Here is a 72,089-nt window from a genome sequence, read left to right on the forward strand (position 1 = left end):
AGCATTGATAAGGTGAAACTTTCGATTTTCGTCTTTAATTCTTGACTCACGGAAATAATTGTTTGCTACATGATGGTTTTTCCTAAACTGTTTTCTTTGATTAAGGTTTCTTTCTAACGTCTTTAAAAAAATGTTTAACATAATTCTCCAGGATAGGCACACCAAAAACCTTATATGCTTTCAAGAAGCCCATTTTCTTCTCTTGTACTGCGGTAACAGCTTGAGTCATTGCGTCATGATCCAGGATTTTCGCTTTTTGGTTCGCCCAAAACTCCAAACTTCCAAAATGCTATACCTTTATAGCCCAAATCCAATTTTGAAGTTGTGATTGCAAAATATTCGAGTCACTGGGAAAATCAGTTTGCCAAGCGACACGTGTTCACTGATGAAGGTCGACCACACCAACTAAACTGATAAATCACTATACTGGTGACATGTAGTTGAGCCACCAACCGACAAAATACAGCACGTCATGGGTAAAAAACGATGGTATCTGATATTAGGCAAACGTCCGATATTAGGCTTACTCTCCCCTACTAATGTGCGCTTTATTATTATTTTTACTTCGTTATGGTATTTATTCTAGTTGTTACTAGTATTTCCCTGAGTAAATATTTAAATAATGCTTAATGTGCTCCATGTACTAATAAGTTATTAACCCACATCTTCATGTTCATCAGAAGTTCGAATGTTTAAATAATTATCATAAATATACTTTAGATAATTTAAAAAATTATCGGAAGCATTAATTACATGACTTCTTTCCCTATTTCTTACCATTTTAAGGCACATTTATTATATCTTTTATCTCTGCCTCTTTCATTGAGACGTCAATCTCTTTCCCACACTTAGTTTCTTTATTCCGCTAAAATCAGTCGTAATTAGCGCCTGGTGATATCATGCATGTCAATGTCCTCCATATTCTTACATACATATAAGTGGTTTCACATCAATAATAGAACTTACTCTCACGTAATGAATTCTTGGAGTCTGTCATACGGGTGAACAATTGCTGATCACATCCCTACTAACTGAAAAGGACGCATTCATAATTTTCATCCGATAAAAATATACCGTGTCGGGTGCCTCATGACTATTTCTGCGCAATTAATGCAAACTATATTTATTATATACTAAATATACTTACTATTTAGGATGTAGCACTTTGCGGTGTGGAAACTTAAGCGAAACGAAAGAGGGACAAGAAAAGAATGAAGGGATCTCAGATGTGAGTATAAAAAAGAACGGAAAAGGTGAGGTTGATTGAGTAGAGAGTAATGAATGGAAGGGCCAAATGCGAACGGTCGTTACTGTTAATTAGAGTGGTAAGTTCACGTTGGGAGAGACGCAGGCGGGGCGACTCGTGTAATCTTCCATGCGATTCAACATAACTGACTTGTACATTTAATAATAATCAAATTTACTCCTTTTTCATTTCAGAGGGGCTGGTAAATTATGTTTTTCCATGACCACAATAAATGGTTGACTCACAATCATAATGCCACGCAGAATATGGTCGCACCATTTTTCTTAAGAAAAAACACCGAACAATACTAATGTACGAGTATTCCCCAAAAAGTAAAGGACAAAATTTCTAATAACCCATTGCGGTTCGCTTGTCTTTTTATTCAATAACTATAAATGTCACGCTAAAAAAATCAAATACTGTGAATAGATAACTCTTATTTTGAGTTTACAGGATGGGCAGAAGAGTCGGAATTCAACATATAGACACCACTTTTATTCCGATTAAACTTAAACTTGGGTACTAATTACTATTTCACTGGTAATTATTTAAAAATTACTGAAAGTCCTTCGCCACCGACACGGGTGAACGCGAACATTTCTGTTAACCTTAACGTAAAAGACAATATGAACATTGGAGAACATATTTATGTGTTTTTTCACAAGACGACGTGAAGAAAAAAACATTGTATTATATGCTCAAAATGTCCGAAAATTGTATTTGTACTATATGTGAGGTATATGTTTACCAAAAGTATCGGATGTTACCCTCTCTTGCTCGCGCGGTGGGTTACTCGCCGGAAAATTCCTTAAATTCTTCTCCGCTTTCTTCGATGGTGGAATTGTGTGGCTGTGGAGAGAGGGGAGACTTCACGGGGCCTTCCAACCGCAGGAATTGTGCGTGGGGCTCTTGGCGAGGGTAAAAGTAGTGAAGTTGCACCATTTGTACAACATGATCAAGTCAAATTGATCCCCATGGGACAAGGAACGCGTGAGCATTACGCGAAGGTCGACTTCGGAGAATAACGGAGAAGGCTGCGTCGGGTATGTGGACCGACTTTTCAAAGTGTCTGTACCTTGTATATGGCATTATGTTCTCAAACCTAGTTTCGTCCAAATAAAAGAGCGTCGAAAGAAGGCTAAGCGATTTCATTGTAATAAAGCCGAAAAATTGTTAAAAGACGTTATGCTATAACCGGAAAAGGTCGTGTCTTTGACTTTCGGCGGGGCGCAATTCAGAGCAGGCGGTGGGTAAAATTTTGAATCACCGCAGAGGAACTGAAGTTCGCTCAGTTGCTCGACGACCATGCGACGAAACCGTGGATATCTGTTCCTTGTGAATTGTGTTCTTTTTCCGCCATGCTAAGTAATTTCCTACCTCCATTCTTCTGTAACAGGTGATTTCAGTGATTTGTGCATTTAATGCACGGGAATTATTTGCTGCACACGGTGAGAAAATGTATTATTCTACAAGTAGTTGGCAATAATCTCAATTGTGAAATCCTTTGATCAGTGCATGATCACAGTGTTGAAAGTGCTTTCAATGGTGTTCGTGTGGAGTCATATTGTGGGAATGGAGTGATAACGTGTTTCTTGGTAACGTGATAGTTAAAGAAGCGGAATAACCGACGAAAAGGTCCACTATTTTAGAATATGCCTTCATTCTCTTGGAAATTGGAAAAATAGCCCCAAGTCTAAGGTAACACTAGTAGTTATGTAATTTTAAAACGTTGTTTTTAAAATTGATTGTTTGAGGCGTAACTTGGTGAAAGCGATTCATAATTAAATTAAAAAAGAAGAACTTTGTGCTTTCACATTAATATTTATTCACGACCATGGTTTCGAAGGTCGTGAATAAATATTAATGTGAAAGCACAAAGTTCTTCTTTTTTAATTTAATTACGTTGTTTTTAATCCGTATGAGCAGTAGAGCATTAGAAAACCGATATATTTTAGTCATACATTACATATATTGTATATTGATTCCTTTGCGTTATGCAGCTATGGTAAAATTGAAAACATTCTTCCTGATATTTTCCTGGATGATACCGCAGTAGATTTCATTACTGAGCTAAGATACCTGCATTTAATTTTTCTCGGTTTTGTGGTGTGAAAATGATACACTTTACGCATGGTTTTTTATTATTTATTCGAGTGATAAATAAATTTTACAATATCGATCCAATCACCAGTGATAGATATCATTTTTTGTCGTATTAACATTGACGAGTGAGAAAAATCGATATGTAAAGCTATATTTTCAGAGTCGGTAACACTAAATTCTGAAAAGAGGCTTTTAAATGTTTTTTCGCTGATTCCACAAACAATTTATGACTTATCTTTAAAGCACTTTTCTTACAATTGGGGTTAAAGGATATAGAGTCTACGCTTATGACTTTGTCCCTAGGTATCCATGGACAACCTTCACGTATTCTAAATTATTCATTTATTTACCGACAGTCAATGAATATATAGTATACCATTACACGTATTTGGAGTCGAAGTCCATCCTCTCATTCCATGAAGACTTTTGTAAATCACATACAATTCAGAAATAGATAACTTTTGAATATAACTAGATCGATCGCAATCCCTTTCTGCTTGCAATGATAAAGAGGGTATTCAGAGGTCGTATATTAAGTGTCAATTCTTCAAGGGTTGCTACATAGTTTTTATCGAGAGAGTATCACTAAAAGAAATATCGTGCTAATTCGAACAAAGCGTATTGCTCATTTCAAACAACATTTATAAACGTTTTAGTTAGAGCTAGGAAAAGATAGTATCCATGTAAGGTGAATTAGACTGGACATGCTGTATGGTTTTTAAGGTGAGGGTAACCGACTTGATTACGAGCTTTAAATATTTCCACGTCTATATGAACTTAACGTATGCGCTGCTTTTTCTCAATTTCACAAAAAGCTACGTTTTTTAGGAGACCAGAAGCGTTCCGTTTCTCCAGACGTTAGTGTACCTGCGTCACGACCTATCCCCTCTGCCCCCCAAACCCAGTGTGCCTATTGGAGCACTCCCCCGCAGGAGAGTGCAGAACAACGACCCAATTCTGCCCCAGCGTGTGAGAACCGGGGACTCGGTTAGCCAGGCCACGCCATTGTCTGTGTGGGACGGTGTTCTGAAGCCGAAGCCCTGACCTGCCTTAAGAGTGCAAAAGGCGTGCAATGGTCAGGGGTGTGTGCTTTTCGGGGCCCTCAGCCAGGCCGAACCACTGGTCGGTGGCGACTGAGGGGGTCTTTGTGTACCAGCCGAAGTCTTCTCGACTTCCGATCTCCAGATCGGAAAGCCATTCTCTCCGGGCCGGAACAGCGAGTCTTGATTCCCCGGGCGAGGAGGCTCCTTCGGAAAGTGGGTGCGAATGATCGGCTGCCGTGGGTTAGACCCAGTCGGACCTCTCAATCGTTCCAAATCCCTGTCCCTATCACGTCGTCAGCCGTTGATTCTGCGAGAACTCGTCGGTGTCCTGTCTGGAACGTGATGAAACTGCGAAATTCGCGGCTTTATATAGATCGGTAGGGGGCGCCGCTGTGATTTGATTGGTTCTCCCATAAATCTCTGGTGTATCGTTTTACATCGTCCAATCACGGAGCTGCAATTACAAAAATCGATTTCCTGTTTTTTTCCCAACGGAAAGCTTCCAGAAAGATTGATGTTCTAGAATGTTCTCAAACTGCGTCACTTGAAAATTGTTTTCAAGTGAATGCCATTGTGTTTTTGATAAGTATTTAATATATTAATGCATTCGTTGCACATGTATCCATGCTTAAAGACTATATAAAAAATTTATTAGACAGGAGAGAGAGATATCATTTTTTTCTATTTAGAATGTCCTACATGTCTGGAAAAAATATGGAGAAGAAATCTTTCAACTGTTTGGAGGGAAATCCAACGTCTTGAAGTGTGTCACATTACGAATACCCATGTGTTGAAGGTTATCTTGAATTTTAATGCTCATGAAGGAGATTAAATCAACTTCTTTGCATTATAAATCGTGGAGAAGAGTGATTTATAATTGCTTTATCTTTCAAAATTAATACTAATTTTTTTAGAGCAAAAACATATAAATTATGGTACAAGATGTTGATATACATACTCGAGTTGCATCACTTTTTCCCCGTAATTTTGTCTTTACCTCACTCGTCACGTTAATTATTTCCAAGAGGCTTTTCTCTCAGTCATTGACCCCGAACATCAGTTTTGTTTTTTGTTATTTTTTTAGGGTAGAGTTAGTCTCGGTTTTTACCACAGGAGTGTGAACTTCATGTTTTGGGGGGCAAGTACCTTTTACGGCAGCAAAAGTTTGGGAGAATCTGAATTAAGAACAAAATTTAATCGATATAAATAGGAGCAACGAAGCAAAATATCATCACAATTAAGATCCAAACGAATTTTGGGCGAAAATGTTTAAATCTTGAGGCGTAGTCCAGAGGCGAGATCCAGTCGTTTCCTCTTCTTAACATCTTCCCGGTCTTCCCTATGAGCTATTTTCGATTCTTCGCCATGTTTTCACATATTCGAGGAGGTTTATCAATATGGCTTCCTCTAGCTACACGTTCCCTGATTGCATCTATTGTCACAATACCATATCTCACTTCACGCACGGCACCATCATGACACACGCGACATTTACATCCGTAATATTTCGTTCTTACTCCTAATCCTCTTTAGTAATCCAGGGAAATATATCGGTGATACATCATCCCGTTTCTTCATAATGACCTATGCCTATTCAATTGCTAATTACGAGGTCAGTATTTAATGCTATTCACTTTCTACGAATATCCCTGATGGAAAGGATGGCTCTTCAGTGCCTTCATATTTTCGGATGGAGGAAAGTTGAAATGAAGTATGTGATGCCAATAACTGTTTACGTTTATGATTCTAGCATGTGATTTACAAGAAGCAAGCGACCTGATTGAAGTCCCCTTTGCACACGTCTCATTCCATTGATAGGCTTACTCCTATCGGCTTCAAAAATAAGCTTATTATTGGATTAGGTTATTTTTAATATCATTGCCGTAGAATATGACTAAGGTTGACTAATACATCACTAAGGTGGACGGAAATGGGTTCACGGGGCTGCCTGTGCGTACTTACTTTGGACCTAAGGCTTCGCTCATAAAATAATTTCGGCGTTAAGGGCAGTTATGTGTAATTGCAATAATGATGCTTTTGAAGAGACACATCTTAGTATGCATCTTTCCAGACATTTGGGAAAGGGCGTGAACTATACCTCGATGAGCGGTGAAGCAGACATCCAGCGACACGCGGACATCGCGAGACGAGTCCCTGTGACGAACGTGTAGAGGAGAAGGCGGTTACTTCTCAGATAAACGGCGGGCACGCCCATATGAAACTGCAACTTATTTAGTGAGGGGGCTTGAAATTTCAGCGCCACTACCATTTTGCTCAACCTCAGCTGCATCAAAAACACATAGGCTATTATGTTATACGAAAGTACCAAACAGATCACAATCTTGCATTCAGGATACTTCAGCCGCCACGGATTACAGAAATTTGATGATTGACTGGAAATGCAACTTACACCGTTGATTAATATCATATCGATTGGTTTCACGTAAAAGTATTGAATTACTCTTAAAAACCTATGTGGCTTAAATGCCTAGACTAATGCCTTTTTAAGGTTTGTGTTGAGTGGAGTGTTTTTATGGTCACAATCAATAAATTTCGTTATAATTGGATCCTGTTTTGCTCTCGCCATTGCAAAAGCTGAATTAATCTTGCTTACGACTTTTTGCATTCGAGTATAACGCTATTGCATTATAATATTAATTACTTCAAAAAATACAATAGCAGTCACTTGAAAACAATTTTCAATTGACGCAGTTTGAGAACATTCTAAAACATCAATCTTTCTGGAAGCTTTCCGTTGGGAAAAAAACAGGAAATCGATTTTTGTAATTGCAGCTCCGTGATTGGACGATGTAAAACGATACACCAGAGATTTATGGGAGAACCAATCAAATCACAGCGGCGCCCCCTACCGATCTATATAAAGCCGCGAATTTCGCAGTTTCATCACGTTCCAGACAGGACACCGACGAGTTCTCGCAGAATCAACGGCTGACGACGTGATAGGGACAGGGATTTGGAACGATTGAGAGGTCCGACTGGGTCTAACCCACGGCAGCCGATCATTCGCACCCACTTTCCGAAGGAGTCTCCTCGCCCGGGGAATCAAGACTCGCTGTTCCGGCCCGGAGAGAATGGCTTTCCGATCTGGAGATCGGAAGTCGAGAAGACTTCGGCTGGTACACAAAGACCCCCTCAGTCGCCACCGACCAGTGGTTCGGCCTGGCTGAGGGCCCCGAAAAGCACACACCCCTGACCATTGCACGCCTTTTGCACTCTTAAGGCAGGTCAGGGCTTCGACTTCAGAACACCGTCCCACACAGACAATGGCGTGGCCTGGCTAACCGAGTCCCCGGTTCTCACACGCTGGGGCAGAATTGGGTCGTTGTTCTGCACTCCCCTGCGGGGGAGTGCTCAAATAGGCACACTGGGTTGAGGGGGTGAGGGGATAGGACGTGACGCAGGTACACTAACGTATGGAGAAACGGAACGCTTCTGGTCTCGTAAAATACGTAACTATCTGTGGAATTAACGAAAACAACGTTCACTTGATGTTCATATAGACGTGGAATTTTTTAAAGCTTGTTTTTATGTCGTTTTTCGTCACATTTAAAACCATACAGCATATTCAGTCTAATTTACGTGTCATGGTTACTATCTTTTCCTTCGACTTACTTCGGCAAACCACAATGGAATGTCTTTTTTCTAATCTGGGAAATTAATATATCCAATGCTCAATGCAAAAATTCCGTTCCACTTTTAACATTATTAAAGGGCCAAATTTTATACATAACACTTCAATAGTCAGTTATAGAGAAACTTGCTGAGCAATCCTTGCTACTTTGCTAATTTTTCTCCTTTTTTCAATGAAACGCATCTTAAATCATAAAAATGTTGACAAAATTATCGTAGTCCCATTATATTTTCCCATTTTTAAGATAAGATTTTCTCGAGGAAAAATCTCTCATATAATCCAGTCTGACGTAGTCATAATTTTTTTCTTTTTAAAAATAAGCATTATTCACAGTAAACATAACTTGTGCACAGTGCTCAAGTTAATTTAATACTGACTTTTTAGACGACGAAGGCTACGAAAAATAATTACTCTAATTAGTTATTAGGGACAGATGGAAATAAAATCCTATTTATGCTCTTTCACTTAAATATCTGACGACAAGTAATAATTAGGAAAATGTGACCGAATAGAAATTATCTATTTATTCAACTTTTGAATAAATTTGAAGTCATCATAGTGAGATTTCTCTTTCTGGAAATCTATTGGCCTCGCCTTTTACTTTCACCCCTGGCAAATTAAGAAAAACACAATGAACGGCTTATTTACTACACCTTAAAATATTACTTACAGCAAATCTGTTTACAGAAATAAGGTTGGAGGTATGGGTGACATTTTTTTCGGTCATAAAAGTAAAAAATAACAGTATTTCTTCATAATTTCAATGCATCTTTAATGCTAACTTTCAATACTAATCAGCAAGCCGCCTAAATATGCAAGTGGCTAGGAGAATTGGAACACTAGCCGCTTGCATATGAAAAGGAAATCCTCCAACGAAATCAAGCATAGCATTCATTAAAGTCTTTTATCGCGCGGATGAAATTCGAATTCCCACACCTCTCCGTTCGGCTAAATATTTAATTCATCATTTCTGTCGGACCTGGAAATGTAATGGGGTTATAATTTGATGTTCTCCGAGTCACTCTTAAAGACATCCATTCTCATTTGCTCAAGCTATCTAAGCCCAGCTTATAGCCTCCGAGTCTCCAGTGACTCCCAGCCTATTCGTTTAAGATCCATGTAACGCTTCCTGCACGCCTGTGGTAGTTTTTGACAAATATAATAGCTTTCCTTGTAATTAATTAAGTTTATTCATCAGGTCTATCTGCACGGGATCCCATACGATCGTTGCATATTCAAGGTGTGGTCGGACAAGTCAGGACAACCTTTCATTTACTTTCTCATCCGAAAATCTCCCCACAATACACTTGACGAATCCTAATTTCCTCAGGGCTGTGCCGCAGCGAGCGGCTTCACAATCACCAGACCACTCCAGCACCTAATCAACAAGGGATGGCCGTCACTAGAAAGAGCACTTCAAAATTCTTAAGTTTGCACTTACTTAGATGTTAAGATCTGGTTTGGTAGCACATGACATTATATTAAGAGCGTAATATAAAGGAAGCACTTCGGATTTGAATTTTTGAAATTGAATTGTGAATTTTGAATTTGAAAAACATTGAATGGGCTTGCTCGCTAACTCATTTTGCTGCCATATGAGGTGGGTGGTCCATTTCGCTTATAAGTTGATGACGTCACGTACAAATGTCTGGCGTTCTCTTCTCGGTCTTTTGGATGGGCCTCGTGTGGATCGTTGTTGTTTGTGTTTTGTGAGCAATTCCTTCCGTCAATGAGCGGTTCTTCATGATGGAGTAAATGAGCCAGATCTCTAATGATGTCACGAGCTCAAAAACAGCGGGTGCCAACTTAGGTGATTTGTTAGTTTAAAAATGAGATTGGATGAACGGGTCTTGTTGTCCCTTTGCGCAGCTCGTGGAGATATCGGGCAATCTATGGGTTTTGATAGTGCCTTTGTTTTAAAGAAATATTTGCGATCGTTTCGCCCTGCTCTTCCGCAGTCTTTGTAGGCCCTACAATGAGCAACGATCGTCATTTTTTAAATCTACAAATGCATCAGTCGTAGAAAAAAGTGATGAATCCCAAAAGTGGTTCCCACGTTTAAGGTAGCGTATAGCCATCCTCTACATTTATATCCTCCCTTATGGAATCACATAATTATTTTTTTTAATGCTCGCAGAACCCAAAGATCTCTAAGCACGTGGCTGAATGTGATTGAGGTCCTTTTTATCGTCAATGTGTATCCTTCCGTTCATCTACCGAATTCTATAACTAAATATCTCCTCAAGGCCCTCCGTACTACGCATAGCGACCTACAAGTACAGAGGCCCGTTTCGTTTTTCAGCGACACCTATCTGTTATTTGTGGAATGGGCGATTGCTCTATATTCTGCCACCACGATCCTCCAGACATCACTGTGTGATAGAAAACAGTTCCATGTTTAGCGAATGAAAAACAAACGTTCTAAACAAATGCTCTCTGCATAATCGGCTGCAGATTTATAGCCTTTTAGCGTCACCTCAAGCCAAGCTGTGTTGGAGCTATTTTGTAATTTGATGTAATGTTTTGGGTCAGAAGTTTTTGCACTAATTACGTGCATCTTTACCGCTATGTAAACCGGCAATATTACATAGAAATGACAGGTATTGATTGAAATTAAACAACGGGACCAACAACTGATGAAATGTGAATATACCGCTTCCCCGTTCTCTTCTTCGGGAAGCACTAGACTTCAAGTGCGCGTTCATCCCTTTAACATCAGTAAGCGAGATTTTGTCGGCATTAAATTTCGCAATGCATTTCAAATGCCAAATAGACGTGGAGGGGCCGTGATCGAGAGAAATGAAGGCAAGTTGACTCCTTTCATCCTGCCTTGGGCTATACGGAATCTTCACGAAGGCGACGGTTGGAGCGGAAGATATAAATCTGTTTAGCGTGCGCAGATCCGATTTTTCCTCGGATACCAAACAACCACTTTAAAGATATTCCACTGTGAGAGTGTTCGTTAGAGTCGTGATCTGCATGGGGCCAGGAAATCCATCAATGCATTATCCGCGTGGGTGTACATTCGAGAGAGCAAATCGCCCTTTGGCCGTAGCTGATTCATGCATTCGCTACATTTTGGGCGTTTCAAATACAAATTTCACCAGTAAATATTGAAAAATTACTGAAAGTCCTTGAACGCCGACACGGGTGAACGCGAGCATGTATGTAAACCTTAACGCAAACGACAATATTAACATTGGCGTATACATTTATGTATATTTTCATAAGACGATGTGGAGAAAAACTTTGGAATTATTTTTCTCGTTATGTCCGAAGATTGTATTTGCACTGTATGTGCTGTATAAGTTTACCGAACGTCTCGCACATTCCTCTCTCTTTCTCTCGCGGTGGGTTACTCGCCGGAAAAATCCTGGAATTCTTCTCCGCTTTCTTCGATGGTATAATCGTTTGGCTGTGGTGGAAGGGGGAGGGTTTTCGGGGCCTTCCACCCGCGGAAATTGTGCTTGGGCTCTTAGCGAGGGTTAAAGTAGTCAAGTTGCACCATTTGCAGAATCTGATCAAATGAAATCGATCCCCAATGGACGAGGAACGCGTAATGCCCCGTTCACATTACGACTGTCCAAGCGATCGTCCTGACGATCGAGACATCATTGCTATCCTTAATAGTAGGCGGAAATAATGACATTTCAAATCTTACGTTTTTGCAGTCTACGTCCTTCATTTTTTTCTCGTGATCGCATCTCCCATAGTGCGACAGTAAACAAAGGACATTTTTTTCACCGTCTGAGAAAACGTCTCACCACATTTTCAAAGTGTTTTTAGCTCATATTTCTCTCTACGCTCTTGTACACATTCTCAGAGATAAACGGCATGAAAGCGTAATCTCAATTATGAATCTTTTCATGAGCTCTCCTTCACAGTCTGTCTAAACACAAAGGCTCTGTCGCACACAAAATGGTCTGCTTTTTGATCAATACAGATTTTAATGAGAGATTACGTGAATACATATTTGTTAAATATAAAAAGACAAGTTCATCCATCAGAAAATTCTGAGATACAGCAATGGGCTCCGTCACCCAATTTTAACTGTCGTTTATGGTAGCGTTTGAAAAATGGAGAGACCTGTGGGAATCCTCTGGCATGTTGCATGCTGGTTATTGATCACCCTCTGCCAAGCACCCAAGAGGTGGCTCTATGTAGATGTAGATCGTCTTTCCCCTCCATTCTATATTTCTCCTCCCCCTCTAATTGCAGCCTCGACCGCAATTCCATACTTTGTCAATGTGAAGGGCTTTTCTCAAAAGAATCACTCGGAATGTCTCTTCCCTTTGCACAACCTTCCCCATCCCCCTTGTCCTTCTGTCAATGTTCTCGTGTATTTGAGAGATGTTATTTCCTGTAACCGCACCATGTGATTTCGCACAGCGTCTAAATCGATTTTGTGAAACTTAGTATTAAAATAATAGTATTGAATATTTGAAATAAAGTTAAATATGTGAAATTTTCAAATGTGAGATATTCATTGTAGAGGTTGAAACTCAATCATAAATGCTTGAAGTCGACGGTGACGTCCTCAGCTGTAACAGAGATTATGCCATTGATTTGTGCTGTTAAACAAGTGATTACCGTGGAATATAAATTTGCATATTAATAGAATATATCATATAGAAGAACTAGGGCACACTCAAATTATTAACTAATGGCAATTTATAATCAAGCAAGTAAATGGTTGAATAAACTTTTAATAGCAATTGTAGGTAAAATTTGTCATGCTAAAACTATTGAGCCCGTTGCGAGTCATAACACATGAATTCATAACTGATAAGTGGGTATAAATCTATTGTAGCGACAAAATCATTAAAAATTATTCATTTAAAATGGTACTTCATTTAATCTGATAATTATTGCGTGGGAAATACACAATTTATAAGATAGGTACGTATTTTGCATCGAGGAAGTGGAAGCGTTGAACGCCATGAGAGCAAATATCGCGAGCGAATGCTCTAAACCCAATTTGCGCGATGGAACATTGTGGTGTTGTTGCTAAAGTCTAATTTTCAGTGGTGAATGCATATGACGTAATAAATTTTATTACTTTTTAATGAAATTATTCCTGTCAAAAGCATTATCATCGAACTGAAATGGAGAGTAGAGTGCAATATTTTCGCAAATCCATCAATAGTTATAACATGTTTTTAAATATGTTACATATTAAATATGGGAGGCTTTAAAAAATACGTTACCTTTAGCATGCGTACATTGTAGCGTACAAATATGTCAATTAACATATCTAACATTTTCATATCAAGCTCATTTTTATTCTACTTTTCATGGTTGTAAATGTTATTGCAAGAATTTGACTCAATTTTTAGATTCTTAAACAATATTTAAGATTATATTACTCTTTCTATTCAAAAATGACCTATTTCTGACATATTATTGACAAAAATGTGAAAATTCTTCAAAATGGAGAAGCTATCAGCATTTCAGCCGTTTTGTTATCCGAAGTATAAACATTTTTAAACTGATTCCTTTTATCAGAGCTCAGCAGAGTGACCATTTTTTGTGTATTTATAAATAGTTTGTACTTATACATAGAATATTTGCACAGCGTCATCGTCTTGTCGATTAGATACAAATTCCAGTCTAGGGCCGACCTTACTATCATGAATCAAATCGCATAGTTAATTTTCGAAGTGAAAAAGCGGACTGTGCTGAAATTTTCATTTAATGCAATACTCAAGAGTAATTGGTGAATAGGGCTACGGTCTCTCATTAATTCACATTATTCTTATTTATTTAAAAAATACCCTTTATATTTATAAACTGAAACCTATTTGTAAAACAGAAAGCGGGTCTAACGCCAAATTTGCCATACATATTCAAATAAATGGATCTAGTTGTTGAAAATAAACACATCGTCAGATTATGACCGTAGTAGGTACTTGCATCATACCACACTCGTTTGCAAAAACAAATAGTTATAGAAACTTTTCAAGTACTCCTTGAATAACATGCGCATGGCTTCCAAAATTAATTCGTTGAAATATTTTATTACTAAAACAGAGTTAATAGCGAATATTCTATGTATATAATCGATTTGACGATGATGATATGTGTCAAACGCGTGGTCGATTTTTTCGATGAAAAAGTGATAAGTACGGAAAGTTTTATTAATTTCTTTAATTATGATGTGTTCACCACACATGAGCTAATACAATTGAACCTATCTTTTTCATGAGCTTTAAGGACGATTACGTATGTTCCATATTTACGTGACCAATAAATGATAATTTCTTCAAGAAATCTGGTTTCAAATCATTTTCATACTGGTGGGTTGATGAACGGATCGCATAGTACATAAATTTGATTCATTTTCAAGTGGGGATTACGTACTGCATATCAACGGTCAGTATCATTAGTAAAAGGCATCGGGGGTATTCTACGGATTAAGATAGGGTTTGAATGGAGTGTTTAAGAGGTATTCTGGCAGCCTCCCCTTCCTTCGTGTACTTCCCTCTTCAATTCACAATAAGGCCTTTCGTCCTATCTGTAAATCATTTTCTTTCCCTCCTCCCTCGTTTACCTAACATTCTAGTTTCTACCCTCCAGCACTGTTTTCAACATCCCTTCCCCACTGAGTACTCCCTCCATCCAAACCTTTTGTCTCATCCGTATCTCATCTAAAAGCTGCCTCTCCTTACCCACCTTGTCGAGCACTTCGTCATTTCCCCTACTCTCCGTCCATTTCACCTTCTCCAATCTTCTCCACACCCACATCTCCAATGCCTCTAGTCTCCTCTCATCCTCCTTCCTAATTGCACATATTTCCACACCTTTAAGTGCTACACTCCAGATCAGACTCTTCACTAAATTTTTTCTTAAAACTCTTGCATAACGGCCCTATCATAAGTCCTCATTCATGAACTCCTCCTATGCTAACATAATTCCTCAACTGATTTCATTACTGCTCTATCCGTTTTTCTCTAATGTGATGCCCAAACATTTGAATTGCCCTTCCTGCTCAATTATTCTCCCTGCAACTTTTACCTTGAGTCTCAATTCCTAGATCAAGATGCCATACAAAACCGCAAAATGTTTGTTTTCCTATGATTAATTCTCCTGCCACAATCCTCGCAGCGCTTGTCTATCGCATCCACCACAGCCCCCTCGCTGACTGGCTTATAAACGCCTGATCATCCGCGAACCTCACTGATTTAAACATCATTCCTCCCTCTTGTATTCCAGCTTCCAATTAAACCCACCCTTCTACTTAACATCTCCTCAGCGTACACGTTAAAAAGCAGCGGTGTTAGAGGGCAGCCTTGCCTCGCTCCTCGGCCAATGCTTGCCCACCCACACTCTCCGTCCGCTACCCTCACTTGCGCAGTATGGGCCATACACAAATTACGAATCAGTCGCCCATCCCTCAAATCTACTGCTGCTTTTTTTTAGAATATCTTCTAACTTTACCCCGTCTACTCTATAAAAAGCTTTTTATAAGTCCACTATGCAGGTAAATACGTCCTGATTACATTCTAAGTTTCTCTCCACGAGGGACCTCATCACCACTATTGCATTACGTATTGGCCTTCCATTCCTAAAACCAAACTGATCTTTGCCAATACTCTTGTTTGCCCTAGCCTCCATTTGTCTGTTCAATATCCTCCGTACCACTTTCGCCGCATGCGACATTAGGCTAATAGTCTAATAATCTCCATATTCTCTAGTTTCCTTCTTTTTCGGTAGCGGAATTAGAACCATTTTCACAAAATCCTCCAGCCAACATCCCCTCTAATAGATCCTGCGTACTAGTTCGAAAAACCTTCGCCTAACACCCCTCCCTAGATTTTTCAGAAGCTCGCATGGGATATTGTCCACGCTGATAAGCGGGATATTGATCCGTCAGCAACAACTAGTATAAAGGCCGCTAGACTGATACGCTGTAAAATTTATAGTGGAAAAGAATTAATTGTACCGTTACCATTTATTAGTACCTAGAGCACTGTCCCGCACCATTAAAGAAAGAGACTATACATTTAACTCGCAGTAATACACCACCGTCTTACGACATGGTCTACTCTAAGGCTTTCGCAGCCTTATACAATGCATTCAAACGGAAATGCCCGCATGGGTCCGGTGGACCCCAAAATTTTTTTACCCGGTAAATTTCACAAAACGGGAAATAAGATCCTTGGTCAGACATTTAAGCTGGAAGGGAAGTTGTTTCAGCTGGAGGTGAAGCGTTCAGATTAGACGGCAGATGGAAAGCTCACTCGATAGGTTGGTATAGAAGGCGAGCTGCTAGTCATGCCCGCATTCCTGACAACTTTCACAAAAAGCTCGAAAACTACAGTAGAAAGAGGGTATAGAAACATAGAGGATTTTCCAGTCACCCACTAACAGCGTTGTCACCCACCGCGCATTTATAAGAGTTTGGGAGAGTCGCCACGTGTATCACTATCGGCCGAGTGATCCAAATTTAACGAGGAAATGATTTATAAGCATGACGGTTTACCGAATTCATTTTCGCCATCATGTGATCTTTCACATTCACAAATTTTCCGTGTTATTTCTCAAGAGTCAAAATACCCAATGGAAAATATTAAGAATAAATTTTATACTCTGTACTATTGCCGCGTTAAGACACGTTTTTGAAAACTGATTAAAATACGCCCAAAATTGCAAGATAAATAAAGCTTCTACGGGTTTGAGTGCATATCCTCTATATATATGCATCTCCTTTATATATATTCCTTCTAGCATTTGAGATACCCACGGGCTTTGATGGTCATGTCATGGCGTTTTCAGTGATCATATACGCGAATATCAATGAATTTAGAATTGAAAGCTTTGAGATAACAGGTGGCGCACTGAGAGCATTGAATGACAACGGAAAAATTATTGTTGATCGCGTCGAATATTCAACGGGTGAAATTGCTCAATGCCTTTAAAATGCTGTGCGGTTGGAAGGCAGCGCATAAAAGTGTGCGTGGGGGATTTTCCTCGCCTTCGTCGTCTTCAAACTCCCCCAAGACGCACTCCATCACTCACTCAAAGGAATTGCGTGTTTTCCACGCTTCTCTTAATATTCCTCCCACTCTCGGATTCACTGCTTCAATCCATTTCATCATCCCTCCAAAAATCCCTCACACACTTCCAAAGAAACAAATTCCTCGCGCCCATCGCTATTCACCTGTTTGGTCGGGAGAGCATCGCGCCACTTACTCAAAACATTCCCAATCGTGCGATTATACCAACGATGTTCCGAGAAAACCACCCACCCACTAAAGAAGTCTTGGAAGGAATCGTTCGCACTTAAGAGAAGTAAATATTCTTCTGAAAACGGCATAATACTTACAGTGAATTTTGGGATACTTTCCCTCAATATTCTTTGCCGTGCTTTTGGGGACTATATCGAGTTGGCACCAGTCAGTAACCATTCACTGAAAGATTGATTTTTGCCGTCAATTTTGAGCGCATTTCAACCGTTCGTATATATATTTCTCTTATCGCTATTCAACTCCTATGTTGGGAGAGATTCGCTTCTTAAAAAAGAAAACTTACCACGCGTATGATTCTATCGGCATTGCTATTTCGATGAAACCAACCACCCATACTTAAAAAATTAAAAGAAATAATTTTAAATTAAATACGAAGGAAATAGGTGCGATCTCTTTAAATTTGCTACAAGCGAACAGTGAGCGCAAAAGAACTTACATGCATGAGGATGGCTTTGTTTTACATGCTTTACATATTTTACATGCATTAGGCTGCCCCAAAGCTGCGTTTTAAGCGTAGATTGCCTGAGAAATTAACAGCAGATACCTTACTGAGAGACATGGTAAACGTAGTCCACGAACAATAATATTTAACTACGTCTGAAAGAAACGATAAAGTGTGGGAAATACTTTGAAAATGTAGATTTTCTGGTTTTCGCGTTTTTTCATATTTCCTCCGGAAAAATAAAGAAATAGTCCGGAAGATATGGAACGATGCAAACTAATGCCTAAATGTTCTATATTTTCCTTTACATCAACCCGCGGGAGCCGTCAAGAGGGAAATAACTTGCTGAGCGGTTTATTCATAGCATTTCCCCGAACGACAAATGAGTTTCATGATTTTAGGTGGAAATCAAATGACACCAATGTGCATTCTCTTGTGTCCGAAACGCCTCCGCCTGTTGAGGCAGCTTTTGCAAGGCAGTATGCTGCTGGAAATGAACATTTGCTCGCTAGGATTTGAAAACTCCTCACTCCATCTCCGTGTTTCGGATTTCATCTACACATACATAATACCCTGCGAGCCACCTCTAGGGTGTTTGGCAGGGGGCAATCAATCACCAGCATGCAGCATGCAATTGGACTCCCACATGCATACCACACAGGCCAAAAAACGTCACGCATGCTAAACAATTATAATACCATATGTTGTTTGAAAGTTGTCAAAAATTTAAGTTGAGTTTGAGCCCTAATTTAGAAATTAATTTCAAATCAACTCACTTAAGCTACAGTGATTGTAGTATAGTTGAGTCGTAAAATTTACAATATAATAGATTTGTCTCAACCCTTTTGATTCACTATTTCCCGTTCATAAAAAAGAATAGCATTACTGCAGTGCAATTCCAAACTTGGAAGTACTTTAGCGAAATGCGTGAGGCGGCGGACATCTTGGAACTGATCGATTCACTTTGAGTTGGACTCAACTTATCAACTGTGTCGTCTGAACGACCGCTGAGACTCGAGTGGGGTGTCGTGACAACAACGTACAACTGAGTCGAGTTTGAGTCAGGATCAGGACTTGAGTTATGCTCTGGAAAGTGACCCAATGGTGTAGAGGAGGGGTCTTCGGCCTTTTTTATGCAAGGGCCAAAATTTGATTTCACAGCGTCCGGAGGGCCACAATGCTCCACCTCACTTTACAACCACATCAGTAAAATTTTAAAAAATACATAAAATTCCAAAGTGCTGTTATCTTTATTGCTTAAAAATATAAGTCATTCAATGTGATTTTTGACATTGTTTATTTTTGACGAGCGTGTCGATATTTGGTTTTATTTTTGTAGCTGCAAACCGCAGACCTCTGGCCGCGTGAAATTAGCCGGCGGGCCGCGGGTTGAAGGCCGTTGATCTCCACTTCCAAACATCTTACTTCTTCATCTTGTTTTACTTCATCCGTAAGTGAGGTTTGACCGGCTACTTGGCAAGGAGCTATCTACCTATTCATTTTCGGTCCACGGTTCGACGCGCTCGGTCATCAATATGTTTCATTTTCCGATTTTTATTCAGTTTGTTTTAATGAAAACGTCCACACTTTCCCGTTTATCGAATCGTCCAATACTTCTCAATATATTCACGGAAAAAATCGACAGCGCTTCTGAAGTTCAATTGATCAATTGATGAAGAGCTTATGCCGAGCTGGTAATCATTCGACCAATGTTCCTCGACCTCGCGTATTCCTCTCACGTTGTTGTTTAGATTCTTGAGAGTGATTCCTTCCTTCTTTGAGCACCTATCTCTAAAATGAGCAGAACTCTATTGGCGTCACCAACTCATGAATACTGTGCAGCAAGTTTCACTTTTTAAACTTGTGAAAGAATGACTAAATTATTTTTTCGTCGTGATTTGTCTCACCCCAATATCTTCCGAATTCATTTGATTAAATGTGTCTGAAAGCTTAACCATGCAACGAATTAGTAATTTAATTTTTTTATTTCCTTTATTTAAATGAATATTCCCACACACTGTAACATTGCCAATTTACAGTGCCCAGGCATCAAGCAAATATATGTAGCAGATAATTGAAATATAATAAATAGAAAGGGAACAATCGGTAAGAAACTGAACGATGTTGATAAGGTGAGCCAAGGTAGCAAATGCGGGGGGGATAGAGAAAAGGGATCAGTTTTTTTCTGAGGGATGGAATTGAGACGAGGCGCTGTGTTAGTGAGCGATGAAGTGGCGATGGTGTGGAATGGGAATAGGGTTTGCGGAAGAATTCAGAAGAGGAAAAATCGGAAATTCCGCGTCATTTCAAGTTCTGGGATCGCTTGAGGTCCAACTCCGATAATGGCCCCTATCTACATCTACAATATACCCTGCTGTCCACCTCAAGGGTGTAGGGCAGGGAGTGATTATACACCAAAGTGTAGAATTCAATACACGTGTTTGCTTGGGGACTCATTTCTAATGTGAACAACAGCAATTCATGATTTCTGCCGGCCTCGGTGGCGGCGGGGTAAAGTCCTCGCCTGCCAAACCGAAGGTCGCGGGTTCGAATCCCGCCAGGGTAAGTTACCCTTATCCAGGGCATGGATGTTTATGATTGTAAATGTTATCAACCCCGATGTAAAGGCTGAATAGTGCTGCTTTCGGTGGTGTGTGAAATAAATAAATAAATAAACAAATAAATAAATTATGCGCATGGGAACGAGATTAAATTTGAGAAACTTGAGATCACGTGTTCGCAATCCCATTCCAGCTCACCATTCCGTGTCTGGTCGCTGATCGCCGATTGGCTGATTTCTTCAAAGGCGCGTGTATGCATGTTTTTTTTTCATTATTCTCCTTTGACAATTTTATTTCCATAAATCAATTTCGAGCACATCCAAATAATTTCCTCGAAGTGTGAGGTGACCAATAAGGGAAAGAAACTCTTGGCCCCACCTGAAATATGTGGAACTCACTCACGCCTGTGGCTTAGCCTCGGGTGAGCTTTATCCTCATCTATCAAAGCCAACCCAAGGGCTAAATCACGGAGTGATTGAGTGAGTGGTCTTCATCCATAGGGATGAGGAATAATGTAACCTATCTATAAGTAATTTCTTCATCTCAAGTACAATACACTGAAAGCCACCTCTACTACTCCTGCGATAAGTAGTGTATGCTCTCTCCGTTTCCGTATTTCCACCGCGTTATTTCATGCCCGACGACGACAGTTTCACCGGAAGTGGCACAAGCATCATATCAGAACTTCTAGGATGTTTGTCAGGGGTTGGCCAACCGCCAGCATTCCACCCTAGGCCACAACACAACTACGATACATTCGCATTGAAAGCCAAAATTTGCCCACGGTTAGTAATAAATACTTAGAGCATTTCCATGGGAGGTTAGAACGACGCTGCAACAAATAGTTACGTAGAAGAAACACTGGTCAAATAATGTTTAGAAAATGATAACATGATGAAAAATAAAACGCATAAAGGTCAAAAAATAACAATAGAAAAAGAAAAAAAACGCAATGAGTCGCCGTAGCGAGTGCCGCTCGCTATTAATCAAGGAACCGTTGCTATTCCTCATGGGACGAGGAATGTATGATGTTGAATGCTGAATGTCTCTCTTTATCTTGATTCTCTTTGTACTCTTTATTTGATCTTACATTAATGATGACTCCCTAGAAAAATGAGTGATTGTAAAAAGAAGAAAACGGAGAGTGAAACTAATGAACGACATTAAATATGTCAGTCATTTTTCCCCATTCTCTCTGAGCTAATGAATTCTACTTTTTTAAACCAGTGTACGTGATGATGACGAAGTAGCATCGAAACGCATTGCACTCAATTAAAATTCTAAGTAGACATTGCAAAGTCTTTTCTTTACTAATTCTCGTAATACGTTCGACAATATCTCGTCTGACACGTTGAATATATTAACAATGTAGGTTTGTGTTTCAATCTTCTCCTTTAATTTGGGTTTTTGCACTCTTGCTTATTTTCTAACGAAAGGCACTACAGCAGAGGAGGTCCCAAGAGTCTAGAATTTTGTTTTTACTTTAGGTGTAGTTTTATTAGCTTCAAAAAATCCATTGATTCTCAATTATTAATATACAATCGCGAGCAGTAACATTGAAAAGCTGTAAATTTGATAAATCACACAATCAGAAATTAGAATATTGAATAGTGGCACTGACCAAAGCCCATTTCCCGTTGTCACCCATCAGCGAGGCAAGTGCAGACTTTTGCAAACGCATTTAAACGCGCAGTGGGTGACACCACTTCGAGAGCTCGACTGAAGGATTCGCACGAGATATGACTGTCACATTCGTGATTCAAACAAAGGTGGGAGGCGGATTGTGCTGCCCTCTGTCGATACGCGCCGGTTTCCGCTCATTTTTTCTCCGCTCCGGAGGCCTCGGCTCGTGGTTGTAAATGTGTCCCTTCTTGCTTTGTTGGCTTTGCATTGAGTCTGACGCGGCTCTGAGCCATCGATCGCACACGCGCGGATGATGATGCGAGACTCATTTCGTGCGTCGCTTTTTCGTCTGCGGTGCGAAGCGAGAGGAGGGAAGGAGAATGGAAAAAAAGATGGTGGCAGGGGGTGAGGCCGCATTATATCGACCCACGCAAGTACTTTCCCACCAACGCAGCACTCGCGCCCCATCCCCAATGGATATACACGTATGTTTACTCATTCCCACACACTGTTGATATCAAAGCTACACGAGAGAGCTCTTTAAGAGCACACCCCCCCCCCTGGCCCCACACTGCATAACCATTCCCCAAAAGCTCCACGATCAGCCCCACAAATATTACAATCAATAGAAGACTATTCAGATGGCCACTAGCTTTGTTCCCACCCGTCGCGAATTTAAATTGGATTACAAACGTCACCGCACGCCTCGCTGACCGACAGTGTTATACGAATTTCACCGAGAAGTAAATTATAATTAGGGTTGCGGAACAAAATTTATGTTCACGATTATATGATCCACCATATTCATAAATGTTTTATATTATTGCTCGCGATTGTAATTATGAAGCATTGAGAATAAATGGATCGCTGTCCACTCATTGCCACACCGCATACATTTTAAAAATCCGATTAAAATGCGGCAGCAAACTTCAATGGAACAAGTGCCTCCTCTATGAGGTGAGTCCTCTTGAGTTCAACTTTGACCTCAGTGTCACAAGCGAAGTCAACTGCTTATTTGACAATACATGCAGTTACAGATGACTTTAGTTATTATTAATTAAATTTTTGCATACTGATAAAATGATGAAATTTTTCTCCTTCGCAACTGTAACTTTTTTTGTCAACATATGCTATCACGAATTGCAACGGCTCTCCTCAGATACTTTTCTGCAGATAATATGAGCGAGATGTCGTTCTGAGCCGCTGCTATTGCAGTCTTTTACGTATTCTACACTGGCCTTAAACACAGCACGGTATTCAACCTGGCAGAATAGACACTCTCACTCATTTTCATTTATTGCCGATTGTGATGCAGTTTGAAGAATGAAGTCTTTTCGTATTTTTCGATTCGTCGCCTCCTTCTCGATTGATTCGACGGAGACACTCGCAACACATTCGTAGATGACGTCACCTGCTCATGCCGAGCGCATTCCCGCTATTCGGCTACACCTCGCCCTTTCGCATGGGCCTCGCGTGGTTCGTTGAGGTTATATACAATTTGGTGCGCGATTGCTTCCCTCAGTTAAAAGTCCTCCTCAAATGGGCATGGGAACCAGGACTCTAATGACGTCTGAAACTCATGAAAATTGAGCGGCAACTTTCGCGTTGCCTAATTTTACTTTTTTCGAGATAATAGCCGAATGCCCATGCTTATTTTTGTCGTAACTCAACTTTCTTTTCCAGCTGTTGAATTATCAAAATGAATGGACATATCGGTTACGATTGTGAATAAAGAACCGTATGCCTCCGAGCGACACTGTAGTTGATTTACGGCTCGGAGATAAATTCTTTTAAATGAGCGCGCGATCTCGTTAATCCGTCACATGACCACGCAACCGTCACACGCCCGGAACATTTTAATACACTTAAGGGACAAAATATTATCTTAATTTGATTCTTATTATAAGGAAAATAAACTCATGCTCAACATTCCGCAATAAATATTTATGAACGCTGAGCGTTTCCACCCTGTTAAATTATTTTCGAGGTACATAATATTTTCACGTCATTTTCTAAAATACTGGATTTTCAGGTATGGGAGGTTGAGAGGGGGTCAGAGGGTGAGTGGGGTCGAGATGAAAAGGCCACCCCCGAAAACCTCTCAGCCCAAAATCTCTCAACAACATGTGTTCAAATAATCGGCGCGTATTGTTGAAAAGGAATATTCGTACTGTAATTAGTTGAAATATTTCCTTTTTGTACCCATATTCATCAAGACAGACTGTTTACTTCTGTTTCGCGCGGGATAAAGCAATCGGCCGTGCCCCTAGCTCCACCTGCCTACGTTATGAGCACATTGCGATTTTTAAGGCACTAGGTAGGGTCTTCGTAATCCGCCATTCCAGGTCTGCCATATATATGTATGATAGATTCCCTGTGTTATTGCATGCGCGGTTTCTCAAATCAAATCAATTTTTACGATGTTTTTTCCGCAAAAAAGCACGAGGTGGGTTGCTACTGTGCATCAAACTGTACCAACAATACAAACGAAAGTTTTATTGCGAAAAATATATCCTTCGATAGAATTAGCCATCGCATGGGATTGGCCATATCGGAAGCCTGTGCGATGGGTCAGTCCTGCGGAGTGATTCCGAGAGCGACATAGAGTGAGCTTTGGTTGGGAGTTGTAGTTAACGCCGTGGCCAAAAACCTCTGCGGCATGTATTCTGTAGCCGTATTCGTATTGTTGGATTCACGGGCGGTTGTCAAGGCGAAGGGGCCTTGGTAACACACGGCGCCCTCTCTCCAATCGGAGGTGGCGCCGTGGGTGGCGCCTCGTCATCAATCATCTTCAGGCGATGATGAGGGTGGAGAAAATTCGTCTCTTTATAAATTGGAAGGGTTGGTGATGGGATTGGGCATGCCTACGGAGAGATAGCAGTCCAAATTTGCTCCTTATCGGAAAACCCTAAGCTTTGTATTGAGAAGTGGTTGAGGTTCTCTCGGAAAACCTCAACTTAAAGGAATACGTGGCTGGTTAAATGAATGCACTAAAGGTCAAGATCCATGAAAACAAGAAATTCAAGGTGGAAAGAGAAGGTGAATCAAGCCTCATTGCTGTATGGAAACCCATCTGTGCGCGCGTTGCCACAAAAACTAGACATCTAGCAGTTACTCTCGGATGAGCTCTACTCTCTCCTTCGAACTTTAGGTTTAAATCCCTTGGTGATAGCTCTACCTCTGCCATATAATGCTTAAGAAGCTTCTGTCCACCCCGTTTACACGCAATTTTTTGTTTAAGGTACGCCAACTACTGTTAATAGGGCTGTCCGAAATACTATAAGCTATAATATCCGTAGTTTGGCCTTATTGTAATCCAACACGTCCAGTTGCCTGGCGTCGCAGGATAGTGAGCTCCCATCGAATAAAATATTTTCCTTTGTTTCAAATGACAGATTGTTCTAAATAAATAAGTACAGAGTTCTTTCGTTACTTGGTGTCTTTCTATTCTATTCTGATGTAAGCTGTGCGAAGTTTTGGTTACAAGATCGGCAATATGGGGGAAAGAAAAAAAGAGTATACTCTAAGGATTTGTCCACAGTGAGATGTATTCATCTACAAGTTGTGTAGTCACTGCACTCCTGTCCTTATTACTGCAGTGGTATTGGATTTAGCCCCGTTTCCCAGAAATCACGTATCCGTTTCCACTCGTTATTTTTCCTATTCGAAAAACATTCTCCAAGCAATCTTTGCGACATTGGCCACTGCAACTCGAGATCCGTTTGCTAACAATCCCCTCCATTTGCACCTCCATTAGCACATCCCAAATTCCTGGTCCAACATTACCATTACTACTTAACCATCTTACTTCATGCTCCATCAAGCTGGCTTTCTTGAGCTATCAAACTTTCAGAATTTCATAATTTTACTATAATTTCATTATTTTCTTTCAACTCCTCATAACCTCTTCCCATCCCTCTAATATCCTACTATTTCTGAAGTATGGCATCATCTATCCTTTGTCATCCTGATAGCATTTTTACCTTCTCCTAAGCGCAAGGACGACACCATACATTGCAGTAGAGAAAATGGTCGTCTTATTGCCAAGAAAGAATTACTGAAAGCAAAATGGTTGGAGTGCACAAAGTTGGCACTTAATAGCCTGACGTTTCTTTGGTGAGTGACAAGTGAGGTGCAGGATTGGAATAGATAATAAGGAGAACCAAGTCGTGGCATTTTGATTCGTTCAAAAGCATGCAAGGGTAACCAATTTAATAAAAATGACCGAATTTGGCTACGCAAATATGCCGATGGGTTATTTCAGGAAAGCGGGCAATACAGTTGGTCGACAGCCTCAGAATCTTTCACATATTACTCATCCAAATACGTGGCACTCGGGAAACGTGAAATTTTTATTGACGGCCTGCCATAAAATCGAAATTTATTTCCAAAGCAGACCATCGAATATCATGGAATTTAATTTGTAAAATTGCATTTGTTTCCTCCATGATGTGGGAAAAAGTATCCCGACAATTTTTTTCACGCCACTATCGGTCGGTGAGAAAAAAGTCTCTTTTCTGAAGGCATGTTTCTTTTCTCTCGTCTATTTACAAAGACATAAATTGAAGCACACCTTTATCGTCCAAGTATTTGCCATGCAAAAGTCGGAGATGGAATTCCCGCATCGTCTTTCACTCAGTGATTCACCCCGAAGATTGGCTCGGATAGGTGAGGGTAAAGCTCACCCCACACCACATCACAGGCGTGTGAAGTTTACACGTTCAGGGTCGGAGGGTCAGTTACTCTCCAAGCGCCACCTTGCATTTCGATGATTTGTTTGGGCTGTGTCCGAAAGCAGCTTCGCCTGGGAAGTGAACCCAGGGCCCCTGAATGAGCAGCCACACACTCAGCCAACCCACGCTCCCTCTCTCGCCATTGGAGGCATTCGTAAAGCTGAGTTACTCTCTCACTCACTCATAGAAAGCGAAGATTGGTGAGGGTAGAGTTCCCTACAGAGTAGCTCGCTGGCGTGTTGTACATCTACAGTTATCCGACGTTTCCTATAACCCGGCCATGTCACTGGTCCATGCGTGTCGGATTTCTGGCATCGCAATTTTACTTTTTTTGGCGCAAGGGAAGCGCGAAGAACAAAAGAAATCATCTCTGGCGATAATTTTTAGAGACGTGCACACAGCACTACATCACGAGTATTTTTTATCTACATAGTTAAAACATTTTTTAACTTCCACACTTATTTTTAAATGCTAACAAACCCAGGTTGAGGCAGTTCAGAGCCTTTTTCTAGGCATTCATTTCCTGGTCTAGTTGTGATCTGGGTGGATTAACTTCAAAAGAATTGCGGAATTCACGTTTGCGTTTCGTTATAAAGTGGGTACGCACAATGCATATGGATATCAGTATTCCAGTGTGTGACGTGGCGGTGGGAGAGTGTGTGGCGATAACACTATCTCCCTCCTCATCTTCTCGCCTCGTGTGGGTGCATCCATCAATCTCCCTTCCTCTCCATCGGCGTCACGTGCCCACTTTCCCACGCCTCCCTTGCCGCCACCACCACACACAGAGCGACGAGAATGAATGAAGTTCCCCCGAGCAGGAGGACGCTCTCTTTCGCTTCCTATCCCTTTGTGGAGCTCCCGCGTGAACTAATAAGAAAGGGATTCATCCGCTTAGAAATCGGTCCTCCTAGCGCGGCTGCTCCTATCAACTGAACCTAAAAGACCTTGTCCCAGTTGGACCCCGTTTCGTTTGAGGCAAAATATTTTTACCACATCATCACGACAGTGTTTAAAAAAAATTATATTTTAGAAATGCCATGTATTTGCAGACTTACGTACTATAGTAAAATACATAATTTTATGTGAGTGTTATTGCACCAAGTAAGTTTCCAAACAGGTCCAACTTTTGCAAATGGTTTGAATTTTGTTATCATGTTTCTGAAATTACCTGGTTGATTATTTTCCTATTTTGATGCGTACGAAATTTTCAGTTTCATTTCCTTGTAAGCTTTTTTAATTAACTACTTATCGGTATTTAGTGACTAATTTCACTTACAACTTAATCTACTCCTCTGGAGCCACATCAAGGGTGCTTTGCTGGGGGTGACTGATCACCAGCACACAGCATGCATTTTGATTAAATATTGGATGATAATGTATTTGTTCCAGCCTTCTCTATTCTCCTTAATCAATGTGAATGTGTTACTTTATATATATCTTCGGTGCCGAAGGTGAACCAGTTCATATGTTCCTGAGTTGAAATATTTTAGATTAATGATGATGATGTTACCGGCTAACTCCTCCAAAAGATTCGGGCCAGTAGAGGAGAATACATGATGAATGGCTATGGGCATATCTGACGCAACTTCTAAGATCTAAAATACACAACAATATTGGAAAATTTATTTCTTTTCCTTAAAAAAAAACACTAAGTAGCTCGGTACGCAGAGAAACTGCATTTTTATATGATAAGTTTTCGATCCCTTTCCGAATTAATGATCAGTTATGGAGGAGGCCCTCGGCTAATATACGGAAAATAGAACTCATTCGAATAATCGTCTTCATCCTTCATCAAAACAAGGAAAATTCGACCAACTTGGAGGAAAGACTACGCCCTATTAAAGCCCATTTCATGACCAGCTGAAGAGTAGATGCCATTATCTAGTAGAACCGAATAACAAGAAATATAATGGCAGCAAAACTTTTAAGCATTTATTCCGCAGATTTTTATTTTGCTAACTAGCTTTCGACAAATTATGTTGTTTTCAACGCAGCACAAACAGGACATGGGGAGAGCCAGCCAATTTTAATATTTGTTGTTGAGGGTATAGGGGTAAAAGGAATATTGTTAGAGGGATTGTCCTCAGAGGCAAATAGCTGTCGTGTTCGGTTTGTGGAAGTCGAAGAAAGCTGGAGAGAAGGCAGTGGAGTGAGGAGTAGGAGTGGTGCAAGGCGCCGTTTACAGCAAATATATTTTCGCCTTGAAATGTCGAAGAAATTTCAAATTGCTCCAATAAGTTCAACTTTTTTCTCTTTCATTCACTGCGGAGAACCTGGGAATTAAATTAAGAACACATTTGTGTTTATAGCCTAGCAAATTCTGCGCAGAAATTGAGGTAGCCTCTTAGCCAACGTTTCCTGTGTTCCCCTGACCTCGCGTAAGTTTCACTTCCAGTTTGACCCACATGCACAGAAACGCAGTTGGGGGTGTCACAACGCAGCTTGCATACCACGCGGTGGTGGTAATTATGCTGACGTATTACTTGTTTGGAATTGAAGCTATTGGTTTTTACCGGTATTTTTTCGCGGTAACTGCCTTGCATTTTTCTAACCTTGCATGGATACACTTCGAGTGTATTAAGTTAATTCCTATGATATTCCACGAAATTGCTTTCGCAACTGATCAGTACGCAGATGGAGACGCGACTTGTGGAATATCGAGGATCCGACTGATAAAAAGGCAATTTAAGATGCTTTGAACTGTACTGTGGAAGACAATGAAGGAAATAGACCGCAACACAGAGAAATTAGAAATACCATTTATTCCCTCAACTACTCTACAGGAATAGTAACGATTCCTCCATTAATGAAATTAATCGCAGCACTTTCTAAGTTGACTCATCGGCTGTTTTTCTTATTTCATTTTTATGCTATTAATTCCCACATTTCCTCCGTATATTTCTTTTTCTTAATCTTATCTTTTCAGACCATAGTTTGACCTTTTGTTTCTTCACGGTGAGAACTTTGCGTCGTTTTAACCTTGGATACCTCAATAACAAACAAACCACAGACAATAACGCAAATGCACTTGCCTGGGAATCTGAAACTTTGCAACGCTTAATAATCAAAAAAAGTATATGCTTGCATGGTTAGAACTAAGCAAAACCTTTATTGAGAAAAATGAAAGGTGGAACAATATTCACTAGGTAATGAAAATTTGAAGGAAAATTGCATGGAATATGCAGTAATAAGAAAAACATTAACTGGAAAAAGAAAAAAATATCAATTTTATTATTATATTTCGATTAATTTAATGAAATTGTTGCTATCTCTGAACGCATGAAGAAAGAAATCCGTCTTGAATTTATCTGCTCTGTATTCTGTTTCCTTCAAACCTTCTCCTCGTGATCAAATCTTTGACGGTAAATGATGCAGCATTCATCGTGGTGTCTGCTATCGCGATTTTGCTTTTCACTCTGCTTTCAAAACCTGCGGTTGGGGAAAATTCCCTATCATTCGACCAGCTGTTCGTCGAAATGATGCAATTTCAAACGCCTGCAGGAGGTAAGTCGTTTGCAATTGGAGCACAATAGAATCTAGCTCTGATCTAAATAGTTATTTTGCCAAAGGTCACTTCACTGTGGAAACTTAGCTCAGGGCTCACTTGCTCGCATTCAGATTTTTAATGACAGCTGTGCCCTATAATATCCAACAAAAAGTTTGCTTCGAGTGATAACGAGAGCAGCAATTATTTTGGCACGAAAATGGGGCAATTTATGCTTGCAAAGGACATGAACGTTCTTTATCTGCCTCCGTGAAGTCCCTTGTAACCCTCTCTAGCCCACCAATGTAGACTTATGTCCTATAAAATGAAAACAGTTGCGAAATACGTGTCTTTCCCAATGAAATATACGTTCAAGACCGCCGAATTCAAATTTACATTTACCTTATATCTCGTTATCTGTGGATCAATTGGGATTTTGCGTGTGAAATTCACATTTTCCTGATAATCTACATTTTTTGACGCAACGAAAATTTAGATAAAATGCACATTTTGCACTGTTGTAAAAATTTGTGGGCCCTTACTTTCTTCAAATAGTACTTATCCATCCATTCCCGAATTTATTGAGTTAATTTTTTCAGTTTTATAAACTTTTAATATTTGCATTATCGATAACTCGTCAAATAGAACTTATACGTTGATGTTATCTCGGGTTTCACAGCCGTTAAGATTTTCCGAATTTCCCTTAAACGCTTCGTTGAGTGACTCGTTCATTGTTCTCGGGAATTCTGAAATCCAATGCCATTCCGTTCCCTCTCGGTTGTGCGTAATTTATGCTCAATGTACCGCAGGCAAGAGCGGTTACTCTCTCAGCGTCTCCTGATTGGCTGCTAGTCTCCTTGGCCTTAGAGAAGGTGGTCCCCCTGCCAAACACCCTAGAGGTGGCTCCTTGTGTATTCCGCAGGTGCACAGGTCTAATAATATTCTGCTCATGTTGTCACCGCTGTCTTTGTTAATCGTTTCCCCGTGCTTTTGGATACAACATATTCCGAAAAAATGAGATGGACCTTTTATGTAGCAAGTATTTTCGAGTTAAATTTTTGTGTTCTTGTATTATTCCGCCAGGGGTCACGTTTTTTGAGCTATTCCCATTTTTTTTCCGTGGCATGTGATGACTTTTAGAGAGAAAATACTGCCGGCATCGGTCGTCTACTACAACTATCTATCGCCTGATACCGGTTGAAATGCCAACAGCTTCCTTAAATTCATAATTACGGACTTCAGAGCTAGGTGACAGACCACGCGACGAAGTCCTTGGATGGGCAGATCGGGATATGACGAGTTTATTTTTATGTTTGAATTCAGAAATGTAACTCTGAGCGTATGTGAATTTTTTGGAACTATTGTAAAAGCCTAAAGATTTAGGGTGTTCTAATTGTAAACTGTAAATGCGTCGCATCTGTGTGGGAATCAGAAAATTTTCGTTTCTTGGCACATAATGTAATTATCATTATGGCCGACATATTTTGCAAACCATTAGTAAACGGAGAAATAGATTGGTGGGTATAGTTTGAAAATCATATGATCTTCAAACTCGGGCCACAGAATTTTGCGATGGGCGGCCGATCGCCTCAGCGCCTCTCTTCATCAATGAGTGTCGTCTTGGGACTGCTTGTCCCTCTTTACTTCCTGTACTGTATTTGCATTCAAATCTTGCCTCAGGATTCCAATTATTTGCATTCAAATCGTTCTCCCCACTCAACTAACCCTTGATCTTCATTGCCAGTGCAGAGGCGAGGTGGTATTGCACTCAATCCATCGCTCTTCTCTGCTCACGCTATTATTCCGAGTGGACGCGCGTTATGAAACACCAGGAATGATGATGTCGCGAAGAGTATTTTTATCGGATCGTGTAGGTGTTCAATATATTTTTTAACATGCTATTCCCGAAATGTATATTAATGTCAGTCCATTTTTCAACACCGCGGCAGTGATTATAAGAGCACAGGGAGTGTTTTACATTTTTTAGCCGATACTAATGGAGTGCAACAGTAGGAGATTCTTAAAGGTATTTTCTGCCCAAAGCACATTTAAATCGATTTATGAAAGTCGCCACTCGCGTCGCTGACGGCAGAGCGGCCCGAATTTTACGATAAATGAGCTTCAATGAGTGCTGTTGAAATTTCTATTTGTGATGATGTGACTGATCAAAGTAATTAATTTTCGATGATATTCGTATTTAGTGCATATACGTATATTCCAATGTATTGGACATAAATAAATTGATCTACGATAATCCTGCGATGTGGATAATGTATTAAAAGGATTAAAATGCTCTTTAAATGGCAGCATGAGTTTGAGAGCCACGGGACGGACTGTCGCTTCCACCTTAATGCATGTTGTTCCCATGCTATTGACATACACTCCATGCATTGGTGGTTCCCTCTTAAAGCGGCGCGAATCGTCCTTTCCGAATGGCCTTGAGCAACTTCCTGGTCACCTCTGGAGTTTATCCTCCCTCTCAGATATCAGAACATTCCGCCCAAACAACTCTTGTCCTCCGTCGAAATAAGAAGGTGCTCCAACTACGAATGCACTCTCATGCCCTTATCATCCATCTCTGCTCAAGCCATTATTTTGTGAATAAGCGTGCGACACGAAGCACCGCGCTGCGATAAGGTCGCGCTGTGATTTCTAAGAGGCAGTGAGTGGCGTCGCAGGAGGGCATTCATTAGAATGTTGCGGTGTCTGATCGCCAAATGGCCGCTTTGACCTCGATGCACACCTCCCTGAAAATTTCCTCAAGGTCAAAGAGGAGAAGCAAGAGGATAGAACAGGTAGAAACGAGGTTTTTCTCCAAAGTGATTTGAATATTTATGAAAAAGGGGACGATTTCTTTAGTGTAGTTTCTTAAGGAAAAAAACGAAAAAATAAGCTTTTTTGCACAACATTTCACCCTAACGAATCGCTTTTGGAAATGTCTGCTGTATTTTATCGAAAATTGCTTGCTTCCACAAGGTTATGATTGGGATTTTTGAGGTACCTTGGCAGGAATTTTAAGTTATCAATGTAACAAATATAACTTTTCTTGAAAGCTTAAACCGTTCTTTGAGACAGTCTTAATTTGTAATCAGTGAAATGTTTTTTGTAGCTTTGACCTATCCCTAACCGCAGCATTCCACAGTTGAGAAATATTTACGTGTGTCTGAGCCACAATAAGTCATTGCTGTCCTCCACGTTCATTATTAGTGTGTTTTTTTGTCTGATCTGAAATATCTGACTTGAGGAATGCCATTTCAAGCAGTGCGATTGGCTTTACGATTGAGTTCCATGATATCATTCACCAACAGGTTCCTTCCCTCATCGTGAGATCGCTTATCAGGATCTAATAACAAAAGGCTCGACTAGAACCCTCTTTTGCGAGGGTTGATCGAGAATTACTTTATTATTTTATTAAATTATCTCTCCTAGAATTAAGTTTCCTGGACGAGCGGTCCCTTCCCCTCATGCAAGATATCGTTTCGCGGAAGGTTTGTAAAGGGAAGTGGTGAAGGTGAGCTGAAGGTATAAGCCGCAATCGGTCGGCAACCATTGACTTATTTCCATTCCACGTTTCTGACGGAGGAGCGGGCGAAGAGCCCGCACTCTGGCGGAGTAATCGCTAACCTTCAACCCGGTACGGCTACGACGAACCGCCGCGGCGGTGGAGTCGTACTCGTCCGCTCGAGAGAAAGAGCGTGCCTCGCTTTTCGTAGCCCCTCGTAACACTCCCACTAGTCACAGATATGAGCAAATAAAGTTTGCAAGCGAACGCCCAAGAAGCAGCTGTCGTGTCGCCCGAAACCGTTCTAATGAATTCGGCGGTTGAAGCTGGCCTAGAAACGGGTGAGAACAGCCACACTCGGTTTACTGGAGGTTCGAGTGTACGAATTCGATTCCAGCGCCAGTCGAGTGAAAGTGGTCGAGTTAGGGAGTTAGCGCTCTGCAGGGCTTCAGCTGTGGCTTTGATCTGCAACTGTAAATTGATAGAACAGAAAGAAAAATGCGGTGTCAGGATGGGTGAAGAGTCGGCGTGTCTTTGCTCGCAGTCTCCCTCAAAATAAGTGGGCTGAAGGAGTTTCATTAAATGCGATGGTGGTTGGCGTAACATGGTGAAACTCCTTCATGATGCACAAAGGTTAAGAAAACACTTAGCTGTTTCACAAAATAAAATATATTGTGGGCCAAACCTCACCCAACATAACATTAGTTAACGAGCAGTTGTATTCTCACCATTCACCACTTTTCAATGTTTTTTCTGAGAAACCATTACGGATGACACTCACCACTCCATAACACCCCTCCCGGTATTTCGTCATCATACACCAACCCTCGGCTACACCGTGCAGTGACCCATCAGCGACGTACTTCCCAAACCTACCTTCCCTTCCCTTACCCCCTCCACCAAATAATACACCGCAATTCAAGACACCACTTCTCTCACAAACTATCAGCAATACATTATTATACAGCTTCACAGATTATGATTGATTCCATTGTCGAATTACAACAGGATGAAGGAGCTAAACAAAATCAAACTAATTGCATCCAATAATGGATACTCCGAAGTTCCCCCCTTTCTCCACCTCCAGTCTACCACCCCTCTAACGCCTTCAAGGGTATAAATTCTGTGTACTGATACTTGTAATTTCCAGATGATGATACGCTGTATCGAAACCGGTCGCAATATATTTTATTTTGTGAAACAGCTAAGTGTTTTCTTAACCTTTGAGTTTCATTAAATTGATTTAGGGCGTCAATTCAGCAAGTTAGGCGAGTCAGGCCGGGAATCATTGGAAGAATGTAGAGCAAAATATAGGCTAAATTTACCTGGCAAATGAAGAGGGCTTAGGGCATTTTTCACATCAATCATCGAATTCCAGCCTCCTGAGCTATGATTGGAATACATACTTTAAATTTACAACATATGAGTACTTTGAAAAATTCCACTCAATATATTGAAGTCATTTAATCGAGTGCAACTTTAAGGTCACATTTTTGTGTTGGTTTTGCACTCGTTGTCCTTCCTTTGAAGCACGTTATTCGGTCATGATCAACACCAACTAGGTTGGAATTCACACTTAAATTTATCACATCCCTGGCTTCAACACAGTAATATCGGCATCATATGAGAAATATATCATCAGATAAGTATAAAGAGTAAAATGAAATGTGAGGCATGTGGTGCTTGGTGAAACAGGTAGGGTGAAGATAGGACCAAATATTTTAGGCTCATTTGTACCAGACACATCCACCCCTCCTAATTATAGACCTACTCCATCACAAAACCAATAACAGCTCTAGCTGCCTTAGATATCAACTCACGTTCCTTCCATTCTACAGACGCAAACTTCAACCCCAACCCATCGTAAAATTCACTTTGTACTTCCAACACTGAATATTTATTAACCACGGCCCCCATTCTGCAATTTCAGCACCAAAGATCAAAATGTTTATGAATCAATGCCTTAAATAGCGGAGGATGATGGGGTGGGTGGGGGAAGGACCCAACTCTAACCACCCCCCAACACATCTCCCCTCTCCCCCTCACCATCTTCATATATTTATTTTACTCGCGCCCACCTCATACAGCAGGGATGGCGCGACCATTGGATGCGATGAAGCCCATGCGGGTCCAGAAGTTTATTAATGGTTTTAAACAGTTATTTTTCACTCTTAACGAGACAAATCACACTTTTCTCTATTAATGAGACAGGCTTAAGCTAAGTTCAGCCTAAACCTATTTCATATATTCTCCTATTTGTCTTTTTCTAATCGCGATAGAAATAATTGGACGTATATCTTTATTTTTCCGTTTTTCTGTTAGGTTTAGTTTTTTAAAGCCTTTCAATTCAATTGACCACTCCGACCGAAATCGGCCGCATTGTCAGGCAAAATGATTTTAACGCCCCTTCACTATTTTTTGTGGAAAATGATGGAAGGAGATGCATGGAAAGAATTGACCCTACACTTTATCACCGGCAACATTTATTTGCTGTGCATACATAGTGCTTATAACAGCAATTGGGTAAAGATGATACCAAGAATTTGATAGCACTAAGGTATAAGGTCTTTCTGATCTGGGGACTGCTTTCCACAGATTACGTGCATAATCTGCCAGGAACCTATTGAGTTAGGCTTTCCCATGTGCTCTGAGTCGCTACCTTATCCTGATGCACAAAGGTTAAGAAAACACTTAGCTGTCTCACAAAATGTAATATATTGCGACCGGTTTCGATACAGCGTATCATCATCTGATGATACGCTGTATCGAAACCGGTCGCAATATATTTTATTTTGTGAAACAGCTAAGTGTTTTCTTAACCTTTGTGCATCATGAAGGAGTTTCACCATGTTACGCCAACCACCATCGCTACCTTATCCGTTTTCTCGATCTCAAAAGAAAGTGACGAATTCAAGGTGATGGCCATTTCAGCTATTCAACCGAGTCGTAAGATTGGAAGGCTTGATATATCCCATTAGTGGCCAACGTCATTGCACATAATGACTTCAATTGTGTCGTTTTCCTGACCTGAGGTTATTGGCTATGTCATATCTAACGGTAATTTTGAGTCGTATCACGAAAAGACAGAAATAATGGTTAAATTAATATGTTATTCGGCTTCGCAAATCGATATTATGCCCTTCGGGTGATTTACGAAACACTATTTCTTATTTTTTTATACCTTGAGAAGCGAAGCATCACATCTTGTTTTGTATCACAATAGCTCTTGATATAACGAAAAAAGTACGGTACTTATAGGAAAATATGAAATTTAGAGTGCAATTGAAGTATACTATTTAATGCTGCGAATAAAAGAATTGTATCATAATTAGGAACAAAGTTTGAATTTTGATGGGGTAATGTACTATGGGGAGAAAAAGTATTCCAACAGAGTTTGTGCCGCCACCATCGCTTCGCAGGAGAATGGATTTCCTTTCTAACGGTATATAATCCTTGGAATGAGACGAGGGAAATTCAAATACGGTCTTTTTTCAGCCACCAAGGTCGTGGCGGTGAATTTTCCTGCCTCGGACCGAGGCTAGAACGTATTTCGTACTCCTCTCTAGTGTTTGCGCATTCGATATCCTTAGGAATTGTGCCTTACTTTTACCCGCTATCTCGCTCTAACCCTCCTTTCCGTTACTTCTTCGCACCTACTCTTGCCCTTGCAATAAAATTCACTGAAAGCCCATCTTCTCTTCCTCATTTTCTCGTCTTTGAAAATTTACGAAATAAATAATCGCTTGACGCAATCTGCAAGGCGGCAATGCGAGGAGCGATTTTGAGCATCAGGAATTACTCTAAATACACTGGTCAACAAAAAAAACTTTTTTTCTGTTTTAGAGATTTTGTTGAGTGATCCTACAGGTGCTTTTCGTCCTGATTCCAAATCTGGACTCAGATGTTTTCTATCGCGTCTAGTTTCTTTAGGACAACCGAATTAAACAAGGGTTCAAGGATATTTAAGGAAATAAATCGTGGTTTTAAAAAAGTGTGAAAAAATGGTACTTTCATAGGATTTTCTCGAATATTTAGCCTCTCGAATATCTAGCATTCAGCAACTGACCTATTACGTGTTCACCAGTAATTTGCTAACATGTCGCTGAAATTTCCTTGGTGCTATTTTTTCAAATGTAAAACATCTTGGTTGAAACGCTCACTGTGTTCATCTCTAACAGCGCTGAGTTTTGGTGGAAAAAGGCAAGGTGTAAGTCGAGAAAATAATTTTTTAAATCACATTGTAGCTCATTTGTTGGTAAAATTAATTAGATTAGCCACCAGATCATGATAATTTTCAGCCATGATATTTCCTTAAAAATGTTCAGATACATTTCTAAATGCGTTCCGCGCGCTTTTTCCGTTGGCCTCAATTGCTGTTGAAATTCCGAATCCTCCAGCGCTTCCCTAATCTATGGCCCAATACAAATTCCTTCTTTGATCTTTGCCTCACGTCATTCAAGGACTTTTTGCTTCAAATAAGAAAAATCAGCGCCATTTTTGTCAATGGCTTTCACAAAATTTAAAAAAGTCCTTATTTCGTATGCTGAGGTGGAAAAAGAATATTTTTTGGATCCAGCAAAGGCTGACAAAGGACATTTTTGGATCCAGGAACGAGTTCTTTATGTTCCGGACAATTTTTCTTTCAAGTGATAATTCTTTTCTGTCTCTTATATCCCACTCGCAGATGAAGCAACAACATATCGTACAACCAAACTGTAAGCCTGGTCAAATTACAATTACTTTCAAATGACCTCAAATTTTCCAATTATATTTTAGGTAGTGATTTTTTTCTAAAAGTAACTGCTTATTCTCGTAACATTCTTTCATTTCAGTTTCATGAGTTAACAGTATTAATGGGAGCTCATTCCATTATGTGAGAGATTAGCCTTTAATATAACCTAGGAGGAGTAAATGAACAACGTAATCATCTGTGTTGAATTCAAAATTAAGAGTATCCGTAACGGAGAGAACATCATTGCAAAAATCATATGGTTTTCTGGAGAAAAAATTAATTCTAATTCCTCATGGCGAGATCGAGACATCAAAATTTCACATGTGGATCCAGCAATTTCCTACCAATCTTAGGACCAATCCTGGTCCTAATATTTCACCCTACTTTTTTGATAAAATTTAAACCGTGCACTTGATCATTTAAATTCTCTTGCGCTATAAAATGAGGTCCATCAGATGTACTCGCTTCAAAATTTGGGTCCTCCGAGTTTCCGAGTCCTTCCTTATCACGTTCTTGATTACTTTCTGAATCTTCGCTAAGATTAACATATTGGTTCCGGCTCTTGTAAATTTTCAGAGTGAGGGAACATTAGTATCGCTGATTCAAAGTTGTCTGGATATTTTACTGTGTGTTTTGACTTCAGTGTAATTCCTTTCATTTTTTCAACAAAAATAACAGTCTGAAGAAGGATCCGCCAAATCATGGGAATGGCAAATTGCTTATGACGTTTTCCCTTAGTCCAACCAGTAAGAAGCCCTACACTGGTGCCACACAACACATGGGAAGCCCATCCTTTATCTTGGCCACCCAACAGGCAATCAAAATAAAGCTTATGCCTGAAAAAGGGAGTAATTTTCCTGCTTTGAGCCTTAAAAGTAATTTCACCGTACACATAACAAAAGTCGTCTGGATGGTTCACGCAGTACCTAGGCCTGAATAAAGCTAAACCACTTCTCAGCGATTACATTGTAATAAGCTGTAATTTCCTGTGATCAACAAAAATCTCAAACTATTCTGAAACAACTCGGTTGAAACCAATTTGATTCCAATTAGCAGCACTCTTTTATATTTTGAATTCATAAGTTAGAAGCAAGATGATTCCATGCAAATTAAATTTTAATGCGCCATTGTGGGTAATTAAGCACTGAATTTTAATCAAGAGAAACTCTCGATTACCCCAAATATATAGGGGGTAGAATGTGCCGCGTAGGTTCAGTCCTGCTGGACTACATTCTGCGCCAGAGAGAGGCTCACGGGCGCCGCGCCAATTACATTACATCTACAGCTACATAATAACCTGCGGGCCGCGTCTAGGGTGTTTAACAGGGGAGCATGCATTAGGACACGCCGACGACCAGTGACCGGAAGTCTTAGCCTCTGAATTTTGTTCAACCATACATGCGTCAGCAGTGGATTTGCGCAAATAAAGAATTTCCACGTGCACAAAAAAGCGTCGATAGCAATTGTAGTCACAGCGGATGCAGTACCGCGCGATTTTTAACAAATACCCACATCAATATTAGCGATGACACGACGTTTTTTCTTAAAAGACCGTAAATGCTGCAATGGGAGATATATAAAATTATGCACACAACTAAACTTCCTGTTGAAAATAAGATTTTTTTCTTGAAAAAGATATATTACGTCAATCAATAACTTGTATTGGAGTATGATTTCACCGTTGATTAAATAGAAGAAAATGTTTTCGCAGTATTGAGAATCAGATATGTTTTATTCCTCCGGTCTTTTTCGTAGTGATCCGAAATTATTATGCTCGTTCTAGAGGTCATTTTATAAATATTTATTGGCACAAATCATCATGGGACACGTTATACATGGGTGATACTAACATCCGTGAGGAATGATGTCTTCTGATTTTCCCTCTTTGGTGGGTCCACGGTAGCTCCAAATGCCATATAAACACAGCATTTCCAAGTCACTTTCACCAGGACAGAGGAATTGAGGAGGCCAGACGCATCTGATCCAGAATCATCCCAAACGATATATTCGGTAAGTTTTAGCATTTAAACTCAATGAATACGCCAATTCTTGCAGTATCTTTCACCTAATAGACTCGTAATAATGTTACTGTAAATATTTAAATACGAAATAATTAATAAACGGCCTAAATGTTTGCTTCACATTGGTGGCATCTGGAAATTTTCATAGCAATACGTTACTTTATGCTTAATGCATTGGATTTATTAAAAAAACAATTTTATTTAATTATGTTTATTACATATTAGTTATACACTTTTATTTTCGATTACTTAGATCGCAATTTTGCACTGTTTCTCGCGGAAAAATATTGTGATATTTGCCAGGACGATCCTGTACCCCACAAGAGATGGGGTGAAAATCGCCTTGACCTCCGGCCCCCCCTAAATGCCACCCGTAATTAATAGCTAACCCCAAATGCGTGAACAAAGTACCACCTATCACCTACTTTAGTCCTTTTTAACTAGGGAAAAAACTAATTATTACACCTTTCCGTTAGGCAAAACATCTTTCTTCGTTTATGATTTCTATTGGTCATAAAATGGCAAAGAGATTCTCTTTTTATGGTTTTTATGTTACAATGAATGATGTTTATTTTTAATTGCTCAAGCAATATACAGTAAGCCATTAGCGTAGCCTTCGAATCTCTAACGACTTCAATTCTAATTTATTTCTGATAATTTGTGTATCGCTTTCTCTACGGATTTAGCAGTATTTTTTAACTGCGCGGATTTTCTTTGTATTCTATAAATTTAACTTATACAGTATTTCTGCTCTGACTCTTAAATACTCGTTACATATTAAGGGTGTGGCACTTCGATTGCGGTGTAGTACCTCTCTCTTGCTATATTATCCAAAAATATTTCCAAGAAAGCTTGACGAATCCAGGGGCGGTCTGGGTTGATTGGGGGCCCTTGATAAGTGCTTATTGTGGGGCACTCTTTACCGGGGAATTCGGTATTCCTCTTCGGAAAATTTTAGGAAACTTCATGGACGAAAAAGATTTTTTCTCGATTCTGGCTTTTTAAAACAAAGTAAAAGTTAATGAAAATTAGATTTTCGTAATAAAAAATAATGTGAAAAGTGATAATTTCAGGTGTAAAGCTTGTACATTTTAAAGTGTAGTGAAGTTCTCTCATATATCTAGAAAATGCTTTCCTTGACGCTGCACTGCAATAAAAAAAGGCTCAAAAATAACCTTACGATTAACTTTTTCACAAAATCATCAGGTTCTATTATACCTTCATTTATTTTCACATAATATTTTAACGTTATTCTGTAAAGAAAGCTACTTATGAAATCGTAAAATTTTATAATTCCAATAATCTTAGGTTCAAGTAATTACTTATAACGCGGGGAAAGCATTTTTCAGATGGCTCTTGAACCCATTAGAATCAGCTTTTAAACAGGAAAACTTAACGTTCTTTTTTGAATATTTCAGCGGAATTTAGAGAAACCTTTGCAGTTACTACCCTATGGTCACTTATTCCTTCGGTGGTTCTCACGTTTATTACCTGATGAGGTATACTTGTCGCTAATAAATCAAGAATACTGTCTCCTCTGTTGGGTGCGGATGCTATTTGAAACATTGAATTTTATGTAAAAATGTGTAATGACCCCTCGCAAATCAATTAATCCCCCACCAGGAATGAAGCTATACGTCTCCTAATCCTTAGAAGGTACGTTGAAATCTCCACCTACGCTCAAGTATCTTTCAGGATACTTGGATGCTATGCTGTTTATTTGTGTTTCAAAATCTAACTTTGATGTTAAATCTGTGTTTGGTGCTATTTAGTAATAGCTACTAACATTATTTTAGATTTAAGATATTTAATTGAACACCACACAGATTCAACGCTGGTCTCATTTACGGTTATCGCTTGGCTGACGATTGAATTATTTACAGCTATAAATACTCCGCCTCCAGTTCCATTAATTCTATCTTTTCGATAAACGGTGAACGATTTTCGGAAGATTTTACCGTCTAAATCTTCATCTGTTGGTCAACTATTTGTTCCCATAATAACATTTAACTTCGTTCCATGAATAAAATGGTAGAATTCTGGACTTTGATTCGTTAAATTACGGCCATTAACTAATGCCAAGGCTATTACTTTGAAACTAGTATTATTGCGATTCGGGACTATTTGTGATTCGCTCTTGTCGATTAAGCTATTCTTAGGCTCTATATCCCTACTTTACGGAACTGCAGACTTTATTGTCTCACCATACTTTAACCTTGACTGCCTTTGAAATTATGACTCAACTGACGTTTCTCATGCTTAAAGTTATAACCTGTATTATTTTAAATTGGTAATACTGATTATGAAAGGCTGATTTTTCTTTCTTTCACTCTATTCTCATTTCTTGAAGAACTTTTACCTGTGAGAACATCTGAATTTACCCTTTTATTTATCAACCCACCATTATATCTACTTCCTTCCCTACTCTCTACTCTAAAAAAACACCTACGGGGCTCAAATATGCTACACGGCGAAAAATACGTCTAAGATCACTCAACAACGGCCCTAGAACTAAATCTATGTTGACCACTGATACCTAAACAATTATCAGTTTAAAAGGTTTTAGTGCGTCAATTGCGACTGAAAATTTTCTCATTCATATGCACATGATTGCTACAGATTTAATTGACGACACACAATTTTTCTAGGTAAATTCCATTAATCGTAAAACAAAATTAACATTTGATTTTTTCCTAGCCAGCGGAAAAAAAACATTTATTTTCTGCAGTTTGATACCTCACTTTCTTTCCAATTTATTTGAAAACCAATTTTTTTAAATGAAAACAATTCATGACATTTTGCTTACTTGTGACAATATTTAAGGATCAAATAAATATCTAAATTAATGTGAACAAAAATAATGGTGGAAAAAAGGACGAAAAATATACCCCAATGAATTTACACTTCACTTGGGACAATATCTCTCCTGTTATAAAATTCGAAATCTCAGCAGCACTTCGATGTATTAGGTATCAAAATCTCCGGTTGTACACCTCGGTCCTAATCGGTTACTTCTCAGATGGAAATCAGGTGGAGGTCTTTTCCGATTTTTTAATGCCTCATTACCCTCCCTGTTGCGTTTCTCCGAGTAGTACAAGGTACTTCAATTTTTATTCATCCTTGGCTATGTTTCCGCTACTGTTAAGCCTGCCTCCAACAAACTGACTACTTTTCCCCCTTTCGCCTGCTGACAAAGGCATCTTAAATCAATATAGGAACATATCCATCTCGATCGCAAGAAATACGCATTCTGGCAATGTGCTTCCCAGTCCTTCCGGAAAAGCTAAAACTCCTTCAAAATCAACTGCATTCTAATACGTGGCCCATCGAATTTTGCTATGGTCCGTAGTAATTTTTGCCGTTTCGTTGAGATAGGCGAAGGAGAATTCAGAGGAGCGTTCCCAATGTGCGCACATGATGCCGTCGAATGCGCCTCAATTCTACGGAGTTCATTGCCAGTCATGCTTTGGGTTGCAGGAGACTCAGTAGTCGGTCGCGTATTTGGAAGGCGAAGATAGGAAATGGTTTGCCTCGCTTTAGTTTCCCTCACTGACCAAAGAATAACAACCCACTGGAAAGGAAACCCACTATCCCGCGGAGCGATAGTGGCGGCACAAACTTTGTTGGGATAGCAGTGAAGTTTTCTCGGGTTTCGCACCGGGTCAGGCCCTCTATTCCTCCTTCCAAAGTTTCGATGGACAACCTGCCCATCGTCTTCAGGGATTCAGGAATCCAATGATTGATATTGGATTCCAGAATCCCTGAAGTCGATGGACGAGTTGTCCATCGAAACGCTGGAAGGAGAAATTGAGGCCCTTACCCGGTGCGAAACCGGAGAAAACTTTACTGCAATTGTGCGCCGGGAAAAAACCAAAAATTATATTTGTTGGGATACTTTTTCCCCCATAGCACACATACATTCCAGTGAAACATGTTACAAAAATATTTTAAAAGTCTTGGCAGTTCTTTATTCTTGCCCGATGTGCAGATGTTTTACGGTAAAAATATCAATATTATTTTAATTATTCTTTTCCTGCTATTTCGCGATAAATGCTCATGATTAGATTGTGATTAGGCGGTGCCCATGGAATCAACGCTGCGATTGACGTTCAGAAATATTTCAATTGCCTATTTCAGAAATTTGCGTATCATGTAAATTTTCTCACTCATTTCTCTTAAGTATTTTTCTCTTTTCTAGAATTATTTAATTTCTTTAGACATTGGTTTGCATCATGCGTTTGTAAATTTCTTGATTACTATACGAATTGGCCGAGGACCGCTAGAGATTCTCTCTGCTATGCTTAAATTTCTTCAGAAATTGAGTATTGATAGATTTTAAAGCGACATGCGTAGGTAATCAAATAAGTGCCTTTCTATATCCCTATTCCAGACAGAAGCGATTCAGTAATGGAGATGGCTTTCCGGACTGATAGATTGGGGCATTTGTTGTTCCCCGAACAATTAGTACTTACGTGATACGGGAATGTGTCGTCCAAATATCTCCTACGCGCATTTTTTGGAAGTATTTAGATTTTGATTTATTTTTAATAAATGATATTTCAGCATCGGGGTTAAAAATGAAAATTACGGATATCAAACTTTGGATAATACAATCCAAAGCGCAATACATTTTCTCACTCTTTGAACCGATGTGCAGTGAAGTGGAAAACCTGACCAAAAGTCCAAATTCTGCGTTTTTTGGAGAATACCAAAGTTAGTTCTGCTAGATGCATCGGTAGAGAATGGAACGCCAACCATACGGGGTCACACTTGATTTTATCGAATTCTGTCATCTGGAGTCAGTTGATTTTGTACTTTACGGAAGTCGAGATTATCTTCGCGCGTTTGATCTTCATCATTATGCCGCTGTTTATAATATAATCGGATTTGCACGAAACTTGGTGCTCTTCCAGTTTAAAGTACGTTCAAAAGTTTTGCATCATGTGAATATAGAAAAAAATATTTTTTAAAATATTTTATGGCATGATAATTTTAACCACGTGTATCTGACCTGAGGATTCATACAATTGAAAAAAAGCGGCAGCGATGGCGATGGGTGTGCTCTTTTTAAGCAAAAAGCGTGGCTAAACATTAATTATAGTATTGTTGCGCTTACAACTGAAAACCTTGTACGGTGACGTTTCTATATTTCACACAAGTGCTTTTCCATGATGGATCATGCATCACTTTTTTGATAAACCTACATAGACATCCAGAAATTTGTGCTTGCCTAGGCTTTTTTTAGATTGCCATTGAATGGGTTGAATTTTGAATAAGTGAGCATTCTGAAAATCTTAATTAAAGCATAATGTATTGAGGGATAAATGTTCCCACAATTTCTGTTTCCTTATTAAAATACTGTGCGTAAATCCGTTTCTTTTTTAATGGAATATCATTCTTAAGCATTATTTGCGATACAAGTCTCATCGCTCTCATAGAAGTTCAACAAGTCTCATTGCTCAGAGGGCTGAAATGGGAAGTTGGCCAAAACCTCAAAAAAATTATTTTTCCTGTACGAATACATTGAAAATTATCATATACAGGATGACGATATGGCGTATTTGTATTTCCATCATCCTGAATTTGGTGATGGTATTAAATTCTATCTGGACGGAAACTGATTTTATTGCGGACCGATAATTTCGGATTGTAATTCGTTCGTATAATTTATTTGATCCAATAGTACCCACATTAGACTCATTAGACCTATATATCAACCTTTGTAAATGTAATCCACGCTCTCCCGTGCATCAGCTGTTCTCTTCTTCGCTTTTTTCTGCTTATCATAAGCGAACATCCTTCCTTTCAGCACGTTTCCAGCATAACTTTAGTGCATCAAAATATCGATTCACGCTCTCAGTTGAGAAAAATTGAGTGAATGCGACTCGGGAGTCTGCGCCGATCTGTGCGAGTGAAATCAACTGAGTAATTTCCAGTTATGCCCAGAATGTAATGAAGTACCGCTCCAAAAAGAAAATTAAGACTGAACTTGCTGGTAGAATTTTTCATCGTCAGAGTAATAGGACGTGTACGACAAATCGGAATTGCCTTAAAAAAAAGTGTGAAGCGTGAACTTCCGTAAAAAAGGATACAAATGAAGCACGGGATCGCGTGAGTGGGCACGTCTCCGGCTTGATGAGGGAAATGAGAAGCGTTTTGAAAACGCAAATTAATCGCAGCCGTAAATGCGCGACCCTGTTTTTCATTTGTTTTTTTTTCTTTTTGTCGGCGCGGCTCTTTTTGGCGAAGTTGGTTATTTCGGGTTCCTCAGATCAACTCATCATTGAAACCATACAAGTTTTATTGATGAAATCAAATACACTTTTTTCCTTTGACATGCTTCCGATGAAATTCGCGAATATTTCCGCCAATTATGGTAACAAATCCAACCAGCAGAGTTTCTATTGAATTAAAAAGCCACGATGAAATTGCTCTTAACTTCTGTGGTTTGCATAGCGGGCAATTTATATGACCGAAAATGCAGAAGCAACACCTGTATGTTCAATAAAAATGAAAAAATGCGAGTTTTTAAGCGTAGCTTCTAAGAAAAAATAATCTTGTTCTCCATTTTTCATCTATATAGTCCATCGTATTTGAGGTTTTTAAAATTAAATAAGCTCATACATTTGATTTTAGGTTTTAAAAATAATTAGACCCGCATTTTTTCCACTTTTCTAATATTATCTAAGTACTACTCGCGCTATTCACGACGAAACTTCGACAGGATTTTGTAGATAAGTTGTTGATGTCACGCAATCATTCGGAGTATTTTAACGCGTTTTAGCTACTTCTGAGCTTGGCGCATTAGCCTCACGTGTTTTTTTAATGTGTCCATACTTTTCAGCGATTCATTAGCTGAAAGAATCTCTGAGATAGAATTATTGAGCTGAAATCCGTAATGACGTCAGCAATTCACGAGAAGTGGGGAGTGATTTCTACGTTTTTTTTTTTTTTCTTGTTTAGAATTATTAGAGAATCGCCGAAGGTGAATTTTGCTGTCGGAGTATCCAATCTTTCAATCATGCTGCGTAGTTCTTTTGGTGAATTTATATTCTGGTGTTCGTGAACGACAGCCCTCTTTGCCTGTCTTGCGCAGTTTGGAAAAGTAAAAAGATGAAAGCCAAAATGGATACCCACGCCCGTTTACTCGCATTTTTGCTGCCTAAAATAATACCTAGCGATTTGATCGATGGATTTTTCTTCCTCATGGAATAATCCTCCAAAATCGCTTGGCCTGGTTTCGCTATTTACTTGGGTCCTTTTCGCTTCTATAGCGTTGAGGTGTTTTTCCCCGTCCCGTCACCTCCTTCCCTATCCCTACCCCAGAGGCGTCGTCGGGCTCCTATCGCGGCGCCGCCTCTTTCCTTTTTTCATTCCTGTCCTCCCCCTCCCCGGGTGATCGGGCCTATAAGTCTCTGACTTGGTTCCCGGCCCCGGTGTGTTTTATCCCCTTGAGCCCTTAATCGATTTGCCTAAAATAATCACTAAAACTACAAAAGCATCTCGAATTTGTATTCAACTTCATGCTTTGGCGAAATATTGATTTTATGTCAATTATTTTGTCAATGTCTGTTTGAACGTGGGGACAAGCAGTGAAAACTCGAGTTTTTGCTATTTTTTAAGCCCTTGTCGTATTCATTCCATTCCCTTTGATTGTTAGACTTGTCTAGGATCTTCTAGACTTTTGATAACCCTAGTCAATAAGCTTCGGGTGCTCGCAATAGTTTTTCGGCACTAATTATATATACTCCATCTGTTTACTATTTTGATTTTTTTATGTTTTCAAGAACTAAGAGAAAGGAAAAAACTTCCTGTGAGGGTCGTAGGCATTGTTATTTATTTGTAATCAAAATGCAGGTAACGCATATTGATTTATATGTGTCTGCGGTGGTACTAGTTTTTACTCAATTGCAATTTTAAAGAATTCCCTTTGACATGACATCGAACTACGAACCTTTGGCTTTGCAGACCATTAATTGGGCCACTACGCAATCTAGCATCACCATCCCTTCTCTTCCCACTGTCCATCAGTGAAAATATCAAGTTTTCACTCCGGTGCCCTGGGAAAGAAGTCCTTTGTCTTTGGCTCTTCGAATTCTAAAGTATAGCAACGAATTGTGCGGCGCCACTTTCGCCGCAGTTTGGAAATGGAGTTTCGTTATTTTGTATAATATAGTTAACAAGGAAATTTGAACAACATTCACATCTCCCGCAGTATGTTTTATTGATACATCATTAAAGAGAAACGTATGCGGGATGTGTGCAAAGCTTGATGATACAACATGATGACAATTATGCCACAAAGATTGTGCAGCTCATACTAAATAGTAAATCCACGTCCAGAACGTCAGTTTACTTTCTCTTGTATATTGGCCGATCCGTCGACGTATATTTTCTTATCTACAATCAACGCTTTACCCTTTTGACAAGAGGCAGCAAACGTAATGTATATGTGAAGACCTGCCACAATACCACTGCAAATAATGCCACTGCGCGCTAGAATTTGGTTTGATTTAGTGACACTATAAGACTGTTTCGTTCCAATGACTTAAAACCACTCGTAATGATGCACTGGCTGGATCAGTGAGAGAGAGTTGGCATTGAGGATCTGTCACTGCAGTCAGATGAATGTGGTGGTTCCAACCCGTCCGAGGGAATATTTTTTCTAAGGCACAAAATGCCAATTAGGTCTTCTTCTTATCTAATTTAATGCATCAACTCCGCTGTTACCGGGATAAAATTTGTATAGCAAAAATTCATTTTGTTACCCGCGGAAGTATTTATTTATTTGTCTCGAAATCGTATTTCATGGGGAAAATGTAAAGAATTTCAGGCAGGAATTCTTCTGCATCAAATCCTCTTTCGAAATGCATGAATTTGAACCTTCTGCAGCGATTGCGATTGTCTATATCGATAACTCTCGCAGTAAACGGTAGAAAACAAAAAAATAACTGTTTTTCAGTCGCATCTTTACTTATTATTGTGCATGTAAAATCATTGCATTTATTTTCTGCTGGTAAATCAACTTTTTATTTCTATTCTCCCAATTGCAGAAAGTACGCAAAAAACTCTAATTTCATATTACTTCGCAATGTATTGAATTCAAAAATGTGCTTATTGATACCAAAATTATATAAATATGGAGGTAACCCACGGTTATGTCTGTACTTCTTTCACGACGGTTTTTTAAAGGCAGATTTTCCCTCTTCCAAGGTATCCTACTAACAATAAATGATGTATAATGGGTCTGTGATAAGAAGAATTTGAATGCTCCTCCGAGAGATCCCTAACACGGCGAACAGCTAGGAAGAACGTTTATGCTACTGATCGATGCATGAGGCATCTATCACGGACAGATATCCCCACTGACCCACAGGGGAATGCTCAACCATATAAGGGAGCGCATTTGCCGGGCAATAACATCCTTGTGATTTCAGCGAGTTCGGAATTCACTACATCAGGCTACAAGAACAGCAACTGTAGGAAGGCGGGAGTAGAAGTAAATGCCATTGCCTGAAAATTGGAAATCGACTCAAGTAAAGTGATGATATGGGTAAGGTGTTAAATAGCATTAACAGCTAAAATTAAGGGCGAAATACAGACGGCGACGCATAAGATTTCCATGAGTAATCAGTCTAAAAACAAAATACCGGTCGAGAGGTGGAATATTCCACTTATTTTCTCCCTCGGTATGATTCAAACAAAAATGACAATTTCTCTGCAGTTGCACTCATCTTGATGCACTTGGAGATTTGGCCGGACTTGTCGTGATCTTCTGCTGGTCATTCACGGGCCGTATTCCACAGCATGACAAAAACTTCAGTCCTTAATCGGTTCAGATCTAAGACCCAAGTTCAGTTAGAGTTTAAGTTCATAAATTAAAAAAATTCTTGTAGTAATAATCTGAAAATCAACTCAATGGATCTAGATAAATCGTGGTAAAGTTTGCAAAATAATGCACTTTCCTAAACTTTTTTCACTCACTGTCTCCAACTCATCAAGAATTAGTATTAATGGGGCACAGCACAGCATACGTAAGGAAGTATTTCTGCGAGAGGTATTTTACGTTAAAAAGTTATGCGATGGCCACTGACATCATGGAAGTCGGCGACTCAATTTGAGCTGGAAATGCTCGTAATACCGGTGCGGCAATGAAAATCGAGCTTGAGCAAGGATCAGAACTTGATTAACGTTTTGAAATATGGCCATTATTCATAAGAAATAAAAATGCATTGCAATCATGATTTGTTACTGCTTCCAAGCTAGCACGTTACCCTGGGAGAAGGTCTACCCTCATCTATGCATACCACTCTTTGTTTTCTATTTTTGAGTGAGAGACGCAGCTTTATTAATGCCTAAAATGCCTTTTGAAGGAAGGGGGCAGCAGGAAGGGGGGTGGTACACTTGGCTGCTCATCATGAGGTCCCGGGGTCAAACCCAGGGTGAAGCCTCTGAGCACCCCAAATCAAAGTCCTAGGAATTTGAGGAGGCCCAGGAAAAGAAACGGGCTCGTCTACCCTGAATGTGAGAAGTTCGCACGCCTGTTGCCTAGTCCTGGGTGAGCTCTACGCTCACCTAACCAAACTAATCTTCGGGTTCAATAACTAACAATCAGTGTTTTAGAGTGAGTGGGGAAGGTGTAGTAATCGTCGGAAGGGGAGGCGGAGAAATGTTTTTATGACTCATTTCCATACATTTCTTGTCTATGTTGAAAATGGCTTTCTGGATTTCGATGGCTTCATGGATGAGTACGCATTTTAAATTTCCCTCCTTAGCGATTACTTACGATTAAACAATGTCGGTCTCATGTGCTGCGGCTTCTTGCTGCGCTGCAGCCGACTCTGTTGGGTCCTCTTGCTGTTCGTGCTTTCCCACTGGGGTTTGGACTGCGCGTCCTGCTTCCCCGATGCATACTTGGCTGCAATTCCGCTGATAATTTCGTGAACTCTTTGGATTTGTAGATATGTTTTGTCATTCTTCCTTTCCATTTGGGCTAAAAATATCACTGCTAACAAAGTATTATCATACCTAATTTATCTCCATGCATCATCATTCCCCACGAATAAGTGGCCAGCAGAGGGTCACAAAACGTGAATTCGAATCCACCGTTGCATCGCACGGCATACACCCGTCTCTCTCACTGATGAGCAGACAAAGGTTCACTTCATTCGAGCGCTGCGCAGACATTTGCTGCTCAGATACGTTTTCGCCTCCATTGCAGTCAGTTCTTACTCCGCGATTGATTCTTCCGTCATCAGGCTTAGATAAAATTTTTACACCTGTATGGTGTTCGTAATCAGTCTATAGTAGTAATCAATTATGTAGTGATACCAATATTATTACCACAATTCAAGTCACGGCTTAGCAGGTTCGCGTTTCGTTACTTCATTCATTTATTAAAGCCATTGTTTCTTGTTCGTAGCCTTTAACCATCTCGTCATTATAGAATATCACATTAACTCCCACAGAGAAAAATATCAAATCGAAACGAAAGCATAAGTGTTTACCTAATGTATGATTAATTTTTATGTAAGTATTCTCAAGTTGACTGATATATTTTTGAATTTAAGTATACCGGGACTAGCCACGGTGATAATTTCATGGGAGTCACCCGCAATGCACAATTGTGCGAAAAATCCACAGAGAAAACATCATTCGCCTTGACAGGGATTCGAACCCGGATCCCTCGATTTCCGGCCGAGTGCTTTAGCCAGTTAAGCTACCGAGGCGTCATTCTTCCCTGTGGAGCTAGTCCCGGTATACTTAAATTCGTCAAGAGAGAACACCCCTTGTGTTCAAAGTTCGGGCTTTACTCTCCGGCTGTGGCGCCATGCGCACGATTTGGACTGCTCGTCGCATAATGTGCTCGGCAGTCCATACCACCATGTCCAGTAAAGTCCACAAATTTCCACAGGGAAGAATGACGCCTCGGTAGCTTAACTGGCTAAAGCACTCGGCCGGAAATCGAGGGATCCGGGTTCGAATCCCGGTCAAGGCGAATGATTTTTTCTCTGTGGATTTTTCGCACGATATATTTTTGCTTAGTCGTAATTGGGAAGCTGACCCCGAGGTTGAAATATCTTATCTCAAATTCATTTTTCTTCTCCTCTTTGGGGTTGAGGAAATGTTTCTATTTCTTTTCCTCAGTCTTTGAAGCATTCAGATTTTTTTGCTTTCTTTGCTATCGTATCTGATTTAAAATATCGTACCCGTATTTCCCCTAAAAATAGCATTTTATTCTCTTTTTAAGGTTATATCTTGTTGCTGTGGCCACTACTACCAACAGTCTCTTTCCTCATCCTTTATTTTCACGCCAATGTAAGAGGTGTATCCCATTTCCATCGCCAACACTTAAGGACAACAAGTTCTCGTTCGTCCCCCCTTCATTTCTTCTCTTTCCATTTGTATGAAGTTGTCTTGCCAGAGTGAGTGTCCTCTGGGCTTTGCTTTTCGTATTCTCATTGATTACAATCCTTCTCTTTCTACATGTTTCATTTAGTGCTTGATGATTGATGCTCATATAGGTCCTCATCGTTCGTGCCACCCTCCTTCAAAAACACGTTTCTACAGCTTCAAGTTTGGTGGTTTCAGTCTTTCTTTGTGTCCATATCTAATATACGTATCATATCACACTCCATACAAAGTTTTTCAGGAGTCCTAGTCTAAGTACTAACTTTTATACTTACTAGGATTATTCACTTTAATTGGAATGCTTTTTTGGCTGACGTCATTCTTCATTTTGCCACAGAGGAGCAATTTCAGCAAAAAATAGCCTGTCATTTTAATTGGTGGCAAGCCTTTTGCTCAATGAATCTTATAACCTTAAAGGCGTGCTGCATCTGCTGTGCTCATAAACTTAGCCTTTCTCGATCAGAGAACTCGTCAGAAAAAAAGAAGACGAAAGTAAAACTCGAAGGAAAGTAGAACATTTGAGCGGTGGGCCTTGTTGAAGGGGGGGGGGAGGCTGAAGCGTCGCTCCTTGGTAACGAAGGGATGAGGGATTGGCTTTTAAATCTCCACTAAAAGGAACTTTACGACCACAGCGCTCCAGACAAAAGAGCGTAAAAATTATTTAACGAGGGCTGCCTTCATCTTGGGCGCCATCCCACCTCTCGATTATGTAGTTGCACTAGGGAAGAAAGCGTTCGGGGGCATCTGCTTTCTTCCGAGAAGCGTACGTCACAAGGGCGCAGAGATATAAAACGTATTTACGGCCGATTCAAGGCCACCTAGTGAGGTATTCGTCAAATGCGCCTCTGCATTAGCGGCTTACGAGGAACAAGTTTCATGCATCACGAATATATTTATTGGCACTCAAAAGGTGGCGCCGAAATCTCCCCTCGGACCATTTATAACAAGATTGATAACATTTTATGGCCCGAGTAATTTCTTATCAACACCCACGTATATTACTTTTTATTTGTTGCTTTCTGAAACTGAAACTTGCACGCATAGTTGACACCAGAAACCTATGCAATAATATTATTTAAAAAACCACCACCTGTCTTAATCGAATGCTTGTTCTTGCAAACTTCCCTGTGTGTACAAGCTGCTCCTGTAAAAAAATATCCAGTTGTGAAACATATAACGGATACATGTAGCCTTAAAATGGACATTTATAACGCCAATATTTTTTTTATTATATGATAGGATTACAACTTTCTTTGATGAAATGGAGCAAAGTTACGGCTGAAAAATATATAAATCAATATGGCAAGCTGATGACTACTCAAGATATTTTCAACGGCTGTCCAAAAATCTGCATGGATACCTTTTCCTGCTTTTGATAACTTTAATAGCGTTTCCTATAGAAAAGATAAGAATATCTAATCCATGAAACGCCATACTTTCTTCATCTCTGCAGAGAAATTGATACGACGTCATTGGAAAAACTTGCAAAATGGCAGTCAAAGTATGATGTATAAAACGGAAAAACAGATTGAAACCATAAATATCATCCATAGAAGTTTTAAGGAATTGCAAATGTAATTTTACCTTTAACTCATCTTAAATTTAGAAAATTTATCAAATACACATCATAGAGATTTTTTCTAATTTTGTGAAGTTGGTAAGTCGGAAACGTAGCTTCTTAGGAAGGTATAGCAAACGTATGAAATAGTATCAGACTATCCGTGGTGAAAATGCGATATATTAATAATTAAATATGAACTAAAAGTAGTCATTTCCAAACTGTAATTTAAAACTCCACTGCCGACAGCGGTTTCGACATTCTATGTCATTTTCATGGTGTGCATTTATATTTTATCATGATCTAGCCAACATTTTTATCTAGCCAATCAGATTTATTACGCCTTCTCATGAGGTCACTTTTTTATCTCATAGATATAAATTGCGTTCGTATACTAGGACACCCTGTGAAATCTTCATAGAGTAGAGTTTGCTCTGACGTGGGACTTGTTATCAATGTTTCCATCCATTTTCAAAGCGCCCACTATTGGCGGAGGTGTGGCCGTTCGCTTATCGAGTAATTTAGCCCCGAGCAACGATAACCAATTGGGAAAATGTGCAGTTCGACTCGTCCGCATGCAATCCACTTGGCTGCAGCCATTGTTCTGTAAAATTGCCAGCCAATTTAGGCGAGGAGACCGAGGGACCCCTGCGAAATTTAAACATGTTATAGCTCTTGGATGTTTATGGATACCCCCATTTATGGATATGTTTTGGATGTTGTCCACCAGGGAGACGAAGCGTTGTTACAAATTTACTCGCGGCTAGGCTTTAAGCCACCGAGTGCGTCCACCGGGCTGTGGATGGTGGGTTAACCTCTAGATATAGAGGTTAGCTGTGATATAAGCGAGTTTACTTGGCGAATAAGCAGTCGTGGACAAAAAGCGGCTTCATTCCGAGGTGGTATGGGTGTAAAATAGGCCATCTAAGTGATACATTAAACCTGTGAAGATGCCGTGACTTGGCGATGGGAGGCCGTCAACAATTATGCCCGGGGGAGAGGGCAGCATCTCTTCTTCATTTGAGTGAAGGTGGAGACCATTGTGGTCAGTTCAGCGGCACTCATTTTAGTTCAGGCGTGGTAATAATAGGGTAGTTTCCTTCATCAAAGAAAACGAAAGGCATTGATTGCGATTCGTTACCCACCATTAGTGTATTCATAATACACAAATTATTTGGTTTTTGAAATACCGGTTTAGGTAAATGGCAAGGGTCAAATTTTATCCTCATTTGAAAAAGGCCAGATTGGCGCCCATGCGATTCCACTCCACGTGACGTCACAGGGACCTAGTTTCTACACGAGAGGATAGGAGTTATACATCGTCTGAGGTTACCAATGCATGCATGAGGCACAGAGCTCAGGGAAACATGTCTTAATAATCACCTATTAAAACTGGCTAAGGTCGGAAAGTTTTCTTCGTTTGATAAGGTATAAATTAACCTTTTTTAAGCCACGCGCTACCATTCAGCAAGGTACTCAGCTATCCACTAGCATCCTGCGTCCTATCAGCGCTCAGAGTCTCGATCAAGGTCACTTCACAAGGAGAGAGGGGGAACCAGAAATGCGTCGCACGGACTTTCCTACTTACGCGTCGCGTTTTTGCGCGCTTGAAATTTTTCACTTTTCATTTAATCGCGAAAAATAGATATCGTCATTTAAAAATCTAAAAGCGTGAAATACGTACTCCAGGAGTAATAATCTTTCGATTTAGGCAATAAAAAAATTATAGGAAACCACCCTATTACTTTAACTGCTGCAGTACTGCGATGTGAAAGGCAAGGGGAAACCACCACATTACTCTCCCGAAGATTCGCAGCTACTCCAACTCCAAATTATCTGACATGAAATACGTCGCTATAAAAAGGTTATCGAATAGGAGAGAGAAATGGAGAGCTGCGTCAAACCAATCTTAAGGATAGTTGACTAATGACGATGATGAAAACGTTTTAATAGTATATAGATTCCAGAGGGAGTATGTTTAGGTCAATAAATAAATGAAGGGGGAGTTCATAGAATTTTTAATGCAACTCAAGTCTTTCTATATGTAACCACAGGTAAAATAACAATTTGATATGATCTTTCCTAGGTTTTTCGTCGCAATAATGTCATCTTAAGGAGGCGCTTGAGGTCAAAATAGCCCTTCATTCCCCGTATTCGCACTTCAGTTGGTTCTTAAACTTTTATCCTTATTTTCTGACTTCAACGAATCTAAATATGTAAAGGCAATACATTAATATCAAATATTAATTATTATGTAACTATTACCAAACTACGTCCATGCTACATTCTAGTTGATAAGTCACGTGTTCGGAGACTTCGTTTTCCCTAGCACGAAAAAAATAAAGCGCGTCGGGGATGAGGTTGCTGCGGTGTCTAGTGATAAGGTGGCTTTCCCAATCTATGGGTGCAAGCTGAAGTCGCAGCAGCGTGGCGGAGATTTCCCTCAGAATCCTCGATCCCTGATTGAGTGATTTGCGGAGGCAGTTTAAGCACACCGCTCCGTCCGTCGGATGGGAAGTTGGGCAGGGGTCCCCTTGGCGCCTTTCGTTCGGAGCACGCTTACGCAGACGCCGGGTTTCTCTCCGCCCTTCCTTTCCTTTCCCTCACAGAGCAAATGACCCCAGCTGTCAATCATCTGCTCCGAATACCACACCAACCCCCGCCTCCCAGTCGCGAATGTACAATATAATCGGAAAATAATAAATGAGAAAGAGTGCGCCGAAAAGAATGAAATTTTCATTGAAAGGAAAGTAACGAATGAATGATTTGGTCGGATCATCGCCCGAAATAAAACGCTCTTTCCGACCAAGCTGACCTCATTCTGGAACATGGGTTTGCGTTAAGCTGCGCACTGTGGCTCTATCTCTCTCGGATGAAACCGCGTCGCGTCCTCATTTTAATCTGGCCAATCCATCCAATTTGAATCTCGATTTAAATAACAAAACCGTCCCCCCAGCATTTATTCAAGCGCAATCACATTTTCCTGCGGCATAACTGTTCGGGAAACCGAATGCGTAGCAGTGAAACACTTGGATCTCATCGCGGGAGCGTTTGAAAACAGTGCTTGGTGTAATTCACGAGCATTTGCTAAGAGCCATGAGATAATTTCAAAGTAATGCCGACGGACATCAGCCATGAGTGTCAATGGTGCGTTTGTTTCCCTGAATGGCTTTTACAACTTTATTCTGTGTCCTGTCTCTTGACTGCGTGATTAAATCCTTAAAACGAGTGCCGCACAGTCGCAAATTTCACTGCTCCGTCGAAAAAGTGTTTAACGGTATCTCTGTTTACTCTCAGTGCGCACCGCGAATCCATATGAATGACTAATACTTTATTTACGATCGACGCTAGCGATTTACCTGAGATTTCCGTAGATAAAGGCGAATGTTACAACCGCATAGTATATAGCCATAATGATCATGGATGCCAATGCCTTAAGAATTTTTTCTTTATTTTTTTATTGTTTATAACTTTTTGGTGGTAAATTATGCAATCGATTTAACCAGAGCTATTAAAGATATTACTGCAAATAATGTATAGCAAATGCCAACCGTTGAAGAAATTTCTAAAGCATTTATCCATAAGAAAATTTAGTGAATTGATTAGAGTGTAATGGAAAAAATTCGAATGCCTGGGTATGGAATTTTTTATTTTCATCAGAAGCAAGCAAATGTGCAAAATTTGAAGCTGATCTAACAATGGGAAGTGAGCTAAAAATCAATTGCAATCCATGAAACAAACGAAGAAAGGTAATGATAAGCGTGTAATAAATAATATTAGTAGAATAACTGCTTTGAATCTCATGCAAGCATAAGGTTTCCATGTAAATGCGCTAGACAAATGAAATTGAAATTATCACTCACTAATAGCGCCGATTTGGCTTTGAACACATCCTTATTAAAGCTTGCCAGCTTAGGATATTTGCGAATTTGAGTTCTCTGGTCACCCGTCGTCAGAGGATACCAGAGATATACTATTCATTGTTGCTTGTTAAATTATTGATAGTATATGTGGGATTCTTGTGGAACAATGGGATGCTAGTGATGTGCACCGCAATGCATCATGGGAGCAGTTGAAGCCAGGCTCAAGTCTTTCCGGGCCCTCCAATCACGGCCGACTACCATGCATTTCATTTAAAATGGGAAAATGAGAAAAATTAAAGTGCAATGATAGTTCAACTGGCGGTGGAAAAACTGTGGCGTAATGTTTTAAAACCGTTCTCCCTGTTGAGAGGGAGGACTCTTTCAACCTGTCGATGAGGCAAATGAGAGAAAATTTCTCAAAGACAAGCAAAACCAAAGCCAAAACATCGCTTGGCAATATATTTCCAGAAGATCAAAGACGAGTAACACAAGCCAACATTCGAAAATGACACCCTTCCACTTGACAAAACAGTGAAAATCGGCCGTGGTGCGGTGATTGTAGTCGAGGTGTGTGAACTCCACTTCGGCTTCCACACAAGGCAGGGAGTTGGACGAGTTAGTGCTTGGTTGGGGAAAGGAAGTTGGCTTTCCGCAAGGTATGCAAAAGAATGGAGATTAAAAGGAACTTCGTTGGGGGTTGAAGGAAGTGGGTTGAGGTGGCAGGGAGCTATTATCGATTGGCGATCATTGGGTGACTCCGATTTCTGGATAATTCTTATTGACATTGCTCGTGACTCCAGAAAATACACCAAAATTAGGGAAGGGGGTTGTTAATAAAATGCCATAAAACTACGATTTGGGTTTAAAGTAATTCATCTTCCAAGCCAGAATCCCATCCGAATCATATCATCTGAGAAAAAAAATGTGTCTAAGTTGCATGATTTTCGATTTTTTTCAATGGAGCGTGATTCATTTTCAAGATGTCCAGATGCGCAATTTCTTGACCTCACCAGGGGTACTATCACCAATCCTTTTAATAAAGTTCTATGGAAATTAATAGTTATTTTAGCCTAAAATGCAGCAACGGCTTTTAATATCTCTCTAGCTAAATTAGCGCATGTGCCTCTAAATTGAAAGGGAAGTAGAATAAGTTGGTTTTCAGCGATTAAATTGATGCACCTACTTGTATTGGCTTTAAAAAAGATTGTTTGACATTCAGTGATGATTTCACCGATTGTGAAAATTTAACTTTTCCACCGCCTCAATATAATTCAGTAGACTCACCACTGTATTTTGACGCTTTACAACGTTGACAAATGATCTCCATTCCCCCAACCGTTACTGATTTGTCGACTCAATAATCTACTTCCGAATCGTGGTTGAATGATACTCGTTCACTGAAGCGCTGCATTCGCAGAATCGAACAATTACATTGTGCAGTGCTCGCTGTTATTGTTTGATGCACTTGAACTCGCACAAACACCCATCCACTTCACTTTTACTTGATCTAGAACGCAATTATTTTATACCAATATGACTGTCTCACGCTGGTCATAAGTGTGGCCAGCACGTAAGGTAGCTCGTCGCATATTTTATTGAATTCCACGACCTAATTTCGGTATTCTTCTCTTTAGCATTAAAAATAGTCAAAGTACGGAAATTTCTCGTTCACTTAGCTGTTAATGGTGTCGCTATGTCAAACTACAACAACACATGGGCGCACCCAGCGAGGGGAAGGAGGGGGCAGCTGCCCCTCCTTTAAGTCAGAAATCGCAAATGTTTTTAAGGAAAATAATATTTTTTCTAGCTAATAATTTTAAAAACTAATAAAGAGCTGTTATAGTTTCCTTAAAATGTTGGCTTCATTCACCTTTTCCATGCTTATATCTTACCTGCAACTTGAACAACCATGGCTTGCCCCCAGTTTTGATCCTGGGTACGCCCTTGAATAAACAAGTGACTGTCTTGACGTAAAAAATAAACGGTTAATAACGACATTAGCCTAAAGTAGGTAATTAATGTTTTCGTGTACTTAAGTTGTGAATAAATTATGACAAATGAACTTTTCAACGACTGAATCAAAAGATTTATTTTGTGAATAAACTCAGGAAAAGATGAAAAACTAAATTAGCAATACTAAAGGTCGTCAAGGAGATAAGCCGAGTCGTAAGCCGAGAACGCTAAAATGTCGACGTTTTATGAATGTTTTCTCAAAATTCACTGTAAATCCGTGGAAAACAAAAATCAATTGCAAGAATAAGAGTTAGCATTTATTTTTCTTTCCAATGGTATGTGTTTCAACTATATGTGACCATTATCACTAATTTTAATATCTAAAAGAAAAAAGGTCTGAAGGCATTTATAAAGAAATTTACATATATTTATTATGGAAATAATTCAGGACCCATTTCAAGGCCTCATGGGCCCTCTGTCATAATATCCTCACCTTTTAAACCTTCCCCGAACTTTCACGAACATTTTACAACCAAAATTACCCAAATCGGTCCCGCCGTTCCGGAGTTATTGCAAGACTAACGCACAGCAATACTTTTTTATATAGAAATACTTTTTATACTTGAAATATATTTTCAAGCTAGATTTTTCCTTTTAAGATATCAGTGAAATAAGAAGTTTTAATATTTCCACTCGCTTTCTGTTCATGGGACGTGTTTCGTTTCTTCAACAACATTTTTTTAAATTTTGTTGTTACTACGAAACGATTCGTGCAAAATAAATTCATTGGAAATATTTCTCTCTTGTATAAATAATATGAATGGCTTCCACCACATCATACAAGTTCTTTTAAGTTACCCTAAACTCCAGTAACGCGCACTTATGCATTATGAACAGTTCAAGCTTTGCTTATTGTCCCCATGTCTCCACAATTTCATGTATGACGCACTCTCGCGAACATATTGAGCGCATGACACCCGCGGACTACCGGAATTCATTATCTCTGCACCACTTAAATTCGTATTCAATATCATCATTACCCTCCTTTAATATTTTAATGCTATTAAAGATATTTTACAAAGTACTTACCTATAAATTTTTATGCATAAGGTGAACCAAATGACTTCAAGCATCTTGCAAAAACAACACGTGTAACTTGCAGCTAGAGATTTTAGGCTATATAGTTCTAATAAAACGCCAAACCAATCTTATTATTGCTGACTAATGATGATGATAGTGATAGCTCTAATCTGATAAATCTCCCATCGTCCAACCCAGACTCTTGCAAATGCTCCATTCTGGACTTGGGTGGCACAAACACTCAGTTATAGTTGTAACTCAGTTACACTTCAGTCCGTACTTTGTTCCCACATACCCAATTTTTCCTATTCAAAACTTCTACTCTTGGATAATGCTGAATTTTCCCCGGCGGCCAACACGGTCATATATTAGTGAGAATAATGTACACTTATACTGTGAACATTTCTCGGGAAACGCTTCGATAATTGACAGCGGCACTTTTCCGCTGTGGAACATTCTGGAATTTGATTGATTAAAATGTACTTTCTATAGACATGGCTTATATTTCTCATTCCTGCAATTTTGTCTATTCTTTCGAAGTTCTTTGGCAAGGAACACTCCGAGACGTGGAAAATAGCTTTAAGTTTTAGAGGCATCTTTTTTAATCCAAACTTTGTATCATGAGGTTTCAGTGCTATTGGATTCCTTTCTGGAGTAAAACTTGAAGTCCGCCTCAGCATGCGAGCCAATCCCTCATCCCTTCAGCTACGCAAAAGTCGCGCTCTAATCACAAAGTTTTCGAAAAACAAAAAGTATGAGAAAAATGGATTTTAGCCGATATTATGTCAGGATCACGAACAGATCAAATTAATTCATGCTGTAAACACACAGCGCAGCGTTTTACTGTTGAATGAGTGACTTTAACCGAAGAAAGATACGTGAAACACTTGCGGATGCATTGATAGGATCTTTCACACGAACACGAAGAATTCGGAAGATGGATGGGATAGCTAAGTGTAGACGAAAAATAAACCTTCCCCATTCAGCTATTCGCTAATAATTTTTAGATAAAAACGCCAAAGTTGCCCCTCTTCTTTTTCTCTTTCCTGAGTTTCTGACGTCATTAGAATCATGGCTTATTTAATCGTAGGCGGTTAGCTTTTCATTGAGGGAAGGAATTCTCTCAAACAAATGTGTGCCCGTACGAGAGGTCCAGGAGTAGCTGACCAGTTTGGCAAGAGTCTGTGACGTCATTATCTTATCTGCGAAAGGATGGGAGCAATGAATTTTTGGCCGCAAATAGCTCGAGTAGTAAGCGAAGATTTGGAAAGTCCGAAAATGGGTTGTTAAAAAAGAAGCGTAATACCCCACCAAACAATTTTATGGCGATGGGGCCGCGGAAGGAATATTTGCCTTTAAAACACGAATATTATAAGATGGTATTATTCAGTCTCCTTATTTTTAAAACTTTACCACTTCGAAAGATTTGAAATTGGTTAACGAGCCCGTTTATTTCCAATGCAGTTGAATTCCTACCGTTGATGCCTTATCTTTGAAAGCCAAAGGAAGTGGTTGCATGAATTAGGCGTTTACGGGACGAAATATGGCCTCCCCAACAGTTCACGAAAAAGAATGCTCGTAGAAAATATCTTAAGATTCCCTCAGGCATTGTCTTATTTTTTCAGAACGATCGTTGCCTCGTTGTATGAATGATTCCTTTCAACGGTCTTTTATGCGAGCGATTGGTTTTCTTGGAACAGGGACGATTGAATCACGCGCATGGGTTGTTAAAAAAGAAGCGTAATACCCCACCAAACAATTTTATGGCGATGGGGCCGCGGAAGGAATATTTGCCTTTAAAACACGAATATTAGAAGAGGGTATTATTCAGTCGGCCACCAAATGTGCCGTCGTCCACCCCGAATTAAAATGGGCTCATAAAAGTTGCCTTTCCTGTCACTGATGGTATAGCGATTCGGATTCAGGGGGGAACCTTACAAAAAAAAGGATCCGGAAACGAAATTTTTATTCATAATGATATAGCCAATGTTATACATAATTCTTTAACTTGATCCCTTCGAGAGCAAATAGTATTATTATCATATTCTTCCGCAAATAGTTGGAATAAACGGTTGTCTTTGCCTTTATTGCCACGCGGTGGACTTCCTTGTGAGACCAATCAAAAATTGATCGACGGTGGAAATCTAGTTCCTACGGGACGAACTGTGTCCGCTTTGGTAATCGTGACGGAGAATCTTGAGGGGAATAAATGTTAGAATACTTATAAGTCTTAGATTGTTTCGTCTCTAGTGAGTTGACGATTCTATTAAAGATTCTTGTTATTCGGCTGGTGGGTTTCCTTGGAATTGCACGCGTGGGAATGTTTTGGGGAAGAGGCGCGATGCTCTCCCGACCAAACAGTTGAATAGCGATGGGCGCGAGGAATTTGTTTCTTTGGAAGGGAGGCGCGGGATTTTCGGGGGGATGATGAAATGGATTGAATCAGTGGGGGAAGGAATATTAAGAGAGGCGCGGAAAACACGCAATTCCATTGAGTGAGGGAGTGTCTCGGGAGTTGAAGACGACGATGGCGAGGGAAATCCCCCACACACAGTTGTTTGTACGGACTTTAAGAATAAATTGAGGTATTTCACCCGCTGAATATTCGATGCAATCGATATTATTTTTTCCGTCGTCGTTCAATACCCTCGGTATTTAATCTTCTGTCACATAACTTCCATTTTGTGCGATCTAAATTTAATATTAATAATAATTATTTGCGATCCAAAGCTTAGCTCGCTGAAAACTATCAAATACATGAAAGCCCTTTGAAATAACGAATTTCTGAATGAGATTTTCTCCCAAAAAGACCTCATAGAGGGTATTTCACTCCGTTCTGTTGAGTGCAGTGCGATTAATTTATTCTTAACATTTGCGATTGCTTTGGAATGCATTGCACTCCTTGCATGCACTCACGAGCGATTGCATTGGAAATTTATCATTTTTGAATCTGATATCATCGCGATTGTAAAATTTGGTTTACGTCCCTATTTATGTTTTATCTTTGTGAAATTTAGATCTCTATACCGTCAGCGACGTAAATGGCGACATTTGACCAAATAGTCATGCTAAGGCACGGTGAGTGGCAGTGGCTGATTGGAGAATCTTCTGTTGAAATATTCGTGACTTTTAGTTGCCGTTGAGTGCAACCCTCTATAATTCAAATTGACAGCAAATATTACAGCAACTTGTTGGATATTCGATGCAATCAGTACTAATGCTTCCGCAGTCATTCAACCCACTATCTCGGAATCGCACGCTTATCACCGAACTTATCCATCCGTCTATGGCGTCCATGCTAACGATGGGAATTCTCTAACAGTATTTAGCAAAATAAACGAATATTCTCCTTCAAGCATTTTTCATTTTTAAAGGATTTCAAAAAAAAAAAAAAGACTCGAATTGTCAGGGAGTTTAAATTCGGACGCAAGCGTGCACCTGTCGTCACAAATCTTCTATTTTTTGCTTCGTGGACATTAAAATCATCGCATCGCTGAAAACACTAGGCCCTGTCACGTGAGCATTTGGAAGTCTTAAATGTTTGAGGAGGGTTTCTTACAAGGGGACATTGGATACGAGGCCCCAGCTGTCCTTTAAAGATTTGATTTTCTTTGCCACTTCGAGTGCATTTTAAATATTTTTCAAAAGGTCCTTCTACCCATCGATGAGCCCACAGAAAAGGCTTCAAAAAGGATCAAAGAAAAGGCTTCCATGGAGAATTAAATTGGAATGCTAAGATTTAAGACTTAAGAAGCTAGGATAACTAGCGACGGGAGAAGCAACAAAGAAATTTTCAGTAGAATAGACCAAGTGAGGAGAGCATTCCAACAAAAGAGAGACCTGCTTCAAGCGGAAACTCAAATATGCAAGTAAAGAAACAATTTAAAAGAACCAACATTTGGAGTATGCTCCTATACGGAAGTGAGGCATGGACAATGACCGCAGCGGAGAAAGCTTAGTTAAAGGCCTTCAAAATGTGGTGCGACAGAAGAATGATGAGGATGAAATGGATCGACCGAGTTAGTAACGAGGAAGTCCTAAGAAGAGTGGGAGGGAGGAGAAGCCTCATGAAAACCTTAAAAGAAGACGGAGCAACCTCATAGGCCACAACTTGAGACATGATGGCCTGATGAAAACAATCGTCGAGGAAATCGAAGTGGATGGCAAGAACGGAAAAGGAAGGCCTTGATCAAAATGTACGGAACAGGTGAATATTTGCGACTGAAAAAAATTCAATATTCACTCTTAAATTTTTTAGGTAATATAATAAGTTTTAAGCGAGTAGTCCGTACCTAAAAATACTTATCTATCGAAAGATATGCGTCTTCTTTGAAGGAGACACTTGACGACAAAGCACCTCCATTTGCAGTGCCAACACTCGGCAGAGTAAAAGGGTCGGACTTACTCCCTCCTCGGAGGTTTTGGTTGAAATTTTGCGAAACCACGGAATGCCAGCGAAACTCTTTGCATTATTCACTCGAGCGAGTGCTAGAGAAGGACGCGTTGACGACGGTCAAGAGAGTGATAGGGAGGAGGTCATATGGTGATGTTTGCAAATGGCCGAGAGCATATCCGGCGTATATGACCACCCCCGACTTTTGAGAAAATTTTTTTGGACTAAAAAGACGTCTTATACGCCAAAATATACAGTAATTTCTTTTTAGACAGAGACATGAGATAATGTAAACCAGTGGCTAAATATATGAGATGTATTCTAGGATTCTATTTTACTATCGAAGGCCCCTTCCTGATTCGTCTTTTCCTCATGAAAATCCTTCTTTTCCTCTTTCCTCACCATTCTACGCTTCCACATCGCTCTAACCAAGTTGCCGAATCTACATCGCAGTATTCCGACCATATACCGCGACAAATGCAGAGCAGTGAAAATTCCTCGACGTTCCCAACGCCGGATGCAGAGCAACGTTCCTAGCGTCGAGGCATTTTCCCTGCTATGCATTATGATCCAATCTTAATTCGTGTACCTTTATTTTAAGTGCTAATGTTTGGATGAATGCATTATGAGAATCTTTAGAGTGAGATAAATTATTTTTTAAATGTTCTCGGCCACCACTCGACATTTTTTTTATTGACGCTCCATCTGCAGCAATACTGCGCAAAAGTCTAACCACGTGCATTAACTTCAGACCAAATTTTATTAAAGCAGGACCTGAAAGGGTTTAATTCATTAAGATTCATGAGACGCTTGGCATAATCGGCAAATTCATATCTTTTTATCTCTAAAATCCACCTAAAACTGTGAGGAGCTATTTCATCACTGTTTAAATTCCACTTTCGGTATTTTATGCTTTCCAATGTATCTTAAATAGTTATTAAGTTAAGGTAGGTATGCATTGACTTGCATTCAATTTAAAAATACCTTCTTTTTATTACGTTTCCGTTGTACTAAACTCAAATATGAGTACCAGGGATGATATAGCCAACTGAAGTGGAGGTCATCTTTATTTTCCTTCCACTTTACGTCTTCTATCTTGAAAGCGCCCCCTCCAAGACTGGATTGTGGAGACTGGTGTATTCCCGAGCGCCTTCATATATCCATAACATATGCGGCAGGGATTTTCCTAGCACGCCACCCAAAACAAGGTGTTTGGAAAGAAAGTTCATTTTTGGGCCGACGCCTTGCCCATTGGGTCACCGGGCGCCGTCCGAAAAGGAGGCTAGGCATCGCATAACAGAAACAGTGATCAAATTATGAGAACTGGTGAATCGAGGTAAACCTACCTTTATTCTTTCTTATTTTATATACTCAAGAGCTTATGATTTATAAGTGTACCCCCATATGATATCTACCTAAGATATTGCCCTTGTAGATATAACATCAGATCAAATTGTTTAATAAAACGATAACTTATGATTTTTGGGAAAACCTCTTGCTACGTGACCAAGCTGCATAAGCCATAAGCTGCATTTTAGTCGATATTTTCAACCGCTGCTGATCTTGAATTTATTTTCTTTTAAATTACTTTCGTCGCGAGATGCAATTTCTTCATCGGAATTCTATTTTAGAGCCCTCAAGCTTTTTTTTTCGTGAGCGTGCTTTCGGAGAAATTTCACCATTACGTATTCAGCGACCGAGGAATATTTTGTGCAAGCGTCCATTTTATATATACTTCCGAGTAGATCCGAAGACTCACTGGAAAATGTTTATCACGAATGGTTTGACGCAGTCTCCTCTCGATTCTCCTCTCAGCTAATGCTTTCCCTCCCATGCAGGTATTCCTTTTCGTTCAGATCTTTCTTCACTTGCTTTATTCATTTTATGCAAGGGCATCTTATTCCGCTATTGCCGTCCACTTGTTCCTTGAGGATAAGCTTCATCGGACCATCATGTCTCAAACTATGGTCAATTAAGTTTTTACCGTCTTTTTATCGCTTATAGGCTTTTACGAAGCGAATTATTTAACCCAATCTTGAGCATGTTATTCAAAAAATTCTAGAATAATTCTTTAACTTTTGGTCTTGGTCAATTACCAATGACAATGCAGATAAACCATATCTTCGTCTGACGAAAGGGTTTTTTTCAACTAATTTCCATAATTTTTATTGTAAATTCGACTTGGAACCACATTTTGTTTTAAGAGTAGGGTTTTAGCTTTAAAAAAATGTTAAGTTACCAGCTAGAAAGAAGAGGCTGATGAAAAACATATCTCAAACATGTCTAGTTCGAGTGGTTACCGGTGCTAGAGATATTTTTACTTAAAACTCATAACGGGATGATTCCATTGAAATTTTAAAACTAAAAAATTTAAATTATATCCTTAAATTTGTTGGTGAAACATTACCAGGAGATTCTTACTCCTTTTCCTTATACCAAATAAATTTTGAAGGGAATACAAAGCAGGCGCGCACGTTAATTCTCTGGCGAAAATTTAAAAAAATGATTTTGATAAGGTTTAATATGATAAGTATCAGTTATTCATGGACCACAGTCTATCCTATAGCAGTTATTGGTATCATATAAGGATGTTCCCACCAAAATTTAAATATGAAATTGCTGTCAGACGTTTCTTTGTGCCCTCTGATTAAAGAAACGTTTTTCAAACTTTTATCGATTACGGCAGAGAATTAAGCGGCGACCTCTCCAAAGGAATTTTTTCAATTAGCTCATATTTCGAGGTGCTTGCAGCTGTAATAAGGGTTTGAGGAAGTTAATGGGACGAAATTGAAAAGTTATAATGGCTTCACGAGGCCTTCTTTGAAGCCCTCAATAGGGATTAGTTTGGGCTTTTCATCTTCATGCGATTGGAAGTACAACGTGAAAAGCATTTCAGGCTGAGTTCAGTGGAATGAGCGAGCAGAGATCCATCACGGAAGGCCGGAAGCCCCGCAATTGAGGGGTGAAGAGCACTACGAATGACACCCATAGTTTTAAAAATATCGTCATTATGTCGCTTTTTGAGGTATCTCCTGACTTTGGTGATATACAAATGGTAATAATGGGCACGTGAACCATTTTATTCATTACTGATTGATATAGAGTTTGAGAAATGGAGAAATACGTATTAATTCTGTTCGACGACATGAAAGATACGGAAAAACTGCATTGCCACCACACTGTCTTTTTATTTCTTTCGTTATTAAATATAAATTTGTTTAGCTCTATTATACTCCATCGAAGCAGTTTGAAAACAGAGAGATGGAACGGTAAGTGCTTCATAAGAGGGGGAAAGGAACGTCAAAACAGGACAACTTCGCTCATCGCTCTCTCATCAAACAGAAAATTTGAACATTAACGATTGGCTCAGCCAACAGTTTTAGTTCACTGCCGATTGTGATAGAATTAGGATTTAAGGATTTTCAGAAGCTTGAAGGTACACACATTTTTTCGTATTCGTTACGACGCCTATGCATGTACCTCTCTCGAGTTAATCGCGGTGAAAAGTCGACGTCTCTATCCAGTAATTGGAAAGGTATGAAAAATATATCATCGGGCTAAATTGCGATATCAAGGTCAAATTTTCTATAAATTACCATTACAAATTTAATATAAGACACTTTATCCGGCATTACTTTGTGGAACATCTTCATGATAAAATAAAAAAACTTTGTTCTATTCCACACTTTATTTTAAATAGTCCGACCCGGGTTTCTGCCTATCATGCTATCATCGCCTGCTACGCTACCTGATGATGGCATGCTCGCCTAGCTATGATCGCCTGCTATCTATGCTGCCTGATGATATCATGGGATGCAGACACCCGGGTCGTGCTATTTAAAATAAAGTGTGGAATAGAACAAAGTATTTTTATTTTCTCTATAAAAATGAATCAGTAGGATTACAATTAAGATTAAAATTACTTGTAAGTTTGTTCCTGTACATGATGCAATCACAGCGAATATTTATTCAAATAAGGAGTACTAGCATGAAAAACAGCAGCTCAAATGCTATCTAATAATATTTTATGAAATAACTACTTTAAATGTTTCATTTGGGCACTTTAAGCATAAATAAATATGTTCTACCAAATTTACACCTGTTGGCGGGATTAACCTTCTAACGTAAGGTGAGCCGAATTTGGCTCATGCCTCCAGAATCATTTTGCCTCAGTAGATATGAAAGATATGCCACTGTTGCTCATTGTGATCTTTTCGGCACGATCGTATCTGCCGACAGTAATAAGTATTGACGCCAAGCGAGGAAAGGTAGAACTGGGACTTCAATAGGAAATCGTCGAAGCAAACCACGTTGAAGGTCGTCTACTTGTTGTGTTTTTCTTTTAGTTTTTGGCTCTCATAGGTAAGCTTATATGTTTCTTAAATTTATTTTGTATGCATTTTGGTTTTCTAATATGCAATCGTGACAAGTGCATGATTCAGAATTTTGAAATTGAAGGAAGTAAAGGTGTGTGACGAATTCGTCCCTCTGGGCTCTTACGGCAATGTGAGACAATATATTGCTATTGAAACCTGATATCTAATTCATTAACATACTTCATAATGTCGTCGTATTTATGTAATTGAGGTGAAGAGTAGTTATATGGTTAAGTTATAGCATTTATACACGGCATTATTAGGATTTTTTTACGGTGTTGGCAATTCAAAAAATGAATGCTGTAACTTTTTTATGGGAAAAGGAATATTGTTCAAAATTTGATTGTGCCCCCAGAGGATAGCGATGATTCTCATGCTGGTAAAAGCGATGAAGATTCGGAATCAGAGTCACCTGAGTCAGAATCAGAAAGTTTTTCAAATGTCCCCATTCATTTTTATGTTTTGCTGAAATGATGACTGCACATACAGGTATACCAACCATTTTACAATAGGTGTATGATTATGATATGAAACTGTCTCCAAATTTATTTTAATAAGCAACCTAATTTCATCAGACACGTTATTATGGATGCATTGTTGTTTGCTCTGTGGAAAATAAATTTCTCTCCTAGGGTGTACTTTTTACGCTGTCAGCTAATGTTTGGTTCTAATAGAGTTATTAATGATTTCCTCATCGCGCATTAACCCATTAGTGCCCATTGGCAACCTGAGTTGCCAAAATTTTTGCTCGTTTTTGAAAATTATTTTCTCCAGCAATATTCGTCGCACGTTCCCAATTCTTTCTTCTCTATGCTCTCTACCCTCTTTTTTGTTGAGCAAGGTCAAACTTTTACCCTGCCATAAAAGCTTACGGTATCTATGAGGGAGAGACTGCGAAGGGTACACAAGTGGTCATTTCGGAGGTTGACATTGTAGTGTTCACACGTGCTTCTCGTGATACATTGTGCATATTTCTCAACGCTGTTGTGGTTTGCGCATGCGTAATATATGTGTGATGCCACTGTGAAAAAATATCGGTGTTTGGGTATTGCGCTTGTGATTTATACACTGTGGAACTTTGCTGGCAACTGAAGTTGCCACTGGGCATTCGTCGTGTCTCTTGGTGGGTAGCGTGATTTCGCCGGTGAGATTTTTTTCTGTCGACAAATATTGAAATGTAAGTACCACAATGTATCATGATGACTTTTAATGGGATAATATTACTTTATACGGTCATTTTTAATTTTTTTCTAATTACCACACCAGGTCTTCTCAGACGTATTCGGTGAATGAGCTCATTGACTTGCTGGAATCCTCGGACAAAGATTTGGGGCAAAAGACAATTTTATTTATGCCACCTATGGAAGGACCTGATGTCGTCACCGATGAAGATTCCGATGTGTCAGATGGGGAGGTAACAGGCGATCCAACGCATCTTCCACGGGTGATTTTGGCTAATGCGGCGGTCACGGAAGATTCAAATGATCTAGACGAAAAAGACAATGACCCATCTACTTCATTCGATACGCCCAAGTGCCCTAAACGACGTAGGAAAACTGATCGCACAGTCTTTGAAGAGAGCCCTTGGAAGTACAATCCAAAGAAGGTACACTTTCATTTCCCTCCTCTTCTCCCAATGCTGGGGCCCACTTCAGAAGACTTCTTCGGTCAGTCAGTGAAGAGTGCTTTTGATTGCTTTTCCGTGTTCTTTAGCCCTGATATTTTCGACCTGTTGTTACAACAATCTTGTATTTATGCAGGTTCGAAGGGTTTGCATAATTATGATGTCAGTCGAGAGGAGATGTACTGCGTAGTGGGTATTTTGCTTTTGTCGGGTTATCATACGTTACCCAATAAAAGACTATATTGGAGTAAAGACAGTGATTGTGGGGTAGAAATTGTTCAAAATGCCATGGCCAGAAATAGATTTGAAATGATTCTCAAGTTCCTACACCTAACTGACAATAGCATGATAGATGGGTCCGACCGTCTGTTCAAAATTCGGCCTTATTTTTAACTTCTAAACAAAAACTTCAAAGCAATACTTCCAGGAGACAGATGC

The sequence above is a fragment of the Ischnura elegans genome, chromosome 1 (assembly GCF_921293095.1).
Source record: "Ischnura elegans chromosome 1, ioIscEleg1.1, whole genome shotgun sequence".
NCBI lineage: Eukaryota > Metazoa > Arthropoda > Insecta > Odonata > Coenagrionidae > Ischnura > Ischnura elegans.